The sequence below is a fragment of the Trachypithecus francoisi genome, unplaced genomic scaffold, assembly GCF_009764315.1.
Source record: "Trachypithecus francoisi isolate TF-2019V2 unplaced genomic scaffold, Tfra_2.0 Lachesis_group18, whole genome shotgun sequence".
In the NCBI taxonomy this organism is placed as follows: domain Eukaryota; kingdom Metazoa; phylum Chordata; class Mammalia; order Primates; family Cercopithecidae; genus Trachypithecus; species Trachypithecus francoisi.
In genome coordinates, this window is record NW_022681463.1 from 36,912,072 (window position 1) to 36,984,160 (window position 72,089).

At 36.8% G+C, this 72,089-nt stretch overlaps 1 pseudogene; it reads right to left on the reverse strand.

The window, feature by feature from the left end:
- Nucleotides 1–17,574: 17,574 nt before the first annotated feature.
- On the reverse strand, nucleotides 17,575–19,267 carry LOC117063415 (annotated as a pseudogene).
- Between the last annotated feature and the right edge of the window lie 52,822 nt (nucleotides 19,268–72,089).

Here is a 72,089-nt window from a genome sequence, read left to right on the forward strand (position 1 = left end):
TGCTTTTGGTGTTTTAGTCATGAGGTCCTTGCCCATGCCTATATCCTGAATGGTATTGCCTAGGTTTTCTTCTAGGGTTTTTATGGTTTTAGGTCTAACATTTAAGTCTTTAATCCATCTTGAATTAATTTTTGTATAAGATATAAGGGAGGAATCCAGTTTCAGCTTTCCACGTATGGCTAGCCAGTTTTCTCAGCACCATTTATTAAACAGGGAATCCTTTCCCCATTGCTTGTTTTTGTCAGGTTTGTCAAAGATCAGATGGTTGTAGATCTGTGGTATTATTTCTGAGGGCTCTGTTCTGTTCCATCGGTCTGTATCTCTGTTTTAGTACCATGCTGTTTTGGTTATTGTAGGCTTGTAGTATAGTTTGAAGTCAGGTATCATGATGCCTCCAGCTTTGTTCTTTTGGCTTAGGATTGTCTTGACAATGCAGGCTCTTTTTTGGTTCCATATGAACTTTAAAGTAGTTTTATTCCAATTCTGTGAAGAAAGTCATTGGTAGCTTGATGGGGATGGCATTGAATCTATAAATTATTTTGGGCAGTATGGCCATTTTCACGATATTGATTCTTCCTATCCATGAGCATGGAATGTTCTTCCATTTGTTTGTGTTCTCTTTAAGTTCGTTGAGCAGTGATTTGTAGTTCTCCTTGAAGAGGTCCTTCACATCTCTTATAAGTTGGATTTCTAGGTATTTTATTCTCTTTGAAGCAATTGTGAATAGGAGTTCATTCATGATTTGGCTCTTTGTTTGTCTATTATTGGTGTATAAGAATGCTTGTGATTTTTGCACATTGATTTTGTATCCTGAGACTTTGCTGAAGTTGCTTATCAGCTTAAGGAGATTTTGGGCTGGGGTTTTCTAAATACAAAACCATGTCATCTTCAAACAGGGACAATTTGACTTCCTCTTTTCCTAATTGAATACCCTTTATTTATTTCTTCTCCCTGATTGCCCTGGCCAGAACTTCCAACACTATGTTGAATAAGAGAGGTAAGAGAGGGCATCCCTGTCTTGTGCCAGTTTTGAAAGGGAATGCTTCCAGTTTTTGCCCATTCAGGATGATATTGGCTGTGAGTTTGTAATAAATAGATCCTATTATTTTGAGATACGTCCCATCAATACCTAGTTTATTGAGAGTTTTTAGCATGAAGTGCTGTTGAATTTTGTTGAAAGCCTTTTCTGCATCTATTGAGATAATCATGTGGTTTTTGTCTTTGGTTCTGTTTATATGCTGGATTAAGTTTATTGATTTGCATATGTTGAACCAGCCTTGCATCCCAGGGATGAAGCCCACTTGATCATGGTGGATAAGCTTTTTGATGTGCTGCTGGATTTGGTTTGCCAGTATTTTATTGATGATTTTTGCATCAATGTTCATCAGGGATATTAGTCTAAAATTCTCTTTTTTTGTTGTGTCTCTGCCAGGCTTTGGTATCAGGATGATGCTGGCCTCATAAAATGAGTTAGGAAGAATTCTCTCTTTTTCTATTGATTGGAATAGTTTCAGAAGGAATGGTACCAGCTCCTCTTTGTACCTCTGGTAGAATTCGGCTGTGAATCTCTCTGGTCCTGGACTTTTTTTTGATTGGTAGGCTATTAATTATTGCCTCAATTTCAAAGCCTGTTATTGGTCTATTCAGGGATTCAGCTTCTTCCTGGTTTAGTCTTGGGAGGGTGTATGTGTCCAGGAATTTATCCATTTCTTCTAGATTTTCTAGTTTATTTGCATAGAGGTGTTTAAAGTATTCTCTGATGGTAGTTTGTATTTCTGTGGGATTGGTGGTGATATCCCCTTTATCATTTTTTATTGCGTCTGTTTGATTCTTCTCTCTTTTCTTCTTTATTAGTCTTGCTAGCATTCTGTCAATTTTGTTGATCTTTTCAAAAAACCAGCTCCTGGATTCCTTGATATTTTTGAAGGGTTTTTTGTGTCTCTATCTCCTTCAGTTCTGATCTTAGTTATTTCTTGCCTTCTGTTAGCTTATGGATGTGTTTGCTCTTGCTTCTCTAGTTCTTTTAATTGTGATGTTAGGGTGTCAATTTTAGATCTTTCGTGCTTCCTCTTGTGGGCATTTAGTGCTATAAATTTCCTTCTACACACTGCTTTAAATGTGTCCCCTAGATTCTGCTATGTTGTGTCTTTGGTGTCATTGGTTTCAAAGATACAGCTTTATTTCTGCCTTCATTTCATTATATACCCAGTAGTCATTCAGGAGCAGGTTGTTCAGTTTCCATGTAGTTGAGCGGTTTTGAGTGAGTTTCTTAATCCTAAGTTCTAGTTTGATTGCACTGTGGTCTGAGAGACAGTTTGTTATAATTTGTGTTCTTTTACATTTGCTGAGGAGTGCTTTGCTTCCAACTATGTGGTCAATTTTGGAAGAAGTGTGATGTGGTGCTGAGAAGAATATATATTCTGTTGATTTGTAGTGGAGAGTTCTGTAGATGTCTATTTGGTCTGCTTGGTGCAGAGATGAGTTCACATCTTGGATATCCTTGTTAACTTTCTGTCTCTTTGACCTGTCTAATGTTGCCAGTGGGGTGTTAAAGTCTCCCATTATTATTGTGTGGGAGTCTAAGTCTCTTTGTAGGTCTCTAAGGACTTGCTTTATGAATCTGGGTGCTCCTGTATTGGGTGCATATATATTTAGAACAGTTAGCTCTTCCTGTTGAATTGATCCCTTTACCATTATGTAATGGCCTTCTTTGTCTCTTTTGATCTTTGTTGGTTTAAAGTCTGTTTTATCAGAGACTAGGATTGCAACCCTTGCTTTTTTGTTGTTTTCCATTTGCTTGGTAGATCTTCCTCCATCTCTTTATTTTGAGCCTCTGTGTGCCTCTGCACATGAGATGGGTCTCCTGAATACAGCACACTGATGGATCTTGACTTTTTATCCAATTTGTCAGTCTGTGTCTTTTAATTGGAGTATTTAGCCCATTTACATTTAAGGCTAATATTGTTATGTGTGAATTTGATCCTGTCATTATGATATTAGCTGGTTATTTTGCTTGTTAGTTGATGCAGTTTCTTCCTAGCATCGATGGTCTTTACAATTTGGCATGTTTTCGCAGTAGCTGGTACCGGTTGTTCCTTTCCATGTTTAGTGTTTCCTTCAGGAGCTCCTGTTGGGAAGGCCTGGTGGTGACATAAATCTCTCAGCATTCGCTTTTCTGTAAAGGATTTTATTTCTCCTTCACTTATGAAGCTTAGTTTGGCTGGATATGAAATTCTGGGTTGAAAATTCTTTTAAGAATGTTGAATATTGGCCCCCACTCTCTTCTGGCTTGTAGATTTTCTGCCAAGAGATCCACTGTTTGTCTGATGGGTTTCCCTTTGTGGGAAACCCAACCTTTCTCTGTGGCTGCCCTTAACATTTTTTCCTTCATTTCAACTTTGGTGAATCTAACAATTATGTGCCTTAGAGTTGCTCTTCTTGAGGAGTATCTTTGTGGTGTTCTCTGTATTTCCTGAATTTTAATGTTTGTCTGCCTTATTAGGTTGGAGAAGTTCTCCTGGATAATATCCTGAAGAATGTTTTCCAGCTTGGTTCCATTCTCCTCCCCTCCCCCAGCCTTGCTGCCACATTGTAGTTCAATCTCGGACTGCTGTGCTAGCAGTCAGTGAGGCTCTGTGAGCGTGGGACCCTCCGAGCCAGGCGCAGGATATAATCTCCTGGTGTGCCGTTTGCTAAGACCACTGGAAAAGTGCAGTATTAGGGTGGGAGTGTCCCAATTTTCCAGGTACCGTCTGTCATGGCTTCCCTTGGCTAGGAGAGGGAATTTCCTGACCCCTTGCACTTCCTAGGTGAGGCAATGCCCTGCCCTACTTTGGCTCACACTCCATGGGCTGCACCCACTGTTCAACAAGCCCCAGTGAGATGAACCCGATACCTCAGTTGGAAATGCAGAAATCACCTGTCTTCTGTGTCACTCATGCTGGAAGCTGTACACTGGAGTTGTTCCTATTTGGCCATCTTGGAGCTTTCCTCCAGAGTATATTTTTAACAGCTTAAAATCTGTGCTTATTCTAGAATAATTCTTTCTTGATGTCAGTCTCATCATCAGTGAAATTATACTATCCTAGTAATACTGATGAAAAACTCATATGATGACATAGCTCCATAAACTGTTTGTCAACATTGGAAATAAGATTGTGCATTTCCAGACACATTAGCTTCTGGAATCCTTGCTTTACATAGAGTTCTCATGGGACTACCACAAGCAGCAGGAATCTATTCTGTATAAGAATTATAGATTTTGAATCTGAAAAAGTGGGCATCTTCCCAGAAATGCACCTTTCAAGATGGAGAAGTAAGTTCTTGTTGATGTTTTTTTCTCCATGATATTTAGCAGAAAACCAATAATATCAAAGTGGTGACTACTTTGATTTATTTCCTCTGTCACTGAGGCCAGTGACCACCTTAAAATATTTTTCAGAAAAGGTCTTAGTGTGGTATTTTAACTGGTACGTGTATTGACTTATTACAATAACTATTTCCAATTGTCAATTTATATTTAGATTCTGTGACTGTGTTTGTGTCTTAAAGACAGTGAGGGCTGTGGAATCAGAAAACCCAGTTTTGGATCCTGTCTCCATCACCTTTTGGCTGTGTAATTTAGGCTAACTTACCCAACCTCTGCCTACCTCAGTTTCCCCATCTATGAAATAGGGATCTAATTGAACTATCTTAGATTGTAAGAATTAGATTAGGAAAATATTTTAAAAATTCAAGGTACCTAGTGTTAAATGTTCATTTTAAAACTATTCCAAAGTCTTCTCAGTTACTGCCACTTCCATCTATTTCTCTTAAGCCTACTGCATAGAGAAATAATTTCTTACCTTTTTTAAATTTAGAAAGCATATTTGTATAGTTAAATATCCAAAAATAAAAATTCCTATTGTGCCTTTCAAATATATCTTTACATGTAATGGTGCTAATTACAATAACAGCATAATAAGTCTATGGTAGAAACCAGATGGTATTATAATGGTATTATAAAATCATACCTGAGAGATGTGTATTCTGTTGGAACTGATAAAAAGCGATTTAGCCAGTGAAATAGGCAGACTCTAAGGTAACCCCCAATGACCACTGCCTTCTGGTATTCAAGCCCTTGTGAAATCCCTTCCCTTTGAGTATGGGTGCAGTGATTTGTTAGTTTCCACAACAGAAGTGATGGGACGTTGCTTCTGAGCTTAGGAGATAAAAGGACTGTGGCTTCTGCCTTGCTTAATTACTATCAGTCTTTCAGATCATTTACTCAGAGGGAAGTCAGCTGCTATGTCATGAGGCAGCCTCATGGAGGGCTCACATGTCAAGAGACCAAGATCTACCAAAAAAAAAAAAAAAATACATGAGTAATCTTGGAAGTAGATCCTCCCCACTAGTCAAATCTTTTTATGGAACAGCAGCTCAGGCTATCAACTCAACTGACCTCTGGAGCAACGTAGAAGCAGAGGCACCCAGGTAACCTACACCTAGATTTCTGGCTCATGGAACTGTAAAATGACAAATGTTATTTTCAGCTGCTAAATTTGGGGATAATTATTTATATATAAATAGATAACTAATATCAGTACAACTAAATCAAAAAAGCAAGCTTTCCCGTATTACCAGGAGATAAATCAGGGTTTGGCAAACCATTCCTTGTGGGCCAAATCTACCCCATATCCTCTTTAGTACAGCTTTCAAACTAAGAATTATTTTCACAGTTTTAAAAGGTTGTAAAAAACAAAATGAAACAAAACAAAAATATGTAACAGAGACTATGTTTGGACAGCAAAACCTAAAATATTTACAATCTGGCCTTTTGTAGGAAAGTTTGCTGACCCTTGAGAGAAACCATTGCACTTCCCAGAGGACAGTCAACCCTTCCAAAGTCATTGGAAGGAACTGCAGCCTGTAGCATACAGTTGTTCAATGCTCCAGATGGTTAACTCTTAAATGAACCATCTTCTGCAGTCTGTGCCAAATGTTTTGTGTATTCCTGTGCACAGGAGTAAAATAATAATTATCAACCATCTCTAATTATATAAAGTTATCCAGATAAAGAATGCTTAAAGAGCGAGAGAGAACCAAAGCATCTTATGTGACAATGCATATACTGAATTTTATTTTCAAGTGTACATTTCAAATTAATGTTCTTAGAAGTCTAGGATTTGGATAAACTGCATATGTCACGGAACCTGAGTAACTGATACATACCAATTTTATCTCCTAGAGGCCAGGAATACTCAGACTTAGGTCCTTAGGACAATCAGTCACCCTGCCTATAGCTGTAGTTGGAGAAAAACAAGCTCTAGACTAGTTCTACTCAAAGTGTGAGCGATGGACAGGTGCTCATCTATGAAATGTTTCCAGCCAATCTGTGATAAGACAATGATTCAAACTGAGAGAAAGCATTAAGAAATGAGTATAGCAACTGACAAACTCATCATGTCTTAAATATAATTATTTTAAAAATTGAAGTTTGACTTCTGTATATCTTTGGGATTTTTACTTCATTTTCCCAGTAATCATTTTTGTTATATTTCACAAAAGTATCAATCCACAAGGAATTGGAATTTTTTTTTAAAGTGATCTGTCATCACAGAGAGCTTGAGAATACTTTAGGAGGCTAATAAAAAGCCTGAATATATTGAGGTTAAATATTAATGCTTTTATGACAAGGTCTGTTTTTATCAATGCTACCAATATTTTGGTCAATCGTAGCAATGAGCCAAAGCCCATAAACTGAAAGAAATACATGCAGGCTGACCAAGGATCTGTCAGAGGCACTTAGAATAATCACGAGTCCCAAAAAAGTTAGGATGTCTGCCTCTCCATTCCAGATGCCCTTTTCTTTTGCTCAATATTTAAGCATGATATGCTAAAGGCAGGCATTGCATTCTCTACTTCCATTAAACAGAAAAGCTCTAAGAATTAAAAGGATTACAATAGATAAGAGAATGGAGCTGTTGAAAATTTGCAACAGAGAGCATAAGGATGACAAACCCTTCACACCACTTTTGGGCCCTAACTCCACAGTGGACATTGCTATCAATCAACACTTTCTCTCCTGCCAAGCCACGTGCAGCTACAGAAATCTTCTCATCAGAGCATTGCAGGAAGCCACCACCAATCAATCAGAGTGAGCATAGCAACTGGACACTCATTTTCATCTCTAATGTAATGAGAAGAACACAGGTGTCACAAGAATTAGACTTTAACTTGATTCTGACAGCCAGCCATTTAGGCCTCTCTTGTCACCTCTCTATATCTGCATGAGTCATCTGTAACACAGGGGGTTGGACAAGATCAGAGAATCTCACATTAAAATTCAGTGTAGCCTTTAAAAAATACTGACCCTGAACTCAACTTTGAAGGTTTTTTTTCAGGCTGTCTAGTGGCACCTTAACCATTAGTAATTTTTAAAGATGCCTCTGTGATTCTTACGCACAGCCAGACTTCAGAACCATTGGAGTAGAAGATCTCAATGACTAATCCCAACTCTCATATTCCGAGATGCTGCAATTACTTGAAGCAAGGATATTGTTGGTCACATAGACTTAGAGTCTAACCAATTAAATTGGATTGGTTAGGACTTGCAGAGCCAATTTCATCTCTTGGGCAGTTTATAACCAGAAAGAATAAGAGGCATAGGGATTTTGAATTATGAGGCAATAATTCTGTTTTAGGTGTATGTGATCACAACCACTCAACCTTTTCTCTTGTGGTTTTTATAACCCTTTATGATGCCTTGCAAAAATTATTATAGCCCCATAAATCATTTTTGCCTATTACAGATATGCCATAATTTATAATATTAACTATTATTAATAATATGGATTATAATGATTCAAGTTTTTTATTTGAGGATATCAATCCATCTTAAAGATTTTAGTGAACTAATCTTAATATCTCTATAAAACTGGCATATGCCCACAATCATCCCATTTCACAGGTGAAGAAAATAAGTCTTATGCATATGTGTGTACACGCACAGACAGACTTAACATTTGATCCAAAATCTATAGGTTTTGTTGTCATAAGCAGAGGTTTAAATATCCTTTCCAAAAGATTACATAAACAGTAATCTTACTTTACTTACTCATCTATATCTGCTATTTTCCAGACACTGAAGATACAGAGATGAGAAAATGCTCTAGGATGGGGTTGAAAGAGAGACACATTAATAAATACTCACAATAAAGGGTTGCACAAGAGCTGAACAAAATACTTCTGTGGTACCACAGCAGCATTGGGAAGAGATGGGCTCACCCCAACACTGGGACAAAGCACAGAGAAAATGGCTTGCAAGCTGGGTTTTCAAGGGCAGCTTGACTCCAGCAGATGTGCAAAGTGTGAGCTAAGCAGAGGCACTGTTTTGAAACACAGAAGCATAATGATCATGTCTGCTACATGGGAGCAGGCATGGGAGCAGATGATACTGGAAAAGGTTGGGAAAAAATTCTGTGTTTTCTTAAACATTCTAAGGATTACGATCTTTTTCTTACAGGCAATTTGTATTAATGGCTTGCACTTATATGTACATCTTCCTTTTAGTATAAAGGTCCTTTGTAAATAAATGTTATTGTTTTAATGCCACCCGTTTTAGCTATATAGTTTGAAACCTTGTGAAAATAGTAAAAAAAAAAAAAAAATGCCATGGATTTCTGGATTTCTCTGTTTTCATAAGGGAGATAAGGGAGGATCTGAGAGTATTTCCCTCACCACTTGCCAATTTTGTAGTTATGAGAGATGAGGGAGCCTATTTAGAAACTGTAGAATTTTAAAATTGAAAAAGACCTTAAAAGTCAAATCTGAAAGCTTTAGAATCACCCTCCACTAGACGAATTGTCTGATTTTATGTGTTGTCCGGTGGCATTGTGTAGCATTCATACAGTGTGTTCTGTGGAACACTAGACTCTTAAAGTGCTCCATTTAAAAAGGGAAGGTTCATAGTTAAGGAAGTTTAGGAAGACCTACATGCTACAACTCTGTCTTAAAGAGTTAAATGTATTAGACTCTTCACGACTATGAAAAACCCTGTAAGAAACAATCCTGTTAAAGTTTGTTTAAACTGGTATTTACCAAATTTTTAATTTTTTTTTTGAAACTGACAAATAAAATTATATTTATTTATTGTGTTCATGTTGCTCTGAAATAGGTACACGTCGTGGAATAACTAAGTTGAGCTCATTAACATACACATTATCTCACATATGTATTTTTTTTTTTCTTGTTGACAGATTCTCACTCTGGAGTGCAATGGCACAATCTGGGCTCACTGGAACCTCTGCCTCCTGGGTTCAAGCATTTCTCCTGCCTCAGCCTCCCAAGTAACTGGGATTGCAGGTGCCCACCACCACGCCCAGCTAACTTTATGTATTTTAGTAGAGATGGGGTTTCGCCACGATGGCCAGGCTGATTTCGCACTCCTGACCTCAAGTGATCCGCCTGCCTGGACCTCCCAAAATGCTAGGATTACAGGTGTGAGCCACCGCATCCACCACACATATGTAACTTTTTTTTTTTTTTTGGAGTGGGGAGCCTTAAAATAAACTCCTTAGCAATTTTCAACAATACATTGTTATTAACTATAATCACCATGTTGTACAATAGATACCTTGAACTTATTTCTCCTAATTATAATTTCGTATCCTTTGTGTCATATCTCCCCAAATTCGCCTCCCCCTAACCACCACATTCTCTGGTAACCACCATTCCACTCTCAGCTTCTATAAGATCAACTTTTTTGATTTCCATACAAGTAAGGATTTGTGGTATTTGTCTTTCTGTGCCTGGGTTGTTTCACTTAACATAATGTCCTCAAGGTTCATCTACGTTGTTGCAAATGGCAAAATTTCCTTCCTTTTAAGACTGAATAGTATTCCATTGTGTACATATACCACATTTTCTTTATCCATTCATCTCTTCATGACACTTAAGTTGATTCCATATCTTAATTATTGTAAGAAGTGGTGGAATAAATATGGGAATGCAGATACCTCTTCAACATACTGATTTCATTTCCTTTGCATATATACACAGAAGTGGGGTTGCTGGATTATATGGTATTTCTATTTTTAATTTTTTGAGAAACCACCATACTGTTTTTCATAATTGCTGTACTAATTTATACTCTCACCAGCAATGTATAAGGGTCTTTTCTCCACATTCTTTTTCCCACTTGTAATATTGCATCTTTTTGATAATAGACATTTTAACAGGTGTGAGGTGATATTATATTGTGATTTTAATTTGCATTTCTCTGATGATTAGTGATTTTGAATGTTTTTAGTATACATGTTGGCTGCCTGTCTTTGGGGAAATATCTATTCAGAGCTTTGCTCATTTTACAACTGGGTTGTTTTCTTACTATTGAATTGTTTGAGTTTGTTATATATTTTAGATATTAACACCTTATCAGATGTTTGATTTTTAAATATTTTATATTTTATCTCATTCCATTAGTTGTCTCATTATTCTGTTGATTGTTTCCTTGCATATGCAAAAAGCTTTTAAGTTTAATGTAATTCAATTTGTCTATTTTCACTTTCATGGCCTGTGCTTTTGGGGTCATTTCTAAAATATCATTACCCAAACCAAAGTCATGGAGATTTTCCCGTTTTCTTCTAACAGTTTGAAATGTTTAGGACTTACGTTTAAGTCTTTAATTCATTTGGAGTTGATCTTGTACATAGCAAGATGAAGATATAATTTCATTTTTCTGCATGTGGCTATTTCATTGTCTCAACAACATTTATTGAAGAGATTATCCTTTCCTTACTGTGTGTTCTTGGCACCTTGATAGAAAATCAACTGACCATAAATTATAGGCTTATTTCTAGGCACCATGTTTCACTCTATTGGCCTATGTGTCTGTTTTTATGCCAGAATCCGGCTGTTTTGATTACTATAACTTTGTAGTACGTTTTGAAATCATGTAGTGTGAGACCTCCAGCTCTGTTCTTTTTGCTCATTATTCCTTTTGCTATTTGAAATCTTTTTGGTTCCACAGGAATTTTAGTTTTTCTATTTCTGTAAAAAATGGCATTAAATTTTTGATAGATATTGCATTGGATCTGTAAATTGCTTTGGCTAATATGGACATTTTAACAGTATTCATTCTTCTATTTCATGACCATGGAATATCTATTTATTTATTTGTGTCTTCCTCAATTTCTTTCATCAATGTTATATAGTTTTCAGTGTATAGGTCTTTTGCCTTTTTGGTTAAATGTATTTCCATCTTATTACTTTTTGTAGATATTGTAAATGGAATTGTTTTGATTTCCTTTTTCAATAGCTCATTGTTACTCTATAGAAACATTACTGATTTTTGTATGTTAATATTATATCCTGCAACTGTACTGAATTTTGTTAGTTCTAACAGCTTTTTGCAAGTTTTTAAAGGTTTTCTATATAAGATCATGTTATCTGCAAACATGTCTCAAGACATCCAAATTGTAAAAGAGTAAATCAAATTGTTACTGTTAAGATAAATTTATTTTGCTCTGGGTAGGACTTCCAGTATTATGTTGAATAGAAACTGGCAAGCATGTGCATCCTTGACTTGTTTCTGATCTTACAAAATATGATTTAAACTTTTCACCATTGAATATGATGTTAACTGTGAGTGTGTCATATATGATATTTAATGTGTTGAGGTGCATTCTTTCTGTATATAATTTCTTAAGAGTTTTTAATCACAAGATGATATGAATTTTGTTAATAACTTTCTCTTTGTCTATTGAGATGATTATATGATTTTGTCTTTTATTATATTCATATGGTATGTTACATTTACAGATGTGTGTACATTGAACCATCCTTGTATCTCTGGGATAAATTCCACTGCATTATGGTGTATGATTCATTCAATGTGCTGTTGAATTTGGTTTGCTAATATTTTTGAGGATATTTACATCTATGATCATCAGGAATATTGGCCTATAATCTTATTTTCTTGTAGTGTCCTTGTATGGCTTTGATATCAGGGTAAAGCTGGCCTTGAAAAATGTGTTTGAAAGTATTCTTTTGTCTTCATTTTTTGAAATCATTTTTAAAAGATGGTATTAGGTATTCTTTAAATGTTTGGTAGAATTTGTCCATGAAGCCATCAAGCCCTGGGCCCTCCTTTGGTGGGGGATGTTTTATTACTGATTCAATCCTCTTATTTGGTATTGGTTTGTTCAGATTTTCTACTTCATGATTCAGTCTTGGTAGGTTGAACATGTGTAGGAATTTGACCATTCTTCTAGGTTATCTAATTGGTTGGCATATGTTCACAATAGTTTCTTAGTGATCCTTTGTAATTCTGTTGTGTCAGTTGTAATGTCTCCTTTTTATTTATAATTTTATTTATTTGAAACTTCTCTTTTTTTTTCTTATTCTAGCTCAAGGCTTGTTCATTTTGTTTATCTTTCTAAAAAATTCTTAATATTGCTGATTCTTTCTGTTGTTTTCTAGTCTCTATTTCAGGTATTTGGGTTTTGATCTTTACTATTTCTTAACCTCTTTTAACTTTGGGTTTAGTTTATTGTTTTTCTTTTTCCTTGAGGTGTAACATTAGGTTGTTTATTGGGGATCTTTCTTCTTTTCTGATGGAGGCTATAAACTTCCATCTTAGAAATGCTTTTGCTGAATCCCGTAAGTTTTGGTATGTTGTGTTTCCATCTTCCTTTGTATCAATATATTTTAAAATTTCTCTTTCAATTTCTTCATTAACCCTTGGTTGTTCAAGAGCAAGTCATTTAAATTCCATGTATTTGTGAATATTCTAAAGTTCCTAGAAATTAGAATTTTATACTATTGTGGTCAATAAAGACATTTGATAGGATTTCAATCTTCTTAAATTTAAGACTTGTTTTATGGCCTAATACATCATCTATCTCAGAGAATGTTCCATGTGCAGCAGAGGAAAATGTGTATTCTGCAGCTGTTGGACAGAATATTCTGTATATGGATGTTAGGTCCATTTGGTCTCCAATATATGTTGATATTTCCTAATTAATTTTCTGTTGAAGTAATCTGTCTTTTGCCGAAAATGAGGTACTAAAGCCCCCTACTATTACTGTATTGCCATCTACCTCTTTCTTCAGATCTATTAATATTTACCTTATATATGTGTGTGTATATATATTTACAATGGTTATATCCACTTCCTTAATTTACCCCTCCTTCATTATATAATGACCTTCTTTGTCTCTTTTCTCAGTTTTGACTTAATGTTCATTTTATGTGACTTAAGTGTACCTATTTCTGCTCCCCATTAGTTTCCATTCACATAGTTTCCATTCACATCCATGTCTTTTATATCTCTTCACTTTCAATCTATGTGTATCCTTAAATGTGAAGTGAGTCTCTTATAGGCACTGTACAGTGTCTTGTCTTTTATGCATGTAGACATTCTATGTCTTTTGATTAGATAATTTAATTCATTTAAATTCAAGGTAGGCATTGATATATAAAAACCTACTGCTACTGTTTTATGTTTGTTTTGCAGATCCTTTGTTTTGTCTTTACTCTTTTGTTGTCTTTGTGATTAGGTGACTTTGTCTAGTGGTATGCTTTGATTTCTTACTTTTTATGTTTTGCATATCTACAATAGGTTTTTTCTTTGTGGTTACCATGAGGATTATTTTTTAAATCTTATTGTTGTTACAGGCTAAGTTGATAACAACTTAACTTTGATTGCATAAAAAAAAAACCTCTACAATATTCTCCACCTCCCTCATGCATTTAAAATTTTTGATGTTGTAATTTACATGTTCTTATGTTGTATATGCCACAACAAATTATTATAACTATTATTTTTAATAGTTCTGTGTTTTCATCTTTATACTAAAGATATAAGTGATTTAAACATCACAATTACAGTATTAAAGTATTCTGAATTTGACTGTGTATGTACTTTTATCAGTGAGTTTTATACTTTGAGATGTTTTTGTGTTGCTTTTTAGCATCCTTTTTTTTCAGGCTGATGAACTTCTTTTAGCATTTCTTGTAAACAGTTCTGATGGGAGTGAACTACCTCAGCTTTTGTTTCTCTGGGAAACTCTCTCTCCTTTATTTCTGAACCACACCTTTTTCAGATACAATATTCTTACTTGGCAGTTTTGTTTAGTATTTTTTTTTTCAGCACTTTGAATGTATCATCCTGTTCTCTCCTGGCCTGTAATACCTCTGCTGAGAAATTAACTTCTGTGTGTACCAGAACTTCCTTATAGGTTATTCACTTCTTTTATCTTGATGCTTTCAGGATCCTCTTTCTTTCCTTGAGTTTGACAGCTTTATTTTATTATGTCTTGGTGTAATCTTGTTTGGATTCAATCTGGTTAGAGAATTTTGACATTTCTGTACCTAGATATTTATATCTTTCTCCAAATTTGGAAAGTACTGCTAATATTTCTTTAAATAAACATTTTAATTCTTTATCTTTCTCTTCTCCTTCACAAACTCCTATAACCCAAACAATTGCTCATAAATCTCATAAGCTTACTTCATTCCTTTTCATTCTTTTTTCTTCTCTGACTTTATATTTTCCAATAACCTGTCTTCAGAATCATAGATTCTTTCTTCTGCTTGATCAATTTTGCTATTAATGCTCACTATTGCATTTTTTATTTTGTTCATTGTATTTTCCAACTCCAGAATTACTATTTTATAAAATAACTTAGATTTCTCTGTTAATTTTTAATATTGGGACTATATTGTTTTCCTGATCTTATTGAGGCATTTTAAGTATTTATTGAAGTTGTCCTATGTTACTTAAAAAATTATTTTGAATTTTTTGTCAGGCAGTTCATCCATCTTTATTTCCTGTAGGTCAGCTACTAAGAGATTATTGTTTGGTGTGTTCTTTGGTTATGTTGTCTTCTTGGTGTTTTGTGTTTTCATTACCTTACATGGATGACTGCACATTCAAAAAGTAAGGACTTATTCCAGTCTTTGCAGACTGACTTTGGGTGGAAAAGCTGCTCCAGGCAGCCTGCCTAGAGATTCTAGGCAGACCACTGGGCATAATCTGAAGGTAAGCTTGCTGCTGGAGTCCTCAGATAGGCTAGTGTGGTGCCTGGGTCAGCAGGTAGGCAACCTGATGCCTGGGTCTACTTGGTTGGGCATAAAGCCTAGATCCATGGGGGCTGATCTTGCACTAGAATAGACCTGGCGCCTGAGTCCGCGGAGGCTGGTTCAGTATTGGAGTAGGCCTGGAGCTTGAGTCTGTGGGGATGGGTTTGGGTTATGGGCCCACAGTTGCTGGCCTAGAACTTAAGTCTTCATGGGTAGTCTTGGAGCCTCAGTCTGTGTGGTCTAGCCTGCTACTGGGGTCTACTGGGGTGAGCTTGGGCCCTGGATCTGCTGGTACAGCCCTAGACCCTGGGTTATCTGAAGCTTGAGACCACAGAGACCAGCCTGGCACTTGGGGTTTTCTCAGTGCTGTAGTTGGTAGGAAGCCTTGGTCCACAGGAGACAGTCTGGAGCCTACGATTGCAGGTGTTGGTTTAATGCATTAGACTCTGGTACTGGCCTGGAGCCTATGTCCACTAGTGTTTGCCTGGAGTCTGGGCATGCAGGTGTTGGCCTAGAGGATAGGCCCATGAGGGCTGTCCTAGGTCTTAGGGCCTTGGGACTAGCCACTTACCTAGGTATACAGGGGCTGTCCTGGAGCCTTGGTCCATGGGGGTTGGTCAAATGCTGGAATCTACTGGGGCAACATGAACCTGGGTCTGTTGGAGTGAGGAGCTACAGGAGCTGGCCTGGAAGCTGGGTCTGAGGGTGCCAGTCTGATAACTAGGACTGCAAGGGTTGGTCTGGCGCTGAGGTTGGCCTGAGGCCTGGGGCCATGGGAGCCACTTCACTGTTAGGGGTGGTTTGGACTCTGGGGTTGTTGAAGTCAGGCTGGCAGTGGGACAGCCTGGAGACCAAGTTCACTGGAAAATCCTAGAGCCTGGTGGGGGATCTAGCCTGGTTCTAATGCAGGCCTGGAAACCTAGTCCTTGGGTAGGGGCCTAAAGTCTGAGGCCATGGGGTCAGATCAGCGCTAGATTTTACTGAAGAGGGCCTAGTTTTGGAGTCTGAGGCAAAGTCTTCTTCTCACTTCCTTCTTCCTCTCCTAGGCAGTATCTTTCTCCATGCTGTGCTGTCCAGGGTTGAAGAATGGGCAATGTGCCTAATGTCCATCCTACTCTCCTCAATGCGTCTTTTCTTTCTGTGCTACATTCAGACACTATTGTCCTTCACCAGGCTTCCTTAGCACTTGGGAAGATATTTTCATGTGTAGATAGTTGTTTGCATTAATGTTTCTTCAGGGGACAAGCATTGGAGAGTTCTATTTCTCCAATTTGCTGATGTTCCCACTCCCTGAACCTATTTTGTAATAGAAGTTTTCAGAACTCCAATTAACAATCAACCTTTTCCTCTCATATTTGCCACCTAGTGTAATCAACTTTAAATTGCTCTTCATACTCTTGAACTTTACAGCTTCTTTACAGGTTCATTTATTTTTATTTTTTGACCTGAGACATCTTAATTTCTAGTAAGCTAGAACAGAAATAAGGCTACTACTCCTTTCACCCTGTTCTTTGGCAGTGTACCCAGCTTATATTCACAAGCAGACTCACAGATTACCATCTCAGGAATACAGAGGATTCTCTCTTCAGGTGTTTGCTTAATATCCTTTTTTCTTGGACCTCTTTTTCTGGCCACTCTTTTCTTCTAGACTCAAGTGCTCCAGAAGAGTTGCTCCTCTTACCTAGTTGTCAGCTTCCTATGGTGGGCAGTGAGCAAATGTCAACCACTATGTCTTAAAGACTCAGCATCTAACATAATCCTTTACCCACAATTCAAATGGTCCTTACAAGTACTGAATAAGCCTTTTTGCATGAAAGCCAATTTGGAGAATTTAAAAATATCTTCAGGCTGCACTATTTAAAATTTTAAACAAATTTTTATTATACAAAGGCTGTCACATAATTGGATATTTCTCTACTTTGTGCACAATTCTTCTTACTCTCCACAGAAAGGCTGCTTCTTAACTTCTCATCTGGTGATGGCAAGCACTAAAATCCCAATTTTAATAGAACGGCAGTAAAAACGTCTCAGTGATTTAGGTTGAAAGCACTATATTGGTTCATGGCTCATGTACCTAATATCAAGAATGTACAAATGTTTTTTCATTCAAAAATACAAAATAAATTATCTGTAGGCATGGGCAATGACAGCAGTAAATTATTGTATATTGTCAACTGAAACCAGTAACTGATGATTATGGTGATTTTCTTAAATTTCAGCCAGCCTTCTCTTCAGTCATTTTCTTCACCTGACTTCTAACGTTATTGTTTAAGAATGATGACGGTATCTTTTTTTTTTTTTTTTTTTGTCACCCAAGCTGGAGTGCACTGGCCAGATCTCAGCTCACTGCAAGCTCCGCCTCCCAGGTTCACGCCATTCTCCTGCCTCAGCCTCCCGAGTAGCTGGGACTACAGGCGCCCGCCACCTCGCCCAGCTAGTTTTTTTGTATTTTTTAGTAGAGACGGGGTTTCACCGTGTTAGCCAGGATGGTCTCGATCTCCTGACCTTGTGATCCGCCCGCTTCGGCCTCCCAAAGTGCTGGGATTACAGGCTTGAGCCACCGCGCCCGGCCGCCTTATTGTTGAAGAATGCTGTTTTCAGCTTCTTGTCACAGTTCAAAAACAAAGGTAAAGCATTATTCTAGGAATTAGAACAAACCATCTCCCGTTCTACCTATTGCACTCATTCCAGGATTCTCTTTTTTAGGAATTTCTATGACTACAACTTCTGCTGTAGGTAATGGAGAAGCCACCCTAGCAGCATGCAGTAAAGCAGTTCACACAACGTTTGTGGGGTCAGTGACTCCTTTTTCTACCGTATTCACAGAATCTCCAATCACAGCCTCTTAACCAACTTCAGAGGATCTTACGTAATTTTTTCAACTATCAAAGATCCTTCAACACTTGCATTCTTAACGTTGGTCATTGAAGGAATTTTGAATGTTCTTTTAATAATTTCTATAACATTTAAAACATCTTCATTCGCTGGAGTTAATGAGTCCAAGGCTGGAATGCACTGAAGCAGAACAATGCCATCTTCAATGGCAGCTCTTGTAGCATTAAGGATGTCGTTAACTCTTTCTTTTCTTTCACCTGAACATCACTTGTCTCACCAACCATCAACATGGCTATTCCATCTGATAATTTTGCCAGACATTCATTCAGTTTTTTCTTTTCATATTCACTAGTTGTGATATCTAACTTACTCAATGATTTCTTGAATATATTTTTCAAGTTAAGCCTTGTCATCTTTTCCCTTTAATAACATAGCATCATCTTTGACCACAATGACCTCTCTGAATTTTCCTGAGTCATGAGGCTGAGCATCTTCAAGATTTAGGGTTAACCCCTCTTCTCCAAACACTGCAATACCAGTAGCAATAGCCACATCTTTAAGCTAGTTCTATTGTCACCAAAACCTGAAATTTTGACTACTACAACCTGAAGACCAACTTTTGGCCGATTCAAGATGAGCATACTTAGAGTTTCTTCATCAGCATCTTCAGCAATTGTGACCAAAGGCTTAAGGTGAGCACTGGCAATTTCAAGAGCAGGTACAATGGACTGGACACCAGAAATGTTCTTTTCATTCAGTAGAACATAGGCATCCTGGAATTCACATTTCTGACCTTTTGATATATTAATAAGTATGGAAAAATGTAGCCTCAATCAAACTTCATGCCTTCAATAATTTCTAATTCATCAATGTTTTTCCACCTTTCACTGTGAGCACAACCTTTCTTCCAACCTTTTTCATTGCACCAGAAATGATGCTGCCAATTTTTTTTGTCTCTCTTCGCAGAAATTGTACCAACCTGAGCAATTTCTTCAGGGGTTGTCACAGGTTTAGACTGCTTCCTAAGTTCAGCAATTACAGTATCAACATCTAACCTCACACACTTCCAGTTTCCACTGGAATTTGCACCTTTGCTAACCTTCTCAAAGCCTTCTTTGCAATAGAGCATGCCAGTATGGTAGCAGTGGTGATACCATCTCCAGCTTCTTTATTTGTATTATTGGCAACATTTTAACAAGTTTAGCTCCAATATTTTTATATTTATCCTTTAAGTCAATTGACTTTGCAACAGTCACACCATCTCTTTTTTACTTTGGAACTTCCTCAGCTTTCTTCAGTAATCACTGTTCTTCCCTTTGGCCCTATTGTAATGGCTAGAGAATTGGCTAAAAGGCTTACACCTTGAAGCTTTAAGGTTTGGGCATCTGCACCAAATTTTACATCTTTGGCATCAGCCTGAGGAAGATGAGGCTTCAGTACCCTGGACACCAGTCTTATTTGGCAAAAAAAAAAAAAAAAAAAAAAAAAGAAAAGAAAAAAAATTGTGGGTAGTTGAAGCATTTCTGCAGGGCTGCAGCAGGGCGTATGCACAGTGAGACAGGTCATTGGTGGGGAGGGAAGGAAAGAGTGTAGGGCCCATTTTTTTACAATTCAAAGTGAAAATAGCTTCATCACATCCCATAGAATTATTTATAAATTTTGCTATAATTAAGAGTACTGCTTTATTAAGCAAAATAATGTTAATAAACAAATGGTGCTGCTTTTGAAGCCACAAAAATGTTGCTGTCTGATCCTATTTGAGATGCAGTAACTTATACCACATCTCTACTTATTCATATCTTATATTTTTGAAGTTCTTTACAACTCAGAAAGTGAGTTCATAAACATTTTCTAACTTCAATCTCAAAACTTTTCTTCAAATACATATCATTATACCCACTTCGCAGTTAGGGAAAGTCACAGCTCAGAGAAATGCAAAAAAATTGCTCAAAGTGACTGTTATACTTGAACTTGAATGAGTTCAGTGTACTTACTGTTATGTGAGAACTCCAGAACAATATGAGTTATTGTTTAGTGAGAACTTCAAGTAAGGTCCGTTTCTAGGTCTCAGATGAGAAACATTAAATCCCAAACAGCTTCCAATCCAAAACAGACTCTGATTATAGCAACACCTCCACATTCAAATTGCAAAGGCTAAGTGTACAACCTGAAGAGCTCCAATGTCCCAAAATTTCTCAGAAAAGCTGGGTGCTCTCTGCTGGTCCTAGAGTCCCCAGGAGCTACTGGTTCAAGGTCCCATCCTGCTTTTGATCTGATCTGGGCCTGGAAGTGGTACTTTCTCCCATAGTTGACCTCTACGTTGGTCATCACAGGGCTGAAAATAAGAAATTCTAAAGCACTTTCACCCTTTTACAGGGTCTAAGGTGTTTCTCTATGCCTAGCAGTGCTTCAGAAATTTGAGCAGGCATCAGAATCATCTAGAGGACAGGAGGGCTTGTTAAATCAGTTTGCTGGACCTTCCCCCCAGAGTTTCTGATGCAGTGGGTCTTGCGTGGGAACAGAGAACATCAGTTCTTACCAGTTGTCAGGTAATTTCTTACCAATGAAATTGCTGCTGCTGTTTGTCTGGAGACCTCACTTTGAGAACCACTACCCTAGTTCTTCATTTGCTTTTTCAAGAGCTGAAATGTTTTGAAATCATTTCTTTTGAAATCAGATATTGAGTCCTTCCAGAAGTTAGGCATTTCATTCACTCATAAATCTCAAGTTGCTCAATTACAAAGCAAGAGAAAAGTACCTTGACTACAAATGTTCCAAAGCCAATTATTAATGCCAGTTCTACCATTTCACAGCTTTTAAGCCTTGAGCAAAAAGTACCTCTATTTTCTCAACTATATGTCCAGCCCAGTAACTTATATGAAGATAAAATTATGCCTCTGTTAAAAAAACTGATAGTGTTACTTTAAAATAAGGTAATGCTTTAGGTATGAAAATCTAAATGAAGTATTCCCCTATTGTGGAATGGACCAGGTACTGGTATAAGGTTACTTGTCTAAAAACATACAGTAAGAAAAGGCAGAATCAGATATAGAATTCAGGCTTATTCATTCTCCTTTACAGATTTCCCCAAGGTACACTACTCCACAACAATAACAATAGTAGACAAATACTCAAATGCGCTTTGGAAAGCCTAATATAGAACCTGACAAGAAATAAAGTGATCCATCCACTCCTCTAGGTATCTATTTCAATGGTTCCATTAGTAATAAAATTCCTCTTCTGGATGCATAATTGATAACAAAATAAAAATAAAAATATATCTTTAATCTAAGTATCTAAGTACAATACATATTACAGTGCAGCAATCATTCCTGCAAAACTCAGGGGTGTGATTTTATTATGCCAAGTTTCAAATTCCCTTAAAGCTCATCAACAGGGCTTTCAGCTAAGTTCAGCCTCTGAGACTTTTATGTTTGTGTCTGGGGGGTTACCTCCTTGTTCTGTAAGTGAAAGCCTCCTTCATTTCTAACAAATACTTTTATTAATGTAAATATTTTACTCCCTTAAAATAAATAATTTAAAACTCAAACTCCTAGAATGATACCAAGATAAGATCTGTGCTGATGCTGAGAATGAGGCACATCTAGAAGTTATCTAATATAGGTTAGATGGGGGAAAACTGAGGAAATTACTACATAGTCAATTTATTTGCTTTCTTCTAAAAATAGGAGAATAGACAGTAAAGATTTGCGAATAGTTTGTATAAAGTAGAAGCCTGCCCAGGTACTAATGATTTGCTATAGAGTAGCAAAGAAAATTCAATTCCATTTAACTTAGTTCAGCGAGCATTAAGTACCCCTATGCACTCCGTAATATTTTAGCCACTGAAAATGCAAAGATGAAGAGGACATAACCTCTGTCCTCAAAGAATTGAAAAAAGTCATTGCAATATTCAAAATGAAATGGTTTCACTTACACATTTAGATTTATATTGCCAAGTTTTCAGCATGGATCACATTTTTAAAACTCAGTTATAATTTAGGTTAGTTTCATTCAAGTCAACAAACACATATTGGGCATTTAGGATGGGGTAAGGAGCACATGATAAACAAGACATAGTACCTCCCTGCAGAGTGTGATCACCTTCTTATAAAAGTGGCAGAAGGAAAAGGAATGATGAACAATATGTGATAAACAGTGTCACTGAAAAAAATCATTTGTAATTCCTAATGAGTATATTTCATTATAAGAAGTATTTATGTCTCTCCAGTATCTGTGCTTGGGACCTGAGTTCATCAAACATCCCTGTGTTTGAGCCTGCATGAGCTAGAAGAATAAGGGCAGTTATGTCCTATGATCATGTCCCCTTCAGAATAGTCAGTCCAAAGCATGTTTTAACCTAGGTTATCTGTAATTTTTTTCCCTCGCTTTGGGACATTAGTGTTGGCTCAAGTGGGAAGTAAATATTAACAAAACAGCTTTGAGGTTAACAAAATAGATGAGATCATTTAGCTTATGTGAGACCACAAGATGATCTGAAATCACAAGAACTGACTACTTCTTCCTCTGTGCACTGCTCTGCCATATGACCTTAAGTAAGAGTCGCCACATGGCACTTGATTTTTGACAGTCCCTCAAGATTCTTGAATGCAGGGATATTGTTTTATCATTCTAGACCTAGAGATCAGCATAGAGTTGAGCACATACATTACTTTTCACAGATGTTTGTCAAACACAGAAGACTGGAGAACATCAAGTGTGAGATGGCAGGAAAGAAAGACCAGTGAAGTTCCCTATATAGTTTCTTTATATTGTGTCCCAGACATCAACATCTCTTACTACTCCTTGCTGCACTAGTAAATATTGAAGAAAACAGAAAAGAGGAGGGAAGATAAAATTCATTATGTAATTTTTTTTAATGTACAGAAAAAAACAAGACTGGGAGGACTTATGCCAACATTTTAAATCTTTCTATATAGTGGGATTATGAATGATATTTTCCATACGTTTAAATGTTTTTCGAAAATTTCAAAATTTCTAAATTTAGCCTAAGTTTTAAAATAACTTTGTGAGTTGCAAAATTGACTATATATATATACACACACATATACACACACACATATACACATATATATACATACACATATACACACACATACATATATACATATATATATATATTTCCCCTTTTCTTTTATCTGCTAAAGAGAGGCTGGGTGCAGTGGCCCAGAACTGTAATCCCAGCCCTTTGGGAGGCTGAGGTGGGAAAATCACTTGAGTCCAGGAGTTCAAGACCAGCCTGGGAAATATAGTGAGACCCTGTCTCCTCAAAAATAAAGAGTTAGCTGCGCATGGTGGCACACACGTGTAGTTCCAGCTATTCAGGAGGCTGAAGCAGGAGGATCACTTGAGCCCAGGTGGTCAAGGCTGCAGTGAGCTGAGATTGCACCACTGCACTCCAGCCCAGATGACAGAATGAGACCCTGTCTCAAAAATAAGCTAATTAATTAACATATTAAAGTCAAATTTATAAACAAAAAACATGTAATTATATGTTACTGTTTAGCTGAGTTGCTATGAAAGTCTGTCAGTTATCTGAATGCAATGGGAAAGTTTTGAAAATATACTAAGTCTCTCTACCAAAAAAATAGTGCTAGTTCACTGTGTTCTTATTCACAATTATTACAGTATCAGTCAAACAAGTAATAAACAATAATTTTATATTTCTGAGAGTATAGATTAACCTTTTCCTTTTTTTGAAAAGGATTTTATAAGGGAAAATTCTAATTTAAAATACAAAGTGAATAACATTTGCATGTAAAACCACAAAAACTCCTAAGGGCTGACACTCCTTTAATGTAGGAAATATTTGTTAAAAGTTATATTTCCTTTTTTTATATATTTAATGAATATGACTTTGCCTCCAGAGTCTTTTATTTTTCTTGTATACTCTCCAGAAGCACTTCAAAGAGTATCATAATCAAATCTATTTTTAATGCTTAGAACATATTAGTAATAATTAGTGTTTCCTGTACTGTTTTGTATGCAATGTTCAACCTTTGGAATTAATTTTGAAATGCATGTTTCTACACCTCTAATCAGGCTTTTATTTAGCGAAATTAGTAAGCTAAAACCTGATAAAACAACAAAGTTTTCATATTATTCAAAGGAAGTGGTTTTATTTAAAGAGTCCACTGTCTTAATGTGTGGTTTGACAAACTCAGGAATTATTTTTTGTCAGCACATTCATGAGGACTACATAAAATTCTGTATTAGGCACTACGGAAACACAAAGGTTAATACGGAATATGGATATTGCTTGCAAGAAGCTTAAAGTCTAATGGAGCAAAACAAGACTTGAGAACACAAGCATTTAAAACAGACAAGAGTGATTAAGATTACAAGAAAGCACAGATAAGTGCCATGGAAATAAGAGAAGGGAATAAGAGATTAAGTAGCATGTGAACTAGGACTGGATGAGTAAGATACAGACCTGTGGGGATGGATATGACAAGCATTACAGCTTTGAGCTCTTATCTACCATATTAAATTGTAACTGTTGGTTTGCATGTCTCTCTCTGTTTCACTAGACAATGAAGTCTGAAAGGACCAGGTCCAATCCCTTTGTATAACCTCAGCACCTAAGACAGGAGCTGAAACAGCACTAACATATGTTTGTTGAATGTTGAATGACTACAGTGGGAACGAGTACAACAATGGTAAATCGTGGCAGCTCCAAGGAGGGGCAAAGACAGTGTATCAAGTAGTGATGAGCTGAGTTTGCTGGGGTGATAGCAGTTGGAAGAAGAGTTGTGAGAACCCAAGTGAGGAATCTGAGCTGGAGACAACTATTAGAAGACCTGGGATGTCAGGTTTGGACTTTGTTCTTTATATAAATGGGGAACTGGTTGAACATTTTTCAATAGGCAAGGACATCACCAGAGCTGTGGAAAAAAGACTGGTGGTAGGATGTGAGGAAGCCATTATTGTCCAGTCTGAGATCACACTAGCCTTCAATAATGTAGAGGCAATGTGTGACACGGGGTGGCAGGGACGCAAGGGTGGTGGATGGAGAAGATCTGTCACACATAGAACCAACAGGACATGGCAACTGAGTATATTTAGGGCTCTCAGAAGGAAAACAATGAACAAAAACAGGTTTTCCACCTTAGCTGCTGGAGAATATTGTGTTCATTATTAAGTGAAAGAAATGTACATGTGTAAGATAAGACTAAGGTATCTATTTTGACTATGTGGGGTCTAGAATGCCCAACTTTACCCAGCCAGCAAATATCCCAACCAATCCTCAAATTCAGATCTTCGACTTCCAACTAAGTGCTATTTTGGGGACACAATAGCCCTCTTTTTTTAAAACACATGAATGATTGGCTTCTGTTGGAAATCTTCTATTGAAATAAATTTCACCTACAGTTTGAAATAAGTGATACACTGCTATGGATTGAGTTGTGTCTCTCCAAAATTCATATGTTGAAGCCCTAACCCCTAATATGACTGTATTTGGAGATGGGTTTTTAAGAGATAAATAAGTTTAAATGAGGTCCAAAAGGTGGACTCCTAATCCTACAGCATTGGTGGCCTTATTAGAAGAGGAAGAGAGTGAGATCACTTTCTCTCCCTTTGCACACACACCAAGGAAAGGCCATGGGAGGATACAGTGAAAAGGTAGCAGTCAAAAAACCAGGAAAAGATCCTCCACCAGAATCTCACCATGTTGGCACCCTGAACTCAGATTTCCAGACTCCAGAGCTGTGAGAAAGTAAATTTCTGTTGTTTAAGCTGCCTTTTCTGTGGTATTTTGTTAAGGCAACCTGAGTTAAAACCTGCATGCTTCCACACAGGACAGTACGGAGCTGAGTTATCACTCCAACCCAAGCTGTACTTTCACTCTCAAGCAGAAAATACGCTTTTCATTTGTGTTTTTGCTTTTGTTTTTAATCTGAATTAACTAAATGCTCTCAACTCTTGAATGGCCAAAAGTCTGTACCATTCTTGAGGTAGAACTGGCCTTCTGTCTACCATGGTAACTAACACACAGAAGGCACTCGTTTTTGTTTTTGTTTTTCTTTTTCTTTTTCTGAGTGAATGAGCATTATTAATTTTTATGCCTGGGTGATAGAAAAGCCACTACACCTAAACCTAAGCAGGAGTGCTCTTAAAAACCTCTAACCATCATCAGAGACCCAAATGACAACAACCTAGGAAATATGGAATGTCCTTTTCCCCAAGATATATTGTTTCATAAATTATCTTCTAGTTAAAAATACTTCTTGTATTCAACCAACATCACTAAATAAAGAACACAGAAATAGTTTTAGGCAGCTCATTAACAAATATGGAATAGTAGCTCTATTTTACTAAGTTATTTTAGCCTGTTCAGACAAAAAAACAAAACATTGAATGTCTGTAAATAGTCAAAATGAAGAAAAATATTAAGCAGGGCAAATGAAATATTTTACTTTTATTTCTATATATGAAAGAAAAAGTGAGGTTTGATATCAGGGATTTTATACTTTATTGGGAAAAATAACTAATACTTCTTTAGAGTTTAATGGCACAATTTTACTCTACTTGGATTTAATTTACAAGAGTATATAATTGGCCCTTTAGTATTGCCACATTACAATGAACAGCTGCTGTACATCCTGTAGTTACTTCTACTCTACCAGCACAACCTGGTGATTAATTTCCAGTCTAGTGGCTTGACTTCTGCATGTCTCATCTTCTTCTTCAAGCCTGCCCTCATGATCAAGACATAACAATTTTAGCTTTCTTTACATTAGTCAAAAACAGTTAGCATTGTCAGGTAACTGCAAAAAAAAATTCTTATTGAAATTGAAGAGACTGTGGAAAGTATATGACTGTCTAAACTTACTAAGAGAACTAAAACAATTCAGTTCTGAAGCTAATTTTTGCATGGAAAGATCGGGGGGAAGGCACCATTCACAATGATTTCTCAGACTCTTTAACCTGATTGTTGTCATAGAGCCTGTCTGCTCTGCCGTTTGTGAATGTTTACCAAAGATCAGTCCCTATGAGTGGTATTCATGAGGCAGTTCAGTGGTGCAACCCTGTGTTGGGAACTAACAGGCCATTACTGACTCGTTGTCTATTCATTTTAGATTGTTTCTATGGAGGATTTATAGAAACAATACCAAGGTGGCACCAAGGTGGCTATCAATGCTGTTTACAGACAATTTAGAGGAATAAACCTGCAGTTATGCCCGGGCTGGCTTCCCTTGCGGTCCTGGGGCATAGTGTTCTAATCCTATTGTGACGTGATTGTTTCACCATAAAGTGCTCCACCGAGGCCTGTAATTGGCATACAGGTTCAAATTAGATTGCTGTGTGTTTAGGAAAGCTAGGGTCATTTCACATCAGCACCTCTCATTAAGAAGCAGGCGAGGAAGTTCTCCATTACAGGAAATCTAATGTATATATTATCTTTTATGATAAAGACAATACCTAGAGTACACACTCACTGACACAGGCACACATATATTACCCATCTTGTCTTTCATCACCATGAGGAGGAGGGTAAAGTGAAAATGCAAAACACATTTCTGAGAATGGCAATTAAATATTTACCAGCAATGTCTCATGGAACACTAGCTTTGGGAGCTAAAAAGGAGAGACAGGAGGGAAAATAATGGATGAGAAAAATCCAACAATTAGTTCTGCTTTTTTCTAATAATATCATGACATGAAGGTAGCCTTTCTCTGGAAGTCAAGCAAGTCTGTGGTATGTTTTCAACTCTAATCATGGGTGAACTCAAAGAAGTCTCAGGATGAAACATCCTCTTTCTAAACTTGTTTTAAGCTTTTCAAAATCCTCAAGCCTTCAAACCATTAACAAAATGCATTTGTTAATGACTAATCTACACATGGTGGGAGGCTACTCTCTGGATAATTAAAACCTAGGACAGACAACTTTCCAGTAGAAAGAATAAAAATTTCACAATCCAGTAATATAAATGAATAAACATTTTTCAGGTCTTTGCTTCAGCCTTTCTGAGACCCATGGAGGAAAAACAAAAATACTTAAGGGAGGGTGAAATCAGAAGAAAACTATCTGGGCCAATAGTAATGTGATGTTGGTAAATGAAGAAACAAAACATTTAAAAATTAATTATGATGATGAAAGAAGGAATATGAAGGACAGTGAAAGCATCAATACACAAACAGCACAATGTGGATATATAAGGGGGCCAGGTGTGGTGGCTCATGCCTGTAATCCCAGCACTTTGGGAGGCCACGATGGGCAGATCATCTGAGGTCAGGAGTTTGAGACCAGCCTGGCCAACATGGTGAAACCCCATCTCTACTAAAATTGCAAAAGTATCCGGGCTTGGTGGCAAACGCCTGTAGTCCCAGCTACTCGGGACTCTGAAGCATAAGAATTGCTTGAACCCGGGAGGTGGAGGCAGCAGTGAGCTGAGATCATGCCACTGTACTCCAGCCTGGGTGATGGAGTGAGACTGTCTAAAAAAAAATAAAAATAAAAAATAAAAATAAATAAATAAAAGCAAGTGAGGGAAGTCAGAGAAAAGAGGTGATGCTGTGGTCTGAACATTTGTGTCCCCCCAAATTCCTATGTTGAAGTCATAATCCCCCAAAGTGATGGTATTGTGAGGGGGGCTTTGAGGAGGTGATTAAGTCACAAATGGGATTAGTGCCAAAAGGGACCCCAGGGAGATAGCCCCTTTCACCATGTGTGGACACAGCGAGAAGGCAGCACCTATAAACTAGGAAGGAGGCCCTCACCAGACTTGGAATCTGCTGGCTTCCTGATCTTGGCCTTTCTAGACTCCAGAACTGTAAGAAATACATTTCTGTTGTGAATGAGTTACATAGTTTATAGTATTTTGTTATGGTAGCCTGAATGGCCTAAGACACGTAGTAAGAAGAAAAAGGAGAGTGCGGGGTGGGGGACGTGAAGATGACATGGAGAAAGAGAGATATTTTTCCATTTTTAAAAAGGAAACTGATTTGTTTTCAGATGGGTGAAAGTTGTGGAAGAATACAGACTGCGCTTGAACCCCATCCTAAGGAAGAAGTCAGCTCGTGCACATCCACGTGCACACACATGTGCACAGACATACACTCACACGCACACATGCACACACACATTCAAGAATGTCTCTGGAATGCAAACACAGCCTCTGGCCATCAGTCATAGAAATGAACCTCAAAGATACCAGGGCAAGGTTCCTGTTATGGATTGAATTGCATCCCTCCTGCCCACATATTTTGAAATTCTAACTCCCAGTAACTTAGAATGTAATCTTATTTGGACATAGGGTCTTCAGGGAAGTAACCAAGTTAAAATGAGGCCACTGGAAGTGAGAGACCCTAATCTTAAATGGCTAGTCCTTAGGAAAAAGGGAAAATGTGGGCACACACATAGAAGGAAGGTGACATGAAGAGTCACGGGAGGAGACGGCTGTCTTCATGTCAAAGAGAGAGGCCTGGGACAGATCCCTCCTTCACAGAACGAACCAACCTTCCTGATACCTTAATCTCAGACTTCTAGCCTGCAGAACTGTGAGACAATACGTTTCTGTTGTTTTATGGATGAACTTGAAGGATATTATGCTAAGACAAATAAGTCAGGCATACAAATACAAATATTGCATGAGCTCACTTATATGTAGAATCTAAAAAAGTCAAACTCTTAGAAGTAGAAAATAGAACTGTGATTTCCAGAGGCTGTGGGATGGAAGGGGATGAGGAGATGTTGTTCAAAGAATACAAAGATTCAGTTAGGAGGAATAAATTTTAAAAATCTATTACACATCATGGCACCATAATATTCCTCAAGGATCTAGAACCAGAAATACCATTTGACCCAGCAATCCAGTTACTGGGGATATACACAAAGGATTAGAAATCATTCTACTTTAAAGACACATGCACACATATGTTTATTGCAGCACTGTTCACAATAGCAAAGACTTGAAACCAACCCAAATGACCATCAGTGATAGATTGGATAAAGAAAATATGGCACATACACAACGTAGAATATTATGCAGCCATTAAAAAGGATGAGTTCCATTCTAAGCAAACTATCACAAGGACAGAAAACCAAACACCGCATGTTCTCACTCATAGGTGGGAGTTGAACAATGAGGACACATGGACACGGGGAGGGGAACATCACACACCTGGGCTGGTTGGGGGTTGGGGGCCTGGGGGAGGGAGAGCATTAGGAGAAATACCTAATGTAAATGATGGGTTGATGGGTGCAGCAAACCAACATGGCACATATATACCTATGTAACAAAATTGCACGTTGTGCACATGTACCTTAGTACTTAAAGTATAATAATTTTCTTTTTAAAAAAGGATGAGTTCATGTCCTTTACAGGGACATGGATGAAACTGGAAGCCATCATTCTCAGCAAACTAACACAGGAACAGAAAACCAAATACCGCATGTTCTCACTCATATGTGGGAGCTGAACAATGTGAACATATGGACACAGGGAGGGGAACATCACACACCGGGGCCTGTCAGGGGTGGGGAGCAAGGGGAGGGATATTGTTAGGAGAAATACCTAATGTAGATGACGGGTTGATGGGTTCAGCAAACCACCATGGCACGTGTATACCTATGTAACAAACCTGCATGTTCTGCACATGTATCCCAGAACTTAAAGTATAATTTTTAAAAAGTTAAAAAAAACTAATGTATTATCAATTTCAAAATTGCTAAAAAAGTAGATTTTACATGTTTCTACCACAAAAAAAATGATAAGTATGTGGGATGATGGATGTCAGGTGTAATGATACACAATGTAAACAATATCAAAACATCACATTGTGCCCCATAAATATATACAATTATTACCTGTCATTTAAAAATAAAGAAATAGATTATTTCTGTTGTTTAAGCTACTCAGTTTGTTATGCCAGCACTAGGAAATAAATAGCTTTCTAAGTAGGAAGTCTTACTCCCAGTGGCTAGATCCTCAGCACCCCTCTCCCAACCCTCCAGATTGCCCAGGAGTGCCTTCAGGAGACTCCTTAAGATAAACTTCAGGGATGCAGATGCCTTGCCTTCTGCACTGCAGCCTCTGAATTGCTTGCTACTTTCTTGCTTGTGCACAGCAAGGGGACATAATTACCCATTGGCAAGTGCTTCTGGCCTCTGGACTTCAGGGACCTAGACATTCAAAGCCTGCTGGAATAAAAGAACTTCCTAAGCTTCAGAACATTACCTAACACCGGCATCCAGGGAAACAACACAAAGACTTCTCTATGATGATTACAGCCACCCAAAAAAGCTATCTTCATGTATGTGTAGTTTCAATAGTTTCCATCTGTCTTCTGGTGACAGTGCATTCACCCAAACACACTAGCACAATTGTTGTACCATCCGTGTCCATAGAAGAGTGGGACATAGCCGCTGATGGATTCTTTATGAGGCCAATCCAAGACCCCCATATGCTATTACTATATGATCTGAATGCCAAGGAAGCAGTCAGTCCCACCTCACCCCAGAGCCAGCTGCTTCCTTACTAATGTACTCTTCACTATAATTTCAGGGAACGACCTAAAAAGCATACTTCTTGGCTTGGCAGTGATCTTAGAGGCACTGGTATCCTAGATGTCCCAAAGACATTGGTCATAGGTCATGTCCTTCTTGTCCTCCCTGACAGACAATGTTTGGTGAAAAAGGCATGACTAAGATGTGTGACCTTGAGACTGTCAACCTCATCATCCAAAAAGAGGGGAAAATGTACTAGAAAATCTCTAGATCCTTTCTCTGATCGTTATATTACTGATACTTTGAGGGGTTCCTTTCTTATATGCTCCAGGTGTTGCAGGCTTGGAGTGATTCCCAAAATGATACTTTATCAGCGCTATCTGACTTCATCAACAAATTTCTCCAAGGTGAATGCCCAGATAGCCCCCTCTAAGTCTCTTTTACAAGTAAAGAGAATGAACACTCCACACTCCATATGAAACCCTAGCACATCAGTGTTTTAAGTGGATTCCTTTCACCACCAGAAAGCTCTGTTACATAATGTAACTATTAGGCTGGGCTGAACTTCATATGATGATAAATGATAGGTCACAGAAAGTTCATGCCCAATAACAGGAGTAGCATGTCAGTATTACCCAGAGCACACACATATGAAAGATGGAGGAGCCATCAATAATTATGTTTGGTCCTTGTAATTATTATTAGCTTAGTAATAGTTATTGCCATCCTCACTCTTTCTGCTGAAAGAGGCTTTCTGCTAAAGAGCAGCTAATAACAATGAAGGGTCAAATGTGCACACCAAATAATACTCCTCACCCAGACACATAATACAGCTTCTAAGCAGCTAATAAATGCTTTGGGACGTGTGTGTGTGCACATGTATGCATGTGTGCGTGTGTTTCCGTTTGCGGGTACACGCTTAACACAAGAAAATTAAACAAGTTCCCAATGAATACATTTTCTTTTCTTTCTACTAAATCATAGACCTACCATAAGCTTTCTTTGAAACACTGCAATGAAGCAGGGACTAGAAAAAGAATTCCCCTTCTGGCTGCACTTTGAATCTTCTTAAAACCTAATTCAAAGTATTGTCATTCTTTTGTAGACACAAGTCTATAAACTCATTCTCCAGATAGAAGTTTTGAAACAAAACATGGGGACTTCTGAGACATAAAGGGCTCCTTAGTAATTAAGATAAAATAAGGATTCCCACATCGGCTCTCTATTACAGATCTGTGAAATAGCTCAATACTTCACTTCACTGGGCTAAAGCCCATTCGGGCCATCAAGTTGAAAACTACTGTATTATTATTCTTTGATGTCTACAGCTTAGTAGCACAAAGCTGGTCTCTGAGCACTTACTCTCTATAAAGAAACTCCAAATGTTTGGCCTTTGGGCTGTAAATATTGTGTCACCATTGATTTTTAACATATAAAGTGTATTTTCCTGAATGTCAAGTATTTTCAAAGTGCATGCCCTCCCAAGAGCACAAAGTAGAAGGAATTAAAGATGGCTTAAAAGCTAGAGCTACAAGCAAGCAGGGAAGAAAGGCAAGGCAAGAAGAAATGAAAGGGAGGAATAAGTGTACACAATATTCCAAGTATTGTGTTCTCTTTCATGGTTTAGTTTAAAATGTTACATGAAAATTTATCTCATTGTCACTGAAGACATTCTAGCACCAACAATAAGCAGTTCTATTGTTCTTATCTTACAATACCAACTGTGTTTTAAAACACTACATATGGCACTACAGTGAAATCTCTTTATACGGGTGTTATCTCATTCATTTCTCTATCTCTTTATTACTTCTTATAGTAAACAAATCCAGAAAATATTTGTTAAATGAATAAATTCTACCAAAATTTCTACTTCCCAAACAAATTCTATTTCCAAGCAACTGCTGTCAAATGCCCTGTGAGAACTTTTGTTCAAATTAGAAAATAAAGCTACTAGAAAATAGTTCTGAGATGTTTATGCATACAAAGTTTGTCAAATTTCACCTTGATTTCAGAGTCAGATTCAAAGCAAATCAAGTGACATTTTCTTTTTTTTTTTTTTTTTTATAAGTTAGAAGAATGTCCTGAGCTGTATCCCAGACCCTCGAGGGATCACCTTGCTCTTTCTTCATCAGCCTCCTGTGTCAAGTCACAATCGGACCATCAAGGAGTTTTAGCCTCCTAGATGCAAGCCGAGATGGCTCTGGGGATTCCGATGAGCTGGGGGAGCTATTCTCTTTCCCTCAGTCAATCAGTCCTCACCACACAGATGCAACTGAAGTCAGGAAAAACCTCTTCATACAAAGCATTCCTGACCTGCATTTGCCTGTGTGTAAAGCTTAAAAAGTAAAGCTTTTTGTCACCTATATATTTTTATAAAGAAGTATAAACAGCACCAGACCAACTTCCAAATCCCTCATTGCTTTATAAAGCTTAATATATAATGAAAATAATTACTCAATTTAAAAAGAGTTTAAAGTGTAGACTTCTAGCTTGCGAGTCCCAAAAAATAAAATTGCAAAACTACAGCATTGCTGGAACAGACTGGAAGGAAGGCTAAAGGAATATAGTTAATAAGCAAACATGTCAACTAACTTATATAAATGGTGAAGAGTAAATGCTAAAACCATTCCCACCAACTTCATTCAAATTGTTAATCTCTTTTTATGTAAAGTTCTGCTTGCTTGCTGGAGAGTTCTATGGTGACCATTTGTAATTTTTCCAATCCTTTTATCCCCCTCTGATGTTCATTCTCTGTCTCCTGTGATTGCTCCTGACCATCAATAATTAACTGGGAAACTGCACTGGTATCTATACTTCAGCAGTTTGTCTAGCAATAAATATTCACATTCCTTAATCATTCTGTATCTATGCTTAATACCACATGCATGCACGGTCTTTAAAGATGTTTCTCAGACTGCTAATAAGAAACAGGTTGAGTATTTTTAATTCCATATAAAATGCAAAGGAATGTATTCTAATTCAGCTCAATGTAAACCAACCAGTATGAATTCAGCTCCCCTCATCTTCTCAACTAAATGCCAAGGGGTCACCAAGGAAAAGCAAAGGAAATTAGCCTTTGCCAAAAAACTGGGACACCTCAGGCCCATCTTATCATGAAGTAACTGCACAACCTTTGGCCCCTCATTTCTCTGGCCTTTAGCTTCTTTAAATTAAAATAGCTAGCCTGGCTGGACTTTAAGGTCTCTTCGGTATTTCAGATAATTCCTGTGTCTTCTGAGCCTTTAAAGATGGTGTGTGTTTTTTAATCATACTTGTAAGGAAGTATGTAAGTGAATGAGGTGAGGATCAGAGGAAATGAAGGATGAAACTGAGGGAGTATATGATAAGCAATGTATATTTGTTCATTGTCTGACAGCAAGAGAGAAATCTGAAGTGAAACAATGAACAAATGTATATTATTCATGGTTATGGGACTATGAATATATTTGTAAGAAAGGAGAGATGTTTACTTTTATAGCTATTTTATTCAGAAAAATGACCATTTGCATACACACCAAATAGTCTGAAATGCTAATAGGTTTAATCCAAAATTATGTTAAAATAGTAATGCATACACCATTCTTTTAGAAATATATGGACATTTTAGGTTCTTATTCTTAGTTGCAGTAATAAGGCTTTTTCTCTCTAAAGGGGCATGAAACAAAGTTAAAAACCAAAATTCTATTTAATGTGTATGTTAAAAAAGATAGATAACATTGTAGATATGACATGGCAATGTTAACTATGAAAATAACTACAGGCATAGGTTAGCAATTAAATCATTATGAAGTGACATCATATTGATATAATTTTATTTCATCATTATTCTTTTAATGCAGTAATCACTAAAAATGTGCCCATACTCCAGGCTGGGCATCTTCAAAGTCAACTCTTTTTCAGGAATTTGGAGCTCTTCAGATCAACAGTTTCCACAAACAGTATATTGCCTTTTTCTCTTCACTTTCTTGGTGGCGTTTGATTATATATTCAATATGAAGTTTAGGAGGAAGATGCCTCCCTCGCTTGATTACATTGGATAGAATAGTTTAAACACACATGGTTTGCCTACAATCAACCTAATTTCATGGTTAATATTAAAAGCTAATATTCATTTATTTATTCCTTGATCCCCAACTTCTTGCCAGGCTTTGTTCCAGTAGTTATGGCTCTACCACTAACTGGAACAGAAAAAAATTCTTTGCCTTCTAGCAACCGACAGTCCAGTCTTAGGAAGGCGGATAATAAACATAATAAACATAAAAATTGACAAGTGCTATTTTAAAAGTGGCAGTACATACGATGGACTATTTTTTCCTTATACAGAGGTGCAGTCTTATGAATAATGCATCTTGCCTCCACAAAGCATTCAGATACTGATATAATTAGACTCATTTCTGAGGTCCTCCTATAGTTCATGCATCAAACACAGGCCCTTCAGGCAGCTGTGTTTGGGTCTATAAGCATGGGATGTTAAAGAAATGAGCACAGTCATGCTAACACTGCCCTCACTGCCTTACAGATGTAGGATGACAGTGATTGCCCAAGGCATTCTAATTACGCAGTATTTAGTAGGCTGGATCTAGCACACACCTGCCAGAAATTTGAGAGGGGAGATGCTGCACCAGGATTTTTATCTTACACAGGAACCCAGCTGGAAGCCAAGTTCTAAAGAGGCTGGTGGCTGCATAAAAACCACATGCCTTCAGAGTTTGGTTGGAGGTCCCCGGAATTCTCTTAAAGACGTGTCTCCTCAGTCAGGGTCTCATTCCACAACAATCAGCCACAGGCCTTGAAGATGTGCATGTGCTTCTGCCACAGCTTGGAGTTAGAAACATGATTTATAAAATCCAATGACTACACATCTCACCTAGACATATATCTGAATAGTTTTCCAAATGAGGCATAAGGAACGGTTACAAAATAGATAATATGTGATTGACTGTTATATATCACCACCAAAATAGGCAAATAAATGGTTTTGAAATTAAGTAACGTGTATATGTTTAAATGGCTCTCCAATTTAAAACTGAACACATTAAATGATATTAAAATAAAAATGCACATTTCATAATGACTTGGAGAAATTCACTATTTACATTTAAAATTTATAATATTTTTCTAAGACAAAAATTTTTAAATCAACCTGTCTGCTACTGTTGCTTCTACTTTGGCAGATCAAGCTCTCTATCTACTACACTTTAGGTTTTCGTATGGCACTATTTTAAACTCTATGTCATATAAAAAATCCCAGAAAACAAAAAGAAATCCATAAAACGAATCTTCTTCCAGACTGTCAGAAGCAAACTTAGAAAAAAAGCCATCCATTTGCTTATTGAATACACCTGCTTGTTAATTTGATAATAGTACATACAATTAACCACTACCTCCTATGCCATTTTGTAGGTGAAAATCAGAAATCTCATTTTGCCCATAATCAAGTTAATTTAGCAGAGACATGGAAGCCAAAACTAATTTTTGTCCCTGCAACTTACAGAATGCAAATTCCCAAATGGCTCCCACTGGAATTTTTCTGTATTCATTGAATTTCTACCCTTATATACCTTGTTTGTCATCATATTATCTGTAAAATATTACTATGAAAATATTTCAAATTATAAACTTAGAGACCAGAGAGGATCTGAAATCTAACCGAGTCCATGCCTCTACCTTACAATGCCTCTCCTCAAACACCCAGACAGGTGCATATCTATCCCGTTTTAAAGACAGTGACTGGGCTGGGTACAGTTGCTCATGCCTGTAATCCCAAGCCTTTGAGACTCCAAGGCAGGAGGATCGCTTCAGCCCAGGTGTTCAAGACCAGCCTGGCAAAATAGTGAGACCTCATCTCTAAGGAAATATTTAAAAATTAGGCAAGTGTAGTGGCATGTGCCTGTCGTCCCAGGTACTCTGGAGGCTGAGGCTGGAGGATTACTTGAGCCTGGGGAGGTTGAGGCTGCAGTGAGCCATGATTGCGCCACTGAACTCAAGCTTGGGTGACAGAGGGATACCCTGTCCCAAAAACAAACAAATAAAAAGATATCAAATGAAAGAGATTCTAAAACTTCCCTCTCTGGAAAACTCAGTTCAGCATTTTTTTTTTTTTTTTTTTTTTAATGTTAGGATCTGGAAAGTACACATTATACTGAACTCAAATTCATGTTGCTGTAGTTCTCAGTTTCCTCTGTTCTTCCCATGGATAGAGAATGGTGGGTATAGTCACAGGATTATAATCTCCTATGTAAACCCTATCAGACCACAGCTAGGACCCTCTCTTCATTGACAGTGCAAATGTTTTAGCTCTATTTTCTAGTCCTAAAATCCTTGTATGCTATAAACCACTCTAAATTCAGAGTAGTCATATTTTTATTCTTTAAAGCTTGTTTCACCTAGAAATCCAGAATTCCGACCTCTAATTCCCTACATATTAATAATAGACTGCGTGTGCAATTTAGTTCAGAAGCAGAAACCTCCCAGTGGAAATGGATTCCCTGTGATCAATTTCTGGATTTTTCTGCACTGGAGCCATAGAACCATCTCTGGCACCATGGACAGTGCCCTAGACTAAGTGTCCTCATTAAAGGGAAGGTCAATTCTGACCTTTTAGTCAGAGAATGTACCAGGTTTCAGATTTTAGTGTGAGAATTTCTAAGGAAGCTTGTTAAGACTGCAGATTCACTTTGTTGTGATATTACCCCCGTCCCCAAATTCTGACTTGGAATATCAGAGCCAGGACTCCGAATCTGAATTTTTAAAAAGTCTCTTCACAGCATGACCTGCTCCATCCACAGTGATTCTGAGGCACATTCTCTGTGAATTACATTTGAAAGAGGGTTTCCTCTATCTGCCTTTTTCCTTCTATTTTGAATTTCTTTTGTGGGGAGGAAAGTCATAAATCCATATTGAAATGACCACAAGCAACAGGTGACCTGAATTCAGAGAGTACAGAGAAGAAACCCTCCATGGATAAATGGGGGGGGGTGGGGAGAGAAAAGCTTGCTGAAACCTTCTCAGCACAGCCTTTTCACTTCATTTGCATTTACTTGTGCATTCAATCATTCCTTCACCTTTGTATTCAGATTCAATCAACAGTGTTTTGGGTTTCAGAGTCTCAGAGTGGAGATGAGTTCTAACTCATCCTGTGAAAGAGCTCTGGATAATAAATGGGTAAAGCAAATAAATATTTATTCCTAAATTAATATAATTTATAAATTATATTAAATATAATGTAATAATTTATAATAAATCATATTAAATATAATTTATAATAATTTATAAAACATATTTAAATTATATTTAGGAATAAAATATATGTAAAAAAATTTGTTTTGTCCATATTTATTCCTAAATATTTCTATAGAGGAATTCAAATAAGTTATAAATCGTTGTGGGCTGGGCAGTGTAAAAAAGCTTTTAAAATTTGTTTAATCATTCCATAAATATGTATTGAACACCTACCATGTGAATAAATTAATGAAAAATTACTGTTGGATACTTCATTTCAGAAGGCAATGGTTAAAAGATAAAATATATACTAAGCCATTCTAGTCATTCACTTATGAAACATTTACTGAGCATTCACTACCTGCCAAATAATCAACTAAAAGGTAACAATGTAAAGATGAATTCCCTCAACCGCAAACCACTGGGCCTTTGCACAGGATGTTTCATTTCCCTGTATATTTTTTTCCTTCCTTTTCCTTGTTAACTTCCCCAGAAGCTTTCTGTGATCAGTCTATTAATAATTTTCTCTAGCAAACTCTCTCTCCGTTCTTTTAGCACCACACAACTTTCCATTACAGAACTTAAGCAGAGCTAATATTACCTTTGCCTGTATCATCATCTGATTTCTGTCCGCTTTCCTCACCAGACCATAATCACTATTAGTGTTTAGTGTGGGGACCATGACCATTATTTTACAAATCTTCAGCTTCTGGCTCATTGCAGGATGTGAAGTACATGCTTAATAAATCTGCAAAGGTAGAGTTAATGAATGAAAATAGTCTGAAGGTTTATTTCCAAAGATATAGACCAATAACATATTCACTTTCCCGAGTTACCCAATGAAATTTACACATATTGCCAGAAGTACCCTCACAATTTATATAGAAAACAATAGTCCACTTCCCTTCCAAAAGAGATGTTCGAAATTTAGTTTATCTTTATCTTATATTTTGCCTAATTTCAGAGATTTATCCCTTATATAAGCAAGTCACTGAACCACACCTTCCAATATGAATAGTGTATATCTGATGAGTCTTAACTCAAGGTGAAAGAGTACTACAAAGTGCCCAGAAAGCCCAGTCTACCCCAAGATCTCACTCAAGTGAACGACTTCCAGTTTACCATGCTGCACAAATTATAGAATATGGATACTGGATTTGCAATTGGAAAAGGTCAGTCATCAGAAGAGCCCCAGAATCCATGGAGAAAGAAAGCCTACTCTTCTAGTAGCTAGGATCGCTACCTGGGGAGCAAGAGTTCATGCAAATGAGCTCTCAATCAGGCATGCTTCTGTTCTGGTGTGTGTATCAGCCATGTGAAGCCTTTTCAATCTTTTGGGCTAAAGCAATTTTTCTAGCCTGGTGCACAACTATGAGTCTCCCCTTTTACCTGCATCAACATGATCTATGTAAAACCTTGATTGAAAAGAAAGAACTAGACTGGTTGAAGACTTTCCCTTTTAGATTTTGAGGATCATATTTAACATAAACTGAAATCCCAACGCTCTCTATTAAGTCAAGTGTATGGTATAAAGGACATATTCTTATTATGTGTTGAATTTGGAGGTCCAACAAGTAAAAATAATACATAATTACCTGACATTATGTCACATTTATCTTTGCTTTTTAAAAAACTTAAATACTTTATAGAGATTGCCTTTTACCTGTACATCTATTATTACCTGTCCAGATGTTTTGGCATTCTTTAGTAGACAGCAGGCTTGCTAAGTCAGGCAGCTTTCAAAGACATGGAGACTTAGAAGGGTGAGGGGTGGATAATAAGGAATTAATGGGTACGATGTACATTATTTGGGTGATGAATTCCCTAAGAGCCCTGACTTGACCACTACACAATTTGTGCATGTAACAAAATTGCACATGTACCCCATAAATATGTACCTAAAAAAGACATACCAAGAATTATACAACGAATTAAAATGTTACATAAAATGCAGTACATAATTGCCTTCAATGATAAATGCCTCCTTATAAGGTGATATAGAAGTTAGGATCCTTTCAGAAATTTAACTACAACTGGCTTTTAAAAGCTAGAAATATATTATCTCACATAACAGAGCCAACCTCAAGACCTTCCACAGTTAAGGCTGCAGCTCCATCTTTTGGCATTTCTCTTGGTTCTATGACTTCAGTATATATGTCAGCTTTGTTTTCAAGCTGGCTTTCCTTTTGGTTGCAGGAGGGCTGCCAGCAGCAGCTGGGACCCAACCTTCCTCATTCATGTCCAGCTGAAAGGGAAAGTCTGTCTTTCCCCAGAGTGGAATGAAAGCCTTTCTTTTCATCTGATTGGTCCAACTTGGTCATATGCCCACCACAGCTGGACCAATGGCAGTTGGAGTCCCTTCAAGCTAAAGATAGATTCAGCTTCCCCTAAGTTCCATGGGCTGTCAGGGGAGAAACAGATGCCTGAACAGACCTGGAATTCTGGTTGGAGGGAGGAAGAGAGGAGCAGCCACTGGGCAGACAATCAGCAGTATTTGTTGAAGATGGCCAAAGGTAGTCCAGCTCTAACTCTTGAAGCAAAAAACTGCCCAGAGAAGAATTTTTAAAAACACAAATTTGGTTGTCTATAATACTCACCAATTACATAGTTTGGAATATTTAATCACTAAAACCAATCATTTATTCATCATTTCTGTTAGTTGTATAATTGTTTACTTCCATTTTCAATAGTCCTTTCTCTTCATTACATTTTGAACCTCTTTTTCCGCTTCATCACAGAGCCCCCATGGCATCTACTCCATGACTTTACATCCAGCAGGGACCGAACCATTTGACTGACTGCTAAATCCTAGCCAATTGGCTGCCTTACTGCTTGGCCTTTTGGCTAAGAGCAAGCACAGCATCAGCTTAGTCAGTGTGACGTCTTCCATCCAGGGAGTCTTCCCTGTCCTGGCTGGAGGACAAACCCTACAGGCTAATTACTAAGCATGTGGTTTTTAATTAATAATGCCCATGATTAACATGGAGCAACTTTTATATAATACAGAATATTATGTAGACTGAAAAATATAACCATCTGAAAACACGCTTGATTTTAGGGAATAGAGGAAGAAAACATATCTTCAATACTTAAAACAGAAACATACACACAAACACACACACATGAGTTATGAAATTAAGATTTTCCTGCTGTAGTGAATAAACTTTAAAAGATTCCAGCATGATCTGAGACAGTTTTTATTCTGAAGTGTTGTGAAGGGCAATGAAGCCTGCTGGTAAATAAGATTAATAAAAATAATAGGTTAATAAATCCTACTCCCCTCTGACAAGATCCTTTTGTAATAACTGTAGTTTTAGAATAGGTGCTGTGGAAGATTGTAATTAAAGCTTATTTCTGATGGATGAAGTTATAGGAGAGTGACAGTTGCTCAATTGTTTGCTATTGACTTAATGTGCTTGGATTGGTTCAGAGAACAAAGCCCATATATGTTTTTGCTGATTCAAATGAAATTTCCAGTAAAATTAAGAATTTGCATATGCTCCAGAGAATGAAATAGTTTATATTCTCCACCTGGTTTATCTATTTTGTTATTAGTCTTAAGAAGATGATTAAGTTGTCTGATTCAATCTTGCAATTCAGTTCTTAAAAAATAAAAATGAATACGGTATAAATTGTAATGCCATCTGCATTCTATCTTTTGAAACACAGTCATGCAAGGAAAATTGTTATAAAACACTAAATATCGCAAAATAAAATGTATTCAAGACTTCTCTAAGTATCCCTAGGTGATGTTTTCAAGTATATAGGTTATTATTGTTCTTCTTCTCTGTTCCAACCATTTTTAGATGATAGCATTTGGTAGCTGTGCCCCCAGGTGAACTTTTTAAAGTTCATTTTTTTTCATCGAACTGTAGTTTATTTAGTTACTGTAAAGACATCCGGGCCGGGCGCAGTGGCTCACGCCGGTAATCCCAGCACTTTGGGAGGCCAAGACGGGCGGATCACGAGGTCAGGAGATCGAGACCATCCTGGCTAACACGGTGAAACCCCGTCTCTACTAAAAAAATATAAAAATCAGCCGGGCGAGGTGGCGGGCGCCTGTAGTCCCAGCTACTCGGGAGGCTGAGGCAGGAGAATGGCGTGAACTCGGGAGGCGGAGCTTGCAGTGAGTGGAGATCGCGCCACTGCACTCCAGCCTGGGCGACAGAGCAAGACTCCGTCTCAAAAAAAAAAAAAACAATGCCCCCATACGGTCTATATTAATCCTCCAATAGGAACAGAGTTAGTACAGATAATTGAAATCCAAAAATAAGCCCTAACTTAGTGGATATTAAAAATTCCCCAAAGTCAAATATTTCATCAGATTTGAAAAATATTAATAGCATTAATAACACTAATAGTAATTCCAATAACACTTACTTGCTTTGCATAAGTCATTTTATTTATTCCTCATATCAACCAGAGTATTGTTATCTCCACTTTATACATTAGCAAAAAGGCTCAGAGGCTGTGCTAAGCACTCATAATTTCTCCTCATCTGTTGTATTAAACATGATCTAGTACTCTTAACTAATAAATAGCACAATCAAAGGGCAGTTGTGTGATGGACAATAACTTCTGAAGAATTAGAGACAAGTGCAATACTTCACAGTTCAATAATAGAGAAACTGAGACCAGGATGAGGAAAGTAATTTGACAGCATATGGGTTTTATCTCGCATTACTAAATGCAGGCACAACAACCTGAGATTCAGTGAGACTCTGCAGCAGCTTTCTTGGCAAGAAGCATCTTTCTCTAGTCTGGCAGATTATAGTTGCTACTTTACATAAGGAGAACAGTATTTCTTCCTGGTACTTAATGAGAATGAAGTCATCCAGCACATGGATCAAATATTGAAATGTAAAATTATAATGATGAAGAAGATCATGACAATGGTTAATACCATAAAAATACTAGAAAAATACTAATATAATCTTGAAGTATGGAATGATTTTTAAAATATGACCTTAAAAAGAGAACCATAAAGAAACAAAACAATAACTTCAATTATGTAATAATTAAAATGGAGAGGGAGACTTAAGATAAAAGCATCATAAACAAAATTAAACAGAAACAGGTTAGCATAGAAAAATATTAAGCAACAGGTCTAGAGAGATGGTTAATATAGAAAGAGTTCATGCAAAACATGCAGGGAAAAAAACAGCCATCCCTTCAACATATGCATTACACAAAGAGCTTAGAACGTAAACAGGCAAAAAAACATTGTAAATGGCCAAGAAATAGAATTTTTAAATGCCTGTTTTTACTTATAATAACCAAACAAAGGCAAAGTCTAATAAGAATATTTTGTTAATAATAATTGTATAATAAGGAAATAATAATGTTTAAAGCTCATTCTACACAAGATTACGTCCTTTGCAGGAACGTGGATGAAGCTGGAGGCCATTATCCTTAGCAAACTAACACAAGAACAGAAAACCAAATACCGCATGTTCTCCCTTATAAACAGGAGCTAAAGGATGAGAACACATGGGCACATAGAGAGAAACAACATACACTGGAGCCTATCGGGGGGTGGAGGTGGAAGGTGGGAGAGGATCAGGAAAAATAACTAATGGGTACTAGGCTTAATACCTGGTTGATGAAATAATCTGTACAACAAAACCCCATGACACAAATCTACCTCTGTAACAAACCTGCACATGTACCCCTCTTTTCATAACTTGTCTGTGGGTTTCTGTCAACACTAATCAAAAAGTTGGTTGATTGGTGTGTTTTAACAAAACATATCAATAACAAAAATAAAAGTTAAGTGAAACAAACAAAAAACTTTATTCCACCTTTTTCACTTAGAGATAGAATAAACTGTTTTCATAAAGTACTTGAAGCATCAGCATGCATAATGCTGATTTAGAATACACCATAGCAATTTGAAAATACAACACATATTAATATAAACAGAGTGCCCACATCTAAAATTATCCCTATAAGATCGTTTCAAAATGATATCTGTTCAGCTATTTCAACCTCACAAAATTCACTGGTCTGCTTTATAAATAACCTTTAACATATATCTCTTCTAAAATATGCAGTAACATTGAAACCATAAAAGTGGACATTGGATGGAACCTTCAAGTTATTCCATTGTCTTTCAGGGTACCTCCAAATTTACGGTCTGTATTGAATGTAGTATTCACTCATGGATTTGATTATACATTGATTTCTTTTATTATATATATATATTATATGAAGTTTTACCTATATAGCTCATCTTTATTTAAAGAGCGAGCCTACCACAAAACCAAATATAAGCACTTCATGTTCCCTTTAATTCATGAAGATCACACAGGGGAAAAGTGTATGGGCTTTGGAAAAGGGCTCAATTCAAATACTGGCTTTGCCATTCACAAGCTTTTTGGTCTTTGGTAAGGTATCTAAAACTCAGTTTCTTTGTGTGCAATCGGAATTATAGTATCTTTTTATATGGGTTTAAAAAAGCATTCAAAGTGGCACTTGCTAGGTACTCACTACACAGTAGCTATTATAAAAGAAGCAGGTGGAAGTTGTGGATCATTATTTATATGACTAAAGTGGGTTAAACTGTATTCCCCAAAAGGATATGATAGCATTCTACTTCCTGACACTTGTGAATGTAAATTTATTTGGATACAGGATTTTTGTAGATATATTCACATTAAATGAGCTTATACTGGGTTAACTCCAGTATACTGGGCTGTAAATCCAATGACTGGTGTCCTTATAAGAAGAGGAGACACACAGAGAAGGCCATGTGAAGACAAACAGATTAAAGTGATGCATCTACAAACTCAAGAATGTCAAGGATTTATGGAAGCCACCAGAAGCTAGGAGAGGCAGGGAAGAATTCTTTCTTAGAGACTTCTAAGGGAGCACGGCCCTGTTGACGCCTTGAGGATGTCTGTCCCTCAGAAGTGTGACAGAATAAATTTCTATTTATTAAAGCCACTTGATTATGGCAGCATCAAGAAACTAACACAATAATTTAGTCAAAATTCTCACTCGGACTTTACAATATCTTTTAAGACTACATAATAGTGATGTCAGTTAACAGTTGTTAAGTAAATTAGAAATTCCCTTTGAAGAGTCTCTAGCACAACACAATGGTAGACAGGTGAACTGGGATGAGGCTAATTGTAATAATATGGGTTAAAAAAACAGCAGCTTTGCTGGTGACATCAAAATAATTCAAGCAAATCTCAAAGATTTGGGTGTTGAATTATGCACCGAATTATTTTTTATATACCTTTCTATATGTAAATGTACATCATTATCACATCTAGAAAGCCATCAAAAAGATGTTCAAGTTCTGACAAAGCTATATTCTGAGAACTGATCTTATCTTTAAAGACTAATGGAAAGAAAGAATTACAACTAAGAAAAGTCAACCCCTAAAATATCAAATGGTGCTGACAGAAACTAGCAAAAAGGGAAAAAAAGGAAATTGACATTACAGATTCCACTTTCATTGACCTCCATGTTTCTTTTAATAAAGCAAAATTAGAATATCTATTCCTTTACTTACGCAATTATGTCTAGGCAGCTCCATCTTATTCTGGGATGTTTCTCCCCCTACTAAAAGCCAAAATTTTTAAAGTTCAGATATTTTAGAATAATTTTGGCAATCAATTTGTTGTTTTTAAAAAAAATCCTTTAAAGGTAACTCAAAGAAGATAATCTTTGAGTCCCAGACTAATTGTCTTACTGAGTTGAAGCAGCAACAGTTTGGAGTTTAGGAAAATGTTAATACCAGCACTAAAATTTATTCTGTTAATTGCTCTAATAATCAATAAGTAATTTTCATTCTAAACTACGTTCTTTATGTGACTTAAATAAATGAATTGAAGATCGTTTACATTTCAATAACAATTCCTAATAATGTCACATTATTAAATTCCACCCTGGTTCTCAATAACGTTGGTTAGTGACCAATAAAGGGAGTTATATACCTTGGTCAGGTCCTCAGGGGCACAGAGTGAACCAGTGGGTGAAGGATTTTATTGTTGCACAATGAAAGAAAGTGAGCCTTTCTTCTCTTTGAATTTTTGCCACAATTTAGTTACGGACTGGCTTTTTTGTTTCCTCCTCCCTGCTTCTTTTTTCCCTCCCTTCCTTTCTCTTTTCTCTCTTCTTTTTCTCTAAAATAGTTTTGATCCTAGTACTGGCAGAAGATTTTTAAAGGGAAGAAACTTCTGCATCCTAATTTTATGGCAAATGATTAATAGAAAAAAGCAAACAGTTTGAGAAAATCTCTGTACAGTGAATTCAAGATTCTTTACACTGAAAAACTAAATAGGGAAAGTAGATATTTGGGGATTATCTATATATGTAGATTTATATATAATACATATATCCTATTTGAACATTATTTCTAAGAGAAATATTTTGGACCTATATTTCTAGGTTGGTTATTTACATTGACCAAATTATATCACTTACTTCTTCATGTTGTGTTGTGTTGTTGCAATGAAGTAGAATCCACTGTGTATTAGTTAAAAGTGTTTCTATAGCTAAATAGTGTATAAAATAGTGAAAATCATCACTATTTTAAAATACATTCTTAACAAAGCTTTTCTGATACCAACACACTTGCTGATGATATTGAAATTTTTCTGTTAATTAAACAACCCCTAACCACTCGGTACGTTTCAGATATGTACACTTTGTAATTACCTCCATTATTGAAATGGTTGGCTTGATTTATCCATATCACAGTAACATTGTAGCTTCTGTTATTTTTGTCTTTAGAGAAACATAGGTCCCAGCATGGGAATATAAAACTATTACTGTAAATTAAATATTAAAGCTAACTTATTCTTGCATAAGAATGCTGTCAAATAATGGTGATAACTGTTGCTAAGATAGAAACTATTTTTTGGCTCTTTTTGGAAGCACAAGTTAAAATCCAATTTTTAGTTATTTTGGTAAATTGCATGTAGTTAGTGTGTGTGGTTTTACTGATGGTAGTAGCTTAAGGGGGAGCTATTATAGTCTTAGTTTAGCGATTAAGAAATACAACATTTGTTGAAGGACTAAGGCCTTTTAGTCTAGAATGGATTAGCACTTGATCCTTCCTTAAGCATTTTTATACAGGAGTGCATTATCCTTGGAGCCACCCTGGGCTCCATGCCTCATTAGCTTGGGTGTTAGATAAATCAAAGGCAACCTCGGAGACAAAGATAAGCAAACTGCAGGCCAGCAAGATGATGATGTATGGATCCAGGAGGCTAATAGGAAAGTATTGACAGGAAAATGGTGTGCTTATCCTGCAATCACTGCATATTGCAATGAGAGCTCCCAAAAGCAGATGGGATACACTTCAGGGAATGTGCAACTACGAGACTGTTAGGCAGAAATGGATCCTTGTGTTTTAAATTCTAACAAGAACTTGGTTTCTTTTTAGCAGCACTTCAAATACATCAAAATGCATAATGGCACAGACCACAGCAAACTCTGAAAAAGAATCTCATTTTAGAAAATGGAGCATCAGAATTATTTTCAGTCCAGAATATTTTTTTCTCACCATTATAATCTTTACATAGCAAGAAATAAACAATCATGTATACTTTCCACGATTATAACCATCCTATCTGTCTTTAATACATGATAAAGTTTGCTACCATTATATCTGTTTTATCAGTCTTTAATATATTAAGAAATTTGCTTCTTGATACTTCTACAGGATTCAAAATGAACACCATAGGAGCAAATTTTCACATGGGAAAATGCGCACATATACAAACACACGCACATGTATTATTTGATGTGTTTTGAAGCTAAATAACATTTTTTGGTTTTCATTCATGATCAATATCTTTATTTATTTATAATAAATTAGACTTTTAGGATTCTGCCCAGGATTTTAGGCTTATTCTTCTACTTTTTTTGGGGGGTGGTGGTGCATTTTTTTTCTTTTGGAGATTATGCATTTTGTACATTTCTTAAGCCAATTCAGCCATTTGTAAAATCTAAAATTTTAGCATAAAACTGATACTACTATGATGATCCTACCCACTCAGATTGCACATTCAGAAAAACATTCATTAATACTCATTTGACCTAAGCCTATTAGGGTACTGCTGAGGGTTGAAGGTTAACTAACAGAATTGATTATTCAAATCATGATGTATTCCTTCAGTCACCTCTTTCCTGGCTCAAAATAGGACTCGCTGATTTACTCTAAATAATGGACAGTTAACTGTTCTGAAATGAGAGCAGCTACGAGTCCTCTGATTCACCTCCTTTATTTCTGGAATCATGCATGGAAACTGAATATATTTATCCAGATAATGATCCAGGAGTTAGGAGAGTTCTGCAGCCCCATAAAGGTCTGGGTATTTCTTCACAGAAGATACATTCTAACTCATGCCCCGGTGTTGTGAAGGAGATGGGTCTGCTTTGGACTCAGGTCACTATATTACAACGAAAAGTGAGGGTCCTCCTGCAGTCAGGAAATAAGCAAGAATCACCCAGATAGGCTTCAAGAAGAAATCACAGGAGAAATATGGTTATGGTTCAAATCAAATACCTTCTCCAAATTTGGCTATAGGTCCAAACTACTTCTCTTACAAATAATGTTCAAATAGGAGATATATATATATATATATATACATTCTATTTGAACATTTCTAAGAAATATTTTGATCTATATATATAAAATATATATAATTATTTATGTATGGTGGATTTATATATATATGAATTTATAAATCTACCATACATAAATAATTCCCAAGTATCTACTCTTCCTATTCATGATTACAATTCCTGCAAATTAGGAACCGCAATTTATGGTAATTGACATATTAATTTTACAGTTGCTGGAATGCTCTGTTGGTATCTAAAAATATAAGATTTTCCTATATTTGAGCCACTAGGGTACTTCATGTCACATACTATACACATGAATTTAGTATAACTCTTACTAATGGAATACATAGCATACTTTAATTCATGATAGATAACTTTTTATGTAGATTTCCGAATCCCTTGTTCAAAGGCAAATAGAGAAACATGAAGATTTTGTAGTTTAATTGCATTTGAGGGGAAGGAGCAAAAAATCAATGAAACTCTATTGCTAAGTCTACGTTTTACAGATTAGAAAAGGAAGTCTCCTTTACCCTCAAATGAAACCACTTGCCGAAGCCCTAACAGTTAGCAATCGGCAGAGCAGAACTAGATTCTTTTTTTTTTTTTTTTGAGGCGGAGTCTCCCTCTGTCGCCCAGGCTGGAGTGCAGTGGCCGGATCTCAGCTCACTGCAAGCTCCGCCTCCCGGGTTTACGCCATTCTCCTGCCTCAGCCTCCCGAGGAGCTGGGACTACAGGCGCCCGCCACCTCGCCCGGCTAGTTTTTGTGTTTTTTTAAGTAGAGACGGGGTTTCACCGTGTTAGCCAGGATGGTCTCGATCTCCTGACCTCGTGATCGGCCCATCTCGGCCTCCCAAAGTGCTGGGATTACAGGCTTGAGCCACCGCGCCCGGCCAGAACTAGATTCTTAAGTTTGCTGACAGTTTGATGTCTCTAACGTGCTGTCACGTTAATAAGCATAGAATTTAGGGTGGGAAGAAGGAATATTACTATACTACACTTACCAAAAGTGAAAATGAAGCAAGTATTTTTTTTTTTTTTTTTTTTTTCCTGAGACAGAGTCTTGCTGTGTCTCCCAGGCTGGAGTGCAGTGGCGCGATCTCGGCTCACTGCAACCTCCACCTCTCAGGTTCAAGCAATTCTCCTGCCTCAGTCTCCAGCGTAGCTGGGACTACAGGCACGTGCCACCACGCCTGGCTAATTTTTTGTATTTTTAGTAGAGATAGAGTTTCAACGTGTTAGCCAGGATGGTCTCGATTTCCTGACCTCGTGATCCGCCCACCTTGGCCTCTCAAAGTGCTGGGATTACAGGCGTGAGCCACTGTGCCCAGTCAGAAGCAAGTAAATTTTTTAAAAATAAAACTGAATGAAAAGGAAAACATAGCTCTCTCAGGCCACTAGCTATCTCTAATACAATTTCACCATTGCAAAGAAAAGAAATGTCAAATACTGTTCCTACTATAGTCCAAGTGAGTGGTTAGACAGGAAGCTCATGACGCTGTGCCGCTCAGGCCTGACGCTCTCAGGAGATGCTCCTGGTTTGACAGAATAGAAACTGGGTGCTGCCTATTTGACCCAGCTGGAATTAATTGTTCTACTTACTACTTGCTTCCAACCCTTCTCCTTCCTTGTTCTCCCAAAATTTCTGACTTAAAACTTTTTCTAAACAACCATTAAAGCTATTATTTTGAAAAATGTGAAGGAGATTATAAAAATATTTCTGAATAAAAATGACTATAAATAAATCACCTCATCTTATCAACTGGGGCAATACAATTGCTATAAAAATACAAAAGAAAATGTCAATTGGTTTACCTCCTCTAAATCATTACTCCTGAAAGTTGTGGAGTATTTTAAGCTCAGGGAAATAGTTGGGTCATATATTTTCATTTCTGCTCTTAAAGTTTTGCTGTTCTTGGCTAGAAGGATGTACTGTCTTTCTTTTCTTTCTCTTTATCTGTCTCAGAAAACTCAGGAGGGAACAGTCAAGGAGAGACATGCTAGTTAGGTAACTCTTTTTTTAAAAAATGAAGATCTGTTTGATAAATCAATGCAACTGTAATTTTAAGAATATATAATGCATTGCAAATAAGGCTTTTAAAACTATAATTAATCATGTCACCTGTTATATCTCAGGAGTTACCTCCAACATTATTTTTAAAATTATAACCAGCCACTTACTAGAACTCATATTGAGCCTGCAGTGTTGTTCCTCAAAGAGGATGCCCTTCACCCTGAGCTGAGCTCCCTAGGAAGCTGCAAGGAAATCAAACATCCAAATGGAGTATATCCAGACCCATTTTGCAAAGGATGCTACCTCAACCTGCTACCTAATCATGCCTTCCACCTGCAGTTTGTGCTCATGGTAGCTATTTTTTAATTTCTCCTTCCAAAAACCAACCCTGGAAACCCTCAGCTGGCAGAGGTGCCCTCTCCATCATATTCTGCCTTTGTTCTGCAGGTCCAGGCTGCTTTCTCGGCATTGCCCATTAGCGCAGCGAACATTGTGATTAATGCACCCGCTCCTTGCCCCTGCCAACAGACCTGTCCTGTGGCTGCTCTCTGAGCAGTCACCGGTGTCCCTGTGCCTTTAACTGCCTTCCCTTTATCTGCCAGCCCCGGGCCTGCAGCTGGGCCTCCCTGTAGCCTGACCGACATCCTCCTGCACCCTGGGACTCAGGAAGGGTGCGTTCATTACTCATCTGTGACAATAACCCATCGAGTAAGATGTAGAACTCAATTCCAGCAGAAAGACCTATAATGTCGGAGTCAGGAGGTTATCGCTGAGGGACCTGCACCTTGCTCCTCGCCTCTCTTATCGAGAGCTTTACAGGCTCTGCTGGGGCCAGCATCTTGTAAAGCTGAGGGCGGCAGATTTGGCCTCAGATTAGCATACATCTTCCTAAGTGGTACTACACTTAATTAAAAAGTAAACCTTAATTTTTTTTTGTTACTGTAAGTATGGGAAAATAAGAGATGTGGATTGTAAAATCTGGGCTGACAGTGGACAGAAAAAGAAAGCAGATCCCTGAACACTTCTGACCCTGGCTGTCTGTAACCCCCTTTCCTCCCAGTGGAGGCAAATTACTCATTAGTGCCTAGGAATCCTCTCCCTGAGTCTGGCAAAGCTTGTTCCAGCACTGACACCAACGAAGGCTCCCAGACCACACCTGGTGCTTAGCCCTGGAATACGCTTTGCTCTTATGCGGTCAAACCTCATCTCCCCTCTGTTTTGGCCTTTTATATTTACCTTTGAGGGCCTGTGTGTTTAAGCTATTGACCAAAATTTTGATGTGTGGATCATCCAATAGAGCATTTACTACCTCCTGGAAGTTCTGATTTGATGACAATTAGAAAACTTAAAGAGCCAAAGTGCAAAAGGTAGAATCAGAATAGAGAAAAAGTCATCCCTGGAACATGTCTTTTTATCATTTTATCATCTTCTAGAACCATTTACATAACAATATTAAGGTAAAACATAAGTGTTAGAATCACTTCAACTTCATTAAACAGGCATTCATCAAATTTCAATAATTAACCAGACATCAAAAAGGATTTGTTATACTTCATAAGAAAATTCAGGTCATAACCACAGTATCATTGAAAACCAATCATGCAATGAAATACTATAATCTTCCTAAAATATTTTTCAGTGATTTCAAAAGGCTTGTCAATCGACAGATAATATTATAAAACCAAATGTTGGAATATTGGGAGGATATGAGGAAATAGAGAAATTTTAATTAGAAATAGTTTAAGATAGAGTACAACCAGCACAAAATGTAATAGTATATTCTTTCGTATTAGTGTAGTAATAATTGTGTATATCTTTTCTAAAAACTTTGTAATGTCATCATCTTTCTGTAATTTCACAAGGGCTTAACTTAAACTTTCAGCATATTCCCCTCTTTTCTAAACAATACAATCTTCTACAGCTTTGCCATTTTCTGGTTCTGTACTTTATGCTACTTCACTAACTTCTCAGCTTCTACCATTCCTACCATGCCAAGCGTGTTATTTTCATTAGAAATATTCCAAAATATATGCCTAATATCACCATCCTCCATGCCTCTCCCTATGAAAAAGAGTACTCTGGAACTTATACAGATGTTTGTTTAGAAGGTAGAGATACATCCTAAATCAGCACCTCCACAGAGTTCCACAAACCTTAGTTCCTTGAAGTATTTATAGTTTTTTCTTTTTTTAATTGTAGCTGCTATTTGGGGAAAGTCTTGAGTTTAAAAATCTCAAGTCTTCTTAGAACCTGCAAATGTTACCATACACTGCACTACTCTAAGATGCAAAAGCATTACTTATTTCTCAAATATTTCTGACTACAGAATTATTTTTAGCTAGTGCCTCTGAGGGGTAGCTCCCCATAGAAGAATACACTTGGAGAAGCCCATACCCTCAATTTTTCTCAATAGTATGTGAGGAGATTTGCTTATATTGCAACTTCCTGTAGAGGGTCATGTGATAGGAGGCAGAGTTACACAACGAAGAGAAATTCAAAAAAATATGTGAAACTCTTAGTACATTTCATGGACTGTGGAAAATGGTGTTAGGTATTATTATAAAAAGCCACCTTCTCTTTGATGCCTTTTGCATCACCCCAGGCAGAGTATTACTTCCCTCAAGCTTCCTTAGCAGTAAGCATCTATCTCTAGCAGAGCATCTGCTACATCACTTTAAATAACCACTGTACATGAATGTCTCTCCACTTTCTTATTAGCAGAGGGCCAATGTCGAATTTATTCTTCCATCTCCATTTCCTAGTATTATATTGGGCACACAGTTGGGATTCAGAGATGTTTGTTGAGAAAATGAATCAGCCAGTGACTAGAATTTTGTGTTTGTGTAGTAAAATATAGCACATTTTAAAATGGTAACAGATTCAAGACGTGCACTCTATAACTTCCAAAAAATCCAGGGCAACTCCTCAGTGATATTACAGCAAAAACAGTATCAATAACTGCATCCACTGTGCTTCAGGGTAGTTTTTCTGCCAGGTGTTGTGTTTACATATATTGTCCTCCTAATCTTCATCACAACTCTTGAGATAGATAATATTATCTCCACTAGATAAATGAGGGAACTGAGGCTGGTGGGACTAAATAACCTACCCAGCCATGCAGAGGGTACAAGGTGGAGCAGAGGGATTTGGATCCAGGCTGGCTGGAGTCCATCCTCATACATTAACTGTTCCACCCTACTGATGAGGAAATGAAATATATATTATAAGAAAGCACAGTGCTGTGTGATTCTTTTTTTATTATCCTTATACTTTAAGTTCTGGGATACATGTGCAGAATGTGCAGGTTTGTTACATAGGTATACATGTGCCATGGTGATTTGCTGCTCCTTGCTTAGATAGATAAGCACTAGCTGGAAAACAAACGAACAACAACAACACAACCAAAACCACCACTCACTTGACCTTACTTGTCTCATCCTGTAGGAGACAGTGGAGCATGGTATAAAGACACCAAGTTTTAGTGGCAGATGCTTTGTTTTGGCAAGACCAATTACTCAGTATCTCTGAGTAATTTGATTAACTAATGTAATGCCCATTATAATAAAGAAAACTAGGAGGTTTCATTATTATGTTTTATAATAAGAAAACTAGGAGTTTTATTACTATGGACAGACACTACAATACTCAATTGTTTTGTTAGTTAAATGTAAAAAGTCAAGTACAATACCTAGTAGATGCTCAAAACATCAAGTGTTTGATATATGATTATGATGTATTGTCCTCCTTCCTTTCAGAGCTGTACCTTCCAAAGAAACAGAGCCTTTCGATATTGCCTCCCTACTCACTTTCCAATCCCTTTTGTTCAACTTCTGACACTGTCTACCTAAATCCGCACTCTCAACTTCTATCACTTACCTTCTAGTTCTAAAATACAATGCCGTTTTCTCAATTTTTACTTTCATGTCTTCTGTATTAGTTACAATTGTTTTAAGAATAATGTTTACCGGGGATATTTTCATTTAAAAAGCGACTCCTATTCTGTATATAAAAGTTTAAAATTATTTAAAATAGAGAGAATAAAATCACCTACTGCTCATTATTTTAAAAATAAGGCCATTAATTTTTTGGCTTATTTTCTTTAATATATCTTTAATTATACATATATACACACCATACACACACACACACACACATATATATATATGCACACACACATACACATATAATTAAATTTGGGATAACATTATGGAAAGTTTGAATCCATGTATATTTACTTAACAACATAAGCATTAACCTATGTATTTAAATTTCATTTTAAACCAATATTTAACAGCCATGGAATATATCATAACTTATCTGACTCTTCCAATTTTGTGTAGAATGCAAGCATTAAAATAAACATTCTTGAATAGGAATCTTTTACTGTTTTACCATGAAATATAGTTCTTGAATTAAAAGAATATTAATATTTACAGATTCTTGATACATGCTTTTAAGTTGCTTTCCAGAACACCTAAGCCTATGTTTTCCAATGTGATAGTTTCCAATGTGATAGCCACATGTGACTATTTAAGTGTAAATTTAAATGTATTAGACTCAGCCAGGTGTGGTGGTTCACACCTGTAATCCTAGCACTTTGGGAGGCTAAGCTGGACAGATCACTTGAACCCAGGAGTTCGAGACCAACCTGGCCAGCATGGCAAAACCTCATCTCTACTAAAAATACAAAAGTTAGCTGGGCATGGTGGCACATGCCTGTAGTCCCAGGTACTTGGGAGGCTGACACAGGAGGATCGCTTGAGCCTGGGGGGTGGAGGTTGCAATGAATCGAGATTGCACTGTTGCACTCCAGCCTGAATAACAGAGCAAGACTCTGTCTCAAAATAAATAAATAAATTTATTAGACTTATAAAAGTTACAAATTCAGCTCTGCAGTGACACTAGCTACAAGTCAAATGTTTGATAACCACAGATATAGATCTCTTAATCACTGCAGAGACTTATATTGAACAATGAGACAAGAATGATCCAGAAGGAAAATGGAACCATTTGCATTTCTGCTTGATCCTGCAAAAGGGAGCAAATCAAAACTGGTGACCTTCTCAAGCTGTGCAGATTGAATAGCTGTGTAGCAGAAAAGAGGCAAGATATGAAAAGTTCAACTTGCATTTAATACAAAATTCAATTGTATTTATGTTTACTGATTTTTCCCAGGGCAGAAAGACTATTTAACCCATGTAATAATACATGTACGTTAGTACATTAGTACATGTATTAGTATTAATTACTAATTAGAACTAATGTAATAATGTACTAACCAATGTACTAATATATATACCATGTACGTTATAACCCATGTACCAATACATAAGTTAAATAGTTTCTCTAAAAAGTACTTACATTGCTAAAGGCTTGTTTTAAACTCTCAGAGTCAATACTTTTTAATCTTGATAGGGTCTTGGACTCTGGACTAGTGTCCATCAAGCCCCACTGTGGGGAAAAAAAGAAGAAGCATTAGGAGGTTTTTGTAAGAGAGGAACCAGAAGCGGGTAGAAACCCCAAAGAAATTGTAAGAAGAAAGAAAGGGCCGGCCAAGAGGGCATTCACTTACTTTGAAGTTTCAAATGCCTAAGTAAGGCCACATCTTGCAGCATGGTCTGAAAGTATGTATATTTCAGTGAAGTACCAGGAGAAGCACCACCAAGGAGCTGCATTTCTCAGACAATGTGCTAAAGTGTAATAACGTTCCATAGCTCAAGAACCCAGCTGTTTCTCCAGTTGACTTACTGATTCTTATCTTAAAAGAATTGTAGATGGAAATCAGTGTGCTTGGCAGAAAAATAAAAATCTGATTCAGGCAGTTGATGAGGTATATTAGACTAGTTGAACCTCTCATTTTGCCTCATCTATAAAAATAGTGAAACAAACAACACATAGAACAACAAAACAAACATAATGAAGTAAAACATCACTTTAAGGTGCAGGTCAACATCTAAGCCCACTGAGACTTAGATAATCTAGCCTACTGAGCCATCTCTTTCTTTTTGTCCCAGGGCCTTGTAATGCATAACAGCAGCCCCATCAACAGGAGTTCACAGTCTAGATTAGAAGGATTTTAATTCACAAACACCCATGGTGAACACTTATTTATTTAAAATATATGAGACTGGGCACAGTGGCTTACGCCTGTAATCCCAGCACTTTGAGAAGCCAAGGCTGGCGGGTTGCCTGAGTTCAGGAGTTCAAGACCAGCCTGGCAAACATGGAGAAACCCTGTCTCTTCTAAAAATACAAAAAATTAACTGGTCTTAGTGGCACACGCCTGTAGTCCCAGCTACTCGGGAGGCTGAGGCATGAGAATCACTTGAATCTGGGAGGCGGAGGTTGCAGTGAGCCAAGATTGTGCCACTACACTGCAGCCTGGATGACAGAGCGAGACTTTTTCTCAAAAAATTATAAATAAATAAATACATACATAAAGGATATGAAAGAGAAAAAGATTATTAAATTAACCTGTAATACCTTTAACACTTCTCGATTTTTGTTTGTCTAGTTTATTTCATGAGGAGTTCAGTTTATTTGCTCTCATTTAAACCACTTTGTCTCTGAAAATTTCATTAAGAAAGAATGATACATGCTGATTTTCATTATGGTCAGTTGAGGAATATACCTATTTTTTACAAGTACATGTAACCCAAATGTCAAAATGTCAAATATGAATACACTTAGTTAAAAAACTTAATTTAAAAAGTTAGAAAAGTTCTATTATGTTGGCATGCTTAAATATTGATATGTTAATATGCATTCTTTCATCAGCATTTAAAAATTATAGAAAATATAGAAGATGTCTGTGTATGCTGAGATAACTCATCTCAAATTTATATAAATGAATCAGAAAAGACTGTTTTCAAAATAAACTGGGGAGTTATAACAAATACAACTGAGATCTATTTTAAAAAACAGAGTTTACTTAAAGAAACAATAACAGAAAACTTTCCAATCCTGAAGACAGATACAAATATCCAGGTGTGGGCAAGCCAAAAGTCTCCAATCAAATTCAATCCAAATAAGACTATCCTGTGACATAATCAAACTGTTGAAAATTAAGGATCGGCAATACAGAAAAAGCCAATAATATGTAAGGAAGTTCCAAAATGCCTAGCAGCAGACTTCTCAGCATAAATCTTACAGACCAAGAGATAGTGAGATGATATATTCAAAGTGATAAGAAGAAAAAACAAAACACAGCAAAACTCTCCTTCAGAAATGAAGGCAAGATAAATGCTTTCCTAGACAAACAAAAATTGAGGGAGTTCATCTACAATGGACCTGTCTTATAATAAACGCTTAGGAGAATTCTTCATGGTGAAAGAAAAGCGTGCTAATGAGTAACACACAAATATGTGAAAGTATAAAACTCGCTAGTAAAAGTAAATACACAGTCAAATTCAGAAAACTCTAGTACTGTAACAGTGATATGTAAATCACTTATATCTTTAGTATAAACATTAAAAGACAAAATTGTTTAATAACTGCAATAATTTGTTAAGGTGTATGCAATATAAAAAATATAAATTGTAACATCAAAACTTCAAAATGGAAGGAGTCAAGTAAACTGTAGAGTGCTTCTCGTGGTGATCAAAATGAAGTTGTTATCAGTCTAAAATACACTGCTATAACAGTAAGTCGTTTTCTTTAAGCCTCATAGTAACCACAAAGTAAAAACCAATAGTAGATACACCAAAAGTAAAAATCAAGGAATCAAAACATACCACTGAGAAAATCACTTAGCAACAAAGAAAGACAGCAAAAGAGGAAGAAACAAAAATATACAAAACAGCTAGAAAAGAGTTAGCAAAATGGCAGTAGTAAGTCCTTACCTATCAGCAATTATCTTAAATGTAAGTGGATTAAATTCTCCAATAAAGAGACATACAGTGGCTGAATGAATTCAAGAAAAAAAGACCCAACTACATGCTGCCTACAAGGAACTCATTCATCTGTAAGGACACACATAGTCTGAGAGTGAAGAGATAGAAAAGGATATTCCATTCAAATTGAAACAAAAAGAGTAGGAATAGCTATACTTATATTAGGTGAAAAAAACTTTAAATCAAAAATTGTGAAGAGAGACAGAGAAGGTCATTCTATAATAATAAGTCAATCCACCGAAATGATATAAAAATTATAAATATATATTCACCTAACATTAGAGAACCAAAGTATATAAAGCAAACATTCAAAATTTGAAAGGAAAAAATAGACTGAGATATAATAATAGTAGGGGGCTTCAACAACACACTTCCAGCAATGGACACATCATCCAGACAGAAAATCAATTTTAAAAAACCCTCAAAATTAAACTACATGTTAGACCAAATGTACCAAATAGACATTTACAGAACTTTCTGTCCAACAGCTGTAGAATACACATTCTTCTCAAGTGCATATGGAGCGTTCTCTGGAATAGATGATGTGTTAGGCCATAAAACAAGTCTTAATAAGTGTAAGAATATTAAAATCATATCAAGTCTCCTTTCTGACCAAAATGGTAGAAAACTAGAAATCAATAATTTCTACGAACTTCAGAAAATTTACAAAATACATAAAAGTTAAGCATCCTGTTCTTGAACAACCAATGGGCCAATCAAGAAATTAAATCAAAATTTAAAAAGTATCTTAAGACAAAGAAAATAAAACACAACATATCAAAACTTATAAGAACTGCAGCAACAGCAGTTCTAAGAAGGAAGTTTCTAGCAATAAATGCTTACATCAAAAAAGAAGAAAAATGCAAATGAGTAATCTAATGTTGCACCTCAAAAAACTAGAAAGAGCAAAATAACTCCAAAATTAGAAGGAAATAATAAAGATCAGAGCAGATAAATGAAATTCAGACTTAAAAAAATCCAAAAGATCAATGAAACAAATGGTTGTTTTTTAAAAAAGATAAACAAAATTGACAAGCCTTTATCTACATTGACTAAGAGGAAAAGAGAGAAGACTCAAACAAAACAAAAAAATGAAAAGGGAGTTATTAAAACTGATACCACAGAAATACAAAGGATCGTGAGACACTATTATGAATAATTATATGACAATATATTAGTTAACCTAGAAGAAGTGAACAAATTATTTGACACATGCAACCTACCAATATTAAATTATGAATAGAAAATTCAAACAGAACAATAAATGAGCAAGGAGTTTGAATCAGTAATAAAATGTCTCCCATTAAAGAAAAGCACAGGACCAAATGGCTTGATAGCTTATGTCTAAATTTAGCCAATTCATACCTAAATTATAAATCTATTTAAAGAAAAACTAATGCTAATTCTTCTAAAATTCTTCTCAAAAAATTTAAGAAAGAATATTCTAAACTTAACTTCATGAGATTAGCATTACCTTGATATCAAAGCCAGAAAAGGAAATTACATAAAGAGAAAACTACAGAAAAATATCACTAATGAACATAGATGCACAAATCCTCGAGAAAGTACTAGTAAATAAAATTCAACAGCACATTAGAAAAATCATTCACCATGATCAGGTGAGATTTATCTCAGGGGTTTATTAATGATCCAAACTATGCCAATTAATAAACATGATACATCATATTAATAGAATGAAGAAAAAAATGATTATTTCAAGAGATGTAGAAAAAGCATTTGACAAACTTTAACATCATCTCATGAAAAAGAAGCTCTCAACAAATTAGGTATAGAAGAAATGTGCCCTGACACAATAAAGATGATATATTGCCAATCTCACAGCTAATATCATATTTAATGGGGAAAACTGAAAGCTTGTCTTCTAAGATCAGGAATAAGATAAGGATGTCTACTCTGGCCACTTCTATTCAACATTGTACTGAAAGTCCTAGCCAGAACAATTAAGCAAGATAAAAAATAAAAGGCATCCAAATTGTAAAGGAATAAGTTAAATTGTCCCAGTTTTCAGGGATCTTATAAATAGAAAACCCTAAACACTCCATGAAAAAACTATGAGAATAAATGAATTCAGTCAAGTAGGGGGATACAAAGTCAATATAAAAATATCAGTAGAGGTTCTATACACTAACTTCAAACTGTCTGAAAAAGAAATGAAGAAAACACTAATTCTATTTGCAATATGTAAAAAAGATAAAGTTCTTAAGAATAAATTTGGCCAAGGAGGTGAAACATTTCTATACTAAAATCTATAAAAGAGAAGACTTGAAAAAAAATGGAAAAGAATCAAATAAATGAAAAGATACCTTATGCTTATGGATTGAAGAATTCATATTGTTTAAGTTTCCATACTACCCACAGAAATCTACAGATTAAATGTTATCCCTATCAAAATATCAAAGACATTCTTTATAGAAAGATAACAATCCTAAAATTCATACGGAACCACAAAAGACCCTGAAGAGCCAAAGCAGTCTTCTTTTGCATTTTTTAATTTTATATCATAGTTATGCATGTTTGGGGATACATGTGACATTTTTATACATGTGTAAAATGTATAATAAAATCAGGGTAATTAGGATATCCATCACCTCAAACATTTCTTTTTTTGTGTTGGGAATGTTAAAATTCTTCTCTTTTAAACTATACAATAAATTATTATTAACTGTAATTTCCCTACTATATCATTGAGCCCTGAAATTGATTCCTTCTATCTGACAGTATTTTCATGCCTGTTAACCAACTTCACTTCATTCTCTCCTTTCTCCCTCTACTCCTCAGACTCTGGTAGCCACTATTCTACTCTCTACCTCCAGGAGGCCATGGTCTTTAGCCTCCCACATATGAATGAGAACACGTGATGTTTGTCTTTTGGTGCCTGGTTTTTTCAATTAACATAATGTCCTCCAGTTTTATCTATTTTCCTTCTTGTCAAACACTGAATATTAGTCCACTGTGTATATATACCACATTTTCTTTCTTTATCCAGTAATCCCTTAATGGACACTTAAGTTGATTCCATATCTTGGATATTGTGAATAGTGCTACAATAAACATAGGAATGCATATATCTCTTCAGCACACTGATTTAATTTTCTCTGGATATATACCAGTAGTGGAATTGCTGGATCCTATGATACCTCTGTATTTAATTTTTCAGAAGACCCCATGCTGTTTTCTATATAATGCACCACTTTACATTTCCACCAACGGTCTATGAGCATTCCTCTTTCTCCACATACTCATCAGCTTTTGTTATTATTTTTTTTTTTTTTTTGATAATAGCTATTCTAACTGGGGTGAGATGATATATCATTATAATGGTGATTTGCACATGTCTTATGGTTAGTGATATTGAGGATATTTTCATATGCCTTTTGGCCATTTGTATGTCTTCTTTTGAGAAATGTCTATTCAGGTCTTTTGCTCATTTAAAAAATCAGATTTTTTTTGGCCATTGGGTTGAGTTCCTTATATATTCTGGTTATTAATTCCCTGCTGAATGAAGAGCTTGCAAATATTTTCTTCCTTCTGTAGGTTCTCTCTTTACTTTCATTGTTGCCTTTGCTGGGCAGAAGCTTGTCAGCTTGATATAATTCCATTTGCCTATTTTTGCTTTTGTTGCCTATGTTTCTGAGGTCTTACCCCAAAAATCTTTGCTTGGACCAATGTCCTGTGACACTCTCCAATATTTTATTCCATTAGCTCATAGTTTGGGGTCCTATATTTACATATTTAATCATATTTTGAGTTGATTGATTTTTATGCATGGTGAAAGATGAAAATCTAGTTTCATTCTTCTTCATATGGATATCCAGTTTTCCCAGAAGCATTTATTAAAGAGACTTCTTTCCCCAATGTATGTTCTTGGCACCTTCACTGAAAATGAGTTGGCTATAAATGCATGGACTTATTTCTGAGACCTCTATTCTGTTTCATTGGCCTATGTGTCTCTTTTTATGCCAATATCATGCTGTTTGGGTTGCTATATCTTTATAGTATAATTTGAAACCAGGTAGTGTGATGCCTCTACTATTGTTCTTTTTGCTCAGCACTACTTTGTCGGTATGAGGTCTTCAGTGGTTCCATACAAATGTTATGATTGTTTTTTCTATTCTGTAAGAAATATCATTGATATTTTGATAGAAATTGCATTGAATCTGTGTATTTCTTTGGGTATACAGAAATATACCCAAATACATTTTAACAATATTAATTCTTCTAATCAATGACATTTTGGCAATATTGATTTTTCTAATCCATGAGTGTGGAATATGTTTCCATTTTTTGTGTCCTTTTCAATTTTTTTCCTCAGTAATTTATAGCTTTCCTTGTATAGATCTTTTACTTCTTTCGTTTAATTGATTCCTAGGTTGTTGTTTTTTGTAGCTATTGCAATGGAATTGCTTTCTTGATTTCCTTTTCAGATTGAGCACTTAACTTATAGAGATGCTCCTAATTTTTGTATTTTGATTTTGTACTGTACAATTTTACTAAATTTATCAGTTCTAAGATCATTTTTGGTGGAGTCTTTATGTTTTGTCTAAACATAAGATCATGTCAATTGCAAACAAAAATAATTTGACATTAATTTCCTATTTGGATGTCCTTTTTCTCTTGCCTAATTGGTCTGGTTAGGATTTCCAGTACTATGTTGAATACAAGTGTGAAAGTGGGCATCTTTGACTTGTTCCAGATCTTAGTTAAAAGGCTTTCAACTTTTCCCCATTCAGTATGATATTAGCTGTGGACTTGTCATATATGGTCTTTATTATATTGAGGTATATTCCTTCTATACCCAATGTGTTGAGGTTTTTTCTTCTTTTTTTATCATGAAGCAATGTTGACTTTTACTGAATGTTTTTTCAGCATCTGTTGAAATGATCATATGGTTTTGTCCTTGATATCTTTGATGTGATGTATCATGTTAATTGATTTGCGTGAATTGAACCATCCTTACATCCCTGAGATGAATCTTACTTGATCATGGCAAATGATCTTTTTAATGTGTTGTTGAATTCTGTTTGCTAGTACTTTTTTGAGAATTTTCGCATCCACGTTCATCAGATATATTGGCTGGTAATTTTTTTATTATGACTTTGTCTGGTTTTGGAATTAGGATAATGCCAGCCTTGTAGAATTAGTTTGGAGGCATTCTCTCTTCTTCCATTTCCTGAAAATACTTTGAGCAGAATGGCTTTAGTTCTTTCTTAAGTATTTGGTAGAATTCAGCAGTGACTCCATCAGGTCCTGTACCTTTCTTTGATGGGAGATTTTATTTCTGATTCAATCTTATTACTCATAATTAGTCTGTTCAAGTTTTCTATTTCCTCATGGTACAATCTTTGTGGGTTGTATGTGTCCAGGAATTTATTCATTTATTCTAGGTTTTCCAACTTGCTGGTGGATAGTTGTTCATAATAGTCTGTAACGATCCTTTCTATTTCTGTGTTATCCATTGTAATGCCTCCTTTTTCATTTTTGGTCTTATTTAATCTTCTCTTTTTCTCTTAATATAGCTAAGTTTGTTGATTTTGTTTATTCTTTCAAAAAGCGAACTTTTTATTTTGTTGATCCTTTGTACAGTATTTTTAGTCAGAATTTGATTTATTCTCTGATCTTTATTATTTCTTTTCTTCCAATGATTTTATTTTTCTAGTTCCTTGAGAGGAATCATTAGGTTATTTATTTGGAGTCTTTCTATTTTTTTGGTGTAGGTGTTTATTGCTATAAAATTCCCACTTAGGGCCAGGAGCACTGGCTCATGCCTATAATCCCAGCACTTTGGGATACCAAGGTGGGTGGATCACAAGGTCAGAAGTTCAAGACCAGCCTGGCCAATACGGTGAAATCACATCTCTACTAAAAATGCAAAAATTAGCTAGGTGTGGTGGCATGCGCCTGTAGTCCAAGCTACTTGGGAGGCTGAGGCAGGAGAATCGCTTGAACCCAGGAGGTGGAGGTTGCAGTGAGCCAAGATTGCACCACTGCACTCCAGCCTGGGTAACAGGGTGAGATTCTGTGTCCAAAAAAAAAAAAAAAAAAAAGTTTCCACTTAGTACTGTTTTTACTGTATCCCATAGGTTCTCATATGTTGTGTTTCCATTTTCATTTGTTTCAAGAAATATTTTAATTTCCTTCATAATTTCTTCATTGATCCTTGGGTCACTGAGGAGCACGTTGGCCAAAGCAATCTTGAGTAAAAGAATAAAACTAGAGAACTCACACTTACTTGACTTTAAAATAGAGAACAAAACTACAGTAACCAATACAGCATGGTACTGGAATAAAAAGATACATAGACCAGTGGAACAGAATAGAAAGCTTATGAATGAATTAATGCATTTATGGTCAACCAATTTTTGGCAAAGGTGCCAAGAACACAAAGTAGGGAAAAGACGGTTTCCCAATAAGTGGTGTTGGGAAAACTGGATATCCACATGCAGAAGAATAAAATTAGACCCTAATTTCAAGCCACATACAAAAATCAACTCAAAATGGGTTAAAGATGTAAATGTAATGAACTACTAAAAGAAAACATAGGTGAAAAGCTCTGATATGTTTAGGCTTTGTGTCTCCACTCAAATCTCATCCTAAATTATAATTCCCATAATCTCCACATGTCAAGGGAGAGATCAGGTGAAGGTAATTGAATCATGAGGGTGGTTTCCCCAGTGGTGTTCTCATGATAGTGAGTGAGTTCTCATGAGATCTAATGGTTTCATAAGGGGCTTCTCCCCCTTCACTTGGCACTTCTCCTTCCTGCCGCCTTATGAAGAAGGTGCCTTTCTTCCCCTTTACCTTCTGCCATGATTATAAGTTTCTTGAGGCTTCCCCAGCCATGCTGAACTGTGAGTTAGTTAAACTTCTTTCCTTTGTAAAGTACTCAGTCTTGGGAAGTTTTTTACAGTAGTATGAAAACCAACTAATACAAGCTCCATGACAGTGATCCAGGAAATATTTTTGTTGAATATTACCTCAGGAAACATAAACAAGAATAGCCAAATGGGAATTCATCAAGCTAAAAAGTTTCTATACAACAAAGCAAACAATCAACAGACTAAAGACAAAACCTACAGAATGAGAGAAAAAAATTACAAACTATACATCTGATAAAAGATTAATACTTGTATTTAAAACATAAGGAATTTTAAAAGCTAAATAACAGTAAGTCACCCAATTAAAAATGGACAAAAGTCCTAAATACACATTTCTCAAAGAAAGACATACAAATGGCCAAATGGTATATAGAAAATTGCTTAACACCCACGAATCATGTTAAGCTAATAATGGTCTCACTCTTATGTGGGATCTAAAAAAGTTGATCTTATAAAAGTAGAGAGTAGAATAGTTGTTGCCAGACACTAGGGTGGTTAGGGGCAGAGAATTTTGAGGAGATGTGGTTCAAAAGATAGAAAATTACAATTAGGAGAAATAAGTGCAAAAGTTCTATTGTACAACATGGTGATTATAGTTAATAACAATGTATTGTATTGTTGAAATTTGCTGAAAGAGTATATTTTAAATGTCCTTACAATAAAAATGATAACTATGTTAGGTAATACATGTTTTAATTAGTGAGATTTAATTATTTCACAATGTATATATCCTTCAAAACATCATGTTGTATACAATAAATGCATACAATTTTATCTGTCCATTTAAAACAAATAAGTAAATTTTTAAAAAATAGAAGAAAATGAATAATTGAATTTAAAACTGGGTAAAAAATCTGAACAGACATCTCACCGACAAAATATGTTCAGATAACAAATAAGAATAAGAAAAGATGCTGATATGATTTGGCTCTGTCTCCACCTGAGCCTCATGTTGAATTGTAGCTCCCATAATTCCCATGTGCTGTGGGAGGGACATGGTGGGAGATAATTGAATCATGGGGTTGGTTTCCCTCATGGTAGTGTGCTCATGGTAGTGAATAAGTCTCATGAGATCTGACGATTTTGTAAGGGCTATCCCCTTTTGCTTGGCTCTCATTCTCTCTTGCCTGCTGCCATGTAAGAGATGCCTTTTAACTTCTGCCGTAATTGTGAGGGCTCCCCATCCATGTGCAACTGTGAGTACCTTAAACCTCTTTTTCTTTATAAATTACCCAGTCTCTGGATCACCTGAGGTCAGGAGTTTGAGACCAGCCCGGCCAACAGGGCAAAACCCCATCTCTACTAAAAGATACAAAAACTAGTTGGGCGTGGTGGCACATACCTGTAATCCCAGCTACTCAGGAAGCTGAGGCTGGAGAATCACTTGAAACCGGGAGGCGGAGGTTACAGTGAGCCAAGATCACACCACTGCACTCCACCTTGGGTGACAGAGCGAGACTCCATCTCAAAAATGAATAAATAAATAAAAATAAATAAATAATAAAAAAACAAATTACCCAGTCTTGGGTATGTCTTTATTGGTATGAAAACAGACTAATACAGATGGTTAACATCATATTTCATTAGGGAATTGCAAATTAAAACAACAATGAAATATCTCTGCACACTTAATACAGTGACTACAATCCAAAACACTTGCACCACCAAATCCTAAGAAGGATGTGGAGCACCAAGAACTCTTATCCACTGCTGGTGGGAATGCAAAATGGTGCAGCCTCTTTGAAAGACCGTTTGGCACCTTCTTACAAAGCTAAATGTATTCTTACCACATAATCTGACAATTGCACCACTAGATCTTTACCCAACTGAACTGAAAACCTATATCCACACAAAAATTTGCACAAGAATGCTTATATTGGGGCGGAGCAAGATGGCCGAATAGGAACAGCTCCAGTCTCCAACTCCCAGCGCGAGCGACACAGAAGACCAGTGATTTCTGCATTTTCAACTGAGGTACTGGGGTCATCTCACTAGGGAGTGCCGGAAAATCGGAGCTGGTCAGCTGCTGCAGCCTGACCAGCGAGAGCTGAAGCAGGGCGAGGCATCGCCTCACATGGAAGCGCAAGGGGGAAGGGAATCCCTTTTCCTAGCCAGGGGAACTGAGACACACAACACCTGGAAAATCGGGTAACTCCCACCCCAATACTGCGCTTTAAGCAAACAGGCACAGCAGGAGAATATATCCCACATCTGGCTGGGAGGGTCCCACGCCTATGGAGCCTCCCTCATTGCTAACACAGCAGTCTGCGGCAATCTATCCTCAAGGCAGCAGCGAGGCTGGGGGAGGGGCGCCCGCCATTGCTGAGGCTTAAGTAGGTAAACAAAGCCGCTGGGAAGCTCAAACTGGGTGGAGCTCACAGCAGCTCAAGGAAACCTGCCTGTCTCTGTAGACTCCACCTCTGGGGACAGCCCACAGCTGAAGACCAACAGGGGAAATAGCAGGGGCCTGTGCAGATGCGAACGACTCTGTCTGACAGCTTTGGGGAGAGCCGTGGATCTCCCAACGCGAGTTGAGATCTGAGAATGGACACACTGCCTACTCAGGTGGGTCTCTGACCCCTGAGTAGCCTAGCTGGGAGACATCCCCCACTAGGGGCAGTCTGACACCCCACACCTCACAGGGTGGAGTACACCCCTGAGAGGAAGCTTCCAAAGGAAGAATCAGACAGGTACACTCGCTGTTCAGCAATATTCTATCTTCTGCAACCTCTGCTGCTGATACCCAGGCAAACAGGGTCTGGAGTGGACCTCAAGCAATCTCCAACAGACCTACAGCTGAGGGTCCTGACTGTCAGAAGGAAAACTATCAAACAGGAAGGACACCTATACCAAAACCCCATCAGTACGTCACCATCATCAAAGACCAGAGACAGATAAAACCACAAAGATGGGGAAAAAGCAGGGCAGAAAAGCTGGAAATTCAAAAAATAAGAGCACATCTCCCCCTGCAAAGGAGCACAGCTCATCGCCAGCAACGGATCAAAGCTGGTCAGAGAATGACTTTGACAAGATGAGAGAAGAAGGCTTCAGTCCATCAAACTTCTCAGAGCTAAAGGAGGAATTACATACCCAGTGCAAAGAAACTAAAAATCTTGAAAAAAGAGTGGAAGAATTGACAGCTAGACTAATTAATGCAGAGAAGGTCATAAACGAAATGACAGAGATGAAAACGATGACACGAGAAATACGTGACATATGCACAAGCTTCAGTAACCGACTCCATCAACTGGAAGAAAGAGTATCAGCGATTGAGGATCAAATGAATGAAATGAAGCGAGAAGAGAAATCAAAAGAAAAAAGAAGAAAAAGAAATTAACACAGCCTGCAAGAAGTATGGGATTATGTAAAAAGACCAAATCTACGTCTGATTGGGGTGCCTGAAAGTGAGGGGGAAAATGGAACCAAGTGGAAAACACTCTTCAGGATATCATCCAGGAGAACTTCCCCAACTAGTAGGGCAGGCCAACATTCAAATTCAGGAAATACAGAGAACGCCACAAAGATACTCCTCCAGAAGAGCAACTCCAAGACACATAATTGCCAGATTCAACAAAGTTGAAATGAAGGAAAAAATCTTAAGGGCAGCCAGAGACAAAGATCGGGTTACCCACAAAGGGAAGCCCATCAGACTAACAGCAGATCTCTCGGCAGAAACTCCACAAGCCAGAAGAGAGTGGGGGCCAATATTCAACATTCTTCAAGAAAAGAATTTTAAACCCAGAATTTCATATCCAGCCAAACTAAGTTTCATCAGTGAAGGAGAAATAAAATCCTTTACAGAGAAGCAAATGCTTAGAGATTTTGTCACCACCAGGCCTGCCTTACAAGAGACCCTGAAGGAAGCCCTAAACATGGAAAGGAACAACCGGTACCAGCCATTGCAAAGACATGCCAAAATGTAAAGACCATCGAGGCTAGGAAGAAACTGCATCAAATAACGAGCAAAATAACCAGTTAATATCATAATGACAGGATCAAGTTCACACATAACAATATTAACCTTAAATGTAAATGGACTAAATGCTCCAATTAAAAGACACAGACTGGCAAATGGATAAAGAGTCAAGACCCATCAGTCTGCCCTATTCAGGAGACCCATCTCACATGCAGAGACATACATAGGCTCAAAATAAAGGGATGGAGGAAGATCTACCAAGCAAATGGAGAACAAAAAAAAGCAGGGGTTGCAATCCTAGTCTCTGATAAAACAGACTTTAAACCATCAAAGATCAAAAGAGACAAAGAAGGCCATTACATAATGGTAAAGGGATCAATTCAACAGGAAGAGCTAACTCTCCTAAATATCTATGCACCCAATACAGGAGCACCCAGATTCATAAAGCAAGTTCTTAGAGACTTACAAAGAGACTTAGACTCCCATACAATAATGATGGGAGACTTCAACACTCCACTGTCAACATTAGACAGATCAACGAGACAGAAAGTTAACAAGGATATCCAGGAATTGAACTCATCTCTGCACCAAACGGACCTAATAGACATCTATAGAACTCTCCACACCAAATCAACAGAATATACATTCTTCTCAGCACCACATCGCACTTATTCCAAAATTGACCACATAATTGGAAGTAAAGCACTCCTCAGCAAATATACAAGAACAGAAATTATAACAAACTGTCTCTCAGACCACAGTGCAATCAAACTAGAACTCAGGACTAAGAAACTCAATCAAAACCGCTCAACTACATGAAAACTGAACAACCTGCTCCTGAATGACTACTGGGTACATAATGAAATGAAAGCAGAAATAAAGATGTTCTTTGAAACCAATGAGAACAAAGATACAACATACCAGAATCTCTGGGACACATTTAAAGCAGTGTGTAGAGGGAAATTTATAGCACTAAATGCCCACAAGAGAAAGCAGGAAAGATCTAAAATTGACACTCTAACATCAATTAAAAGAACTAGAGAGGCAAGATCAAACACATTCAAAAGCTAGCAGAAGGCAAGAAATAACTGAGATCAGAGAAGAAATGAAGTATATAGAGACACAAAAAACCCTCCAAAAAATCAATGAATCCAGGAGTTGATTTTTTGAAAAGATCACAAAATTGACAGACTGCTAGCAAGACTAATAAAGAAGAAAAGAGAGAGGAATCAAATAGATGCAATAAAAAATGATAAAGGGGATATCACCACCGCCCCCACAGAAGTACAAACTACCATCAGAGAATACTATAAACGCCTCTACGCAAATCAACTAGAAAATCTAGAAGAAATGAATAATTTCCTGGACACTTACACTCTCCCAAGACTAAACCAGGAAGAAGTTGAATCCCTGAATAGACCAATAGCAGGCTCTGAAATTGAGGCAACAATAATAGCCTACCCACCAAAAAAAGTCCAGGACCAGATGGATTCACAGCTGAATTCTACCAGAGGTATAAGGAGGAGCTGGTACCATTCTTCTGAAACTATTCCAATCAATAGAAAAAGAGGGAATCCTCCCTAACTCATTTTATGAGGCCAACATCATTCTGATACCAAAGCCTGGCAGAGACACAACAAAAAAAGAGAATTTTAGACCAATATCCCTGATGAACATCGATGCAAAAATTCTCAATAAAATACTGGCAAATCGGATTCAGCAGCACATCAAAAAGCTTATCCACCATGATCAAGTGGGCTTCATCCCTGGGATGCAAGGCTGGTTCAACATTCGCAAATCAATAAACGTAATCCAGCATATAACAGAACCAAAGACAAGAACCACATGATTATCTCAATAGATGCAGAAAAGGCTTTTGACAAAATTCAACAGCCCTTCATGCTAAAAACGCTCAATAAATTCGGTATTGATGGAACGTACCTCAAAATAATAAGAGCTATTTATGACAAACCCACAGCTAATATCATACTGAAGGGCAAAAACTGGAAAAATTCCCTTTGAAAACTGGCACAAGACAGGGATGCCCTCTCTCACCACTCCTATTCAACATAGTGTTGGAAGTTCTGGCTAGGGCAATCAGGCAAGAGAAAGAAATCAAGGGTATCCAGTTAGGAAAAGAAGAAGTCAAATTGTCCCTGTTTGCAGATGACATGATTGTATATTTAGAAAATCCCAT